The sequence below is a fragment of the Lactuca saligna genome, chromosome 2 (assembly GCF_052625555.1).
Source record: "Lactuca saligna cultivar CGN05327 chromosome 2, ASM5262555v1, whole genome shotgun sequence".
NCBI lineage: Eukaryota > Viridiplantae > Streptophyta > Magnoliopsida > Asterales > Asteraceae > Lactuca > Lactuca saligna.
In genome coordinates this window covers 46,675,339-46,747,427 of record NC_136418.1, presented here as the reverse complement: position 1 = coordinate 46,747,427, position 72,089 = coordinate 46,675,339, and positions in this window count along the sequence as shown.

Sequence of the window (72,089 nt, the reverse complement as noted above, 5' to 3'; positions counted from 1 at the left end):
AACTTGGTCTCTCGGAGATCAGTCGCGTATCCATCACATACACCACAAAACCCTTATAACCCTACTGTAAACACTACCTCGCCCTAGCGGCCAAACAAAAGGCTGATCCAGAACGTGTACCCTTGCCGTATACCAAAAGAACTCCCCCACTAGGATCTCGTATGGTCACCAGCTGACGCCCACAGTCGATAACCGTGCCGAATCGGCTCAACCAGTCCATGCCCACTATGACACAGACATCACCCATCGCAATAGGAACCAGATCGATCGGAAACTCAACCCCAAAAATCTCTAACACACATCACCGGAGGACCTCCGTGGCACAAATCAATCTGTCGGTAGCTATGGAAACCCGCAGAGGCCGACTCAATGCCTCACGACTAACACTGATATGCTGACTAAAGGCCAAAGATACAAAAGACCGACTTGCACCCGAGTCAAATAACACTAAAGCAGATACATAGTTCACAAGGAAGGTGCCTATGCATAACATAATATAAGCATAATATCTCAACACCAAAATAAATATATATAAGGAAACGTACCAGCCACAACATTTGGTGCAGCACAGACCTCTTCCGCAGTCAGCTGAAAGGCTCTCCCTCGAGCTCCCGGTGCCTCAGCCTTCACGGGCCGACTCTCTGTAGCTTTGATGGCGGCGGGAGCAGATCCCTGAGATGCTCCGCGCAGCAGCGGACACTCCGCCTTCCGGTGTCCGGTCTGGTTGCAGTGAAAACACACTGCAAACCCCTTGGGGTAGTCCTTGGCCATATGCCCCTCCTTGCCACATTTGTAGCAAGATCCTGCTCGACAGACTCCATCGTGACCCTTGCCACACTTCCCACAAGTGCGGCCCTTCTAGCTCCCGTATTTGGGATCAACGGGCTTGGCCCACTTGGCTGTCGGCTGGAGCTGTGTCGGCTGCCGATCCCTCCCCAGAGACTCCGCCTCCTCCCTGTCCTGTGTCTCAAGCTCAATCTCCCTCTTCCGGGCCTTTGCCTGAAGCTCAGCAAATGTCCGATATGAGGAGTTCGTGGCGAACTCCCAAATATCCGGTCTTAAAATGCTCAGGTAGCGGCTCATACGTGCCTGCTCAGTGGACACGTGCTCAGGGCAGAACATCGCCCTCTCATGAAACATCCTCGTGATCGCTGTAACTGACTCAGTACCCTGCTTGAGGGTCAGAAACTCCTGTGCCAAACGCTCCCTCTCCACCTGGGGAACGTACTAATCTCGGAACATGGTAGTGAACCTCTCCCAGGTCACTGCCGAAAGCTCAGCAGGCGTGAAATGCGCCGTCACAAACTTCCACCAGTCCTTCGCTCCCAAACGAAGCTGGTTCAGCGCGAACCGAACCTTCAGATGCTTAGGAGATAAGCAAGTGAAGAAGCACCCCTCCATATCACATATCCACCTCAGAGCTGCCACCGGATCCTGTGTACCATCAAACTCTGGTGGTTTGGTGTTGCTGAACTCCCGAAACAGTGACGCATCACCTCCCTGGGGTCTTGCCGCAGTGATCGCTGTGGTAGCTGCTGCAACAGTAGCCTCAGAAAGAGCGGCGTAATGCTCGTCAAATGTCTCAATCAGCGTGGTCTTAATAGACCCGAACATCTCTGGTATCTCAGCCCTGATGACCGCAGCCACCTCCTCATGAATGGTCTTTCGAATCTCCTCATCACTAGCTCCGGCGCCCTCCGGCATATGACGTGTCCTCACCATGATCAACCTCTGAAATACAACATGCGATAAATTAGAATTCACTCGAACATTCTTACACTCGACAATCCACCCCTCCTTGATTCTTGGTATCCAAAGATTATTATTTGGAGTGTGCACTGCCCCAGTGCTTTCAGTAGTACGGGCCCAATACTACTGTCCACACCGTCTCAGTACACACCCTAAACCTTCCACTTCAGATCCTAATTCCCAAGTACTCTATCATGCGTAGACCACTCTCTAATAGATCTCTCATAAGCCCCTCACTGCTGCCTACTTACTCTCAGCATCTCATAGCAGCTCACCCCTCCCTAGGCTAAGGCATCACAAATCAGGCCACTCTAGTCCTATTAGCAATACCTAGCCTACTCTAGCATGCAGATACATCATATCAATATCAATATCACGTAATATAAAGGTATTTTGGGAATTCACCGTTTCGGGCGCTGACTGATCGTCCACACGTTTCTTCCTGGAATTTGTTTCTTTTTCAAGAAAATATTTTACTCTTAGAAAAGTTAGATTTTCTTTTGAAAATATCTTTCCAATTCCTCAGTTTGAGTTCAAATACTCCCGAAGGTGTACTCGAATCCCTCAAACCAAGGCTCTGATACCAAATTGTAACACCGTAAATTTCAAAACAAAATTTTCAATTTTCTATAAAACAAAATTCGATTAATATTCATCAACAACCATATTAACTATCCAATATAGGTCAATACAAAATCCCAAGATCACAATGTAAAAACTTCGAGTGTGTGTGTACGGTTCAAGCCGACGCCTTCCCGCGGTCGTCACTAGTACCTGAAACAATAACATCAAACACTGTAAGCACAAGGTTTAGTGAGTTCCCCAAAATACCACATATAATACATATTAGCCACTCGAGGCAATAACTCTGTGGGTCCGTGCACCCAAACTCTGTGAACCCTCAGGTTCTGGCTCTGATAAACATGCACCACATAAATCACATAGAAATAATGCAGTACAACACATAACATACATACCATACAAATACTCTATCACATAACTCTGGTAACCTACTCAGGGTAATAGTATAGTGAGAAGACTCACCTCGCGTATATCGGTATCTCACGAATCCTGGAAATCCCTCGTGCTCGATCCTCCGAGCTCTAATCCTCCTATAACATTATATGTTTCTAATTAACACTTTATATCTCTAAGGTTGAATATCCCTAAGAAGTCAACACAGGTCAACTCTGGTCAATGGTCACGGTCAACTATGATCGGACTCGACGAGTGCCACGGTGACTCGGCGAGTGTAGACGTTTTCACCAACCCTCTGAAATCCCCTTACTACACGTCGAGTATTCTCCCCCCTTACTAGACGAGTTTCACCTAAATGAATCGCGGGGCCACCCCGACTCAACTCGGAGAGTCCCAGTTTGACTCAGTCCACTCGTCATCCCTCTCCAACTCACCCTGACTCACTGAGTCTACCCATGACTCGATTGGACCACTCGCTGAGCAATCCCAAGGCAATCTTCAAACTACTCGCCGAGTTGGATGAACAGACTCGGCGTGTCCATGCCATACAACCACTCCAACTTGCTTCTAAGGTCAGATCTGCTTCCATAAACGATAGATCTGGCCTCCCTAGACTGATTCATTACGTAAAGCTCCTATCTTGGTGCCCATAACACACCCCATAGCTCATAAATGGAGTTTTGACCTAAGGCATGAGGATTCCAATCCAAAGCCTCCATTGATTCCCAAAAAGCTTGGGTAAAGGGACACTTTGGGCCTCTAAGGGTCCAGATCTATGCTTGAAACCTCATAAGGGACGAAGAGGACACTAGATCTTGCCATAAAAGGGTTCAACAAACCCTAAATCTAGATACACAACAACAAAGAAGAAGGTAACTCGGATTTATTACCACAAAAGTGATGCTATGGACTCCAAACCCACATAAGTGGCTCCTGTTGCTTTCCCTTGGCTAGCTCTTCTCCTTCCTTGCAACAATGGCACATCCAAGATCAATAATGGCTTCCTACTTAGCTCCAAATGCTCACACTCGATTAGGGTTTCACTCAAGGGACTGGTGAGCACAAATGACGACCATTAGGCCCTTTAAATAGGTCTCAAACCCAAGAAATTAGGGTTTCATTACACAGCGCTGACTCGCCGAGTCCATATCCTGCACTCGTTGAGTCCATGCGCGATCCCGCGTCCAGATCCGCATCGCTACTCGGCGAGTCTGAGCTCCAACTCGCCGAGTCCCCTCACAAATCACCAAAAATACAATATACAAGATATCTGATAAAAATCCGGCTGTTACAGATTGAACCACCAACTTTCTCTAGACTTTGACACCTAACTCTCCCGGCTTGTCAATATGTGACTACATATCCAAGATGTGACCACACCTAGACCTTTACTTACCAATGGGGCTTGAGTGACCTTAAACTTTTCAAGAACTTGTGGGTTAGGGAGAATAATTGGAGGAGGTGAAAGAAGTATGATTTCCATGGGACATCATCTTCATTTAGGAAAGCTTGTTTCAAGAGATTTTGGAAGATCATAAATGTCTTAACCAGACATGTTTTGGGAGATATTCAAGATAGTTGATCTTAAAGTCCTTAATATGACACCCAATATGAAATATTAAGGCTAGGACCCATCAAACTATTTTATAACTTAGAAGAGGTATGTCGTAATCCAAGCTATAAAACAATTTGAAGGTAGGTGAATGACGATTCACCAATTTCCACCAAGATAAACGAAATGTATTGTTAGGTTTTAATTGGATTTGAAACTCCTAGATCTTTTAGATTCATTGAACTGTTCGATGGCATGTTTCGATCTCGAGTGTGCCCTTCAGTTTTTGTGACTGGGATGCCGAGGATCACAAAACAAGGTGTGAAGTAACCATGCAAATTACTTGGTACCCTTAATAAATTACCCCTTAATCGATGTGCCGGTTAATCACCCTTTACCTACCTTGTTAAATACGCGTTAGTGTGCCGGTTAACCACACACGCTCCACTAACCGACTTAAAACAAAGTGCAAAGTGTAATTTCATGGATTAGCACCTTATTCACATTTTCCTAAGTAACTAAGATTGGGTATTTATAAATGGTTTAGTTACTTACTATTTATCATTAATACTTTTAATGAACGGAGAATTATAGTCATGTCAAACCCATTCGGCTAACGACCTCCACCAATCAAGCAAGCCGTGGGTGAGAGTGGACACCCATTAAGTTGCCATTTTATAGGCAACAACCTTATACCCACCTTATAGACCGGATTCGTGAATGAGGCATACTAGCGGTAAGACCGACTTTACTCTTATACATGTATATATTATTAACTTATAATATTATAAAGTATAAGGGTTGAATTTTAACTTTTAAAATATTCATAAGAGAAAACTTTACAAATTCCAAAACTTGAGGGCAAGTTTTGAAACTATTCAAAACTAATTAATTCCATAATTTATGTGTTTAAAGTAGTTTTAATCCAAAAAACACTTCAAGTTCCATAACTTATGGAAGACTTTAAACTAATAAAAGAATTAACTTTTCTTTATTTTTATAACTTATGGAATTAATTAAGGTTACACTTTTACTCTTTAATGAAGTGACTCTTGAACTTCCATAAGTTGAGGACAAGTTATGGAGTCATAAAAAAAATATTCAATGACACAAGACTCTTCATTTTGTAACCATTACCAACTTTTATGAGTTTTATGAGTCTTTAATGTGACTCTTCATGTAACTTGAGGACAAGTTACACAAGAACAAGATAATTCAAATCAAACTTTTTCATGTAATTAGTCTAACCTTAAACTAATACAAAACATGAATCTATTGACAATTATCTTTGAAAATGGATTAGCATGAACATTACCACATTAAAAAACAAGTTTATAAGTTCAAAAACAACTTAGGGTAACGTTCCTAGTCCATTTCTAGCCAAAAACCTCGAAAATATGTTGTCTGGGGGTCCAACTCGTCGAGTGCATGAACCAACTCGGCGAGTTGGATCGAATTGAACACATTTTAGGCATGGACTCGCCAAGTCTCCTGATGGGCTCGCCGAGTTTGATGATCAGACGGCAACAAATTCGTTTTTTCAGCTTCTATTGCAGGTATAACAAGAAAACAAGCTTAGGCTCTGATACCATTGTTGGGTTGTGAGCATTCTAACACTCCTAAGTGTACATGCAACCCTAAATACCTTGGATCTATGTTTTCTCTATTATACATGCAAATATGAACATCCAAGGTATTATCCTAATCTATCATACAAAAACTATCAATATAACAAGATAAAATACATACCTATTTGATGTAGAATGTCTTCATCAAGCTTGAGTGCCTAGTGCCCCAAGTGTGACACCTCAAATGGTTCACACAACAACAAAAACACTTGGAATAACTTGAGAGAATTCTACACTTCATGAAAATCGGCTAGCCCTCTCTAGAATAATACTAGTGTGGATTTTGTCAAGAATAATATCTTTATATAGTGTTACAATTAGGGCAAACCCTAATTGTCATGACTTTCCATTTCCTTGGATCCATGGGTTCAAATACACCATGGAGCATCCATGGAGCATCATATGGGTTTTGGCCCAACTAGATAATCCATGGAGCATTAGTCCACTATACAAGTATGGATGATTTACACTATCAACCCATATATTTAATTAGTCTACTTTTGATCACTTAATTAATCCTAGATTAGTTCTTGATCAATACTAATTAAATAATCTTATTATTCTTATTATTAATATACTAGAACTTATAATATATTAATAACCATAAGTGTCTTATTTCTCTCATTGTAGTCTATCCAAGTGCATGATGCCATGCAACCCAAATGGACCATGTCGGGTCGGGTCAAGTCTTACCAATTATAGTTATGGACTTAGACATTAATCCAACAGTTTCATGTTCTAAAATTTTGTTCAAATCTTATAACCCTGTTCTCGTATAGTCAAATGGCAGGATTCCACCCACCAGGAGACCCCTACTACCCGAATCAGGGCAATGGAGGATGGGTAGAGGAGGATACCGAAGAGGATGAAGAACCTATCGAGTTGTAGGAAGGGGATGACTCTGGGACAGACTTAAAACCAGAGGTAATCGACCCTCCAACCGCTCAACTTCCCATTGTTAGGAGGACCTTTTAGGGACCAAATCTTGTATGGGGAAGTCACCTTCAACATTGGAGCCAACGATAAGGGATACGTCCTCCCTACGGTATGTGTTGGGACTTCTACGACATTAGGGAAGGAGTTTCAGCCGATCGAACACTCGTAATCATGGTGGACAAACTAGCCAACCAATCCTATCAATCCGGGGTCCAAGCAAACCGACTTCGCGAAGTCAATGTGGAGGTACAAGTTCACACTTCCAAAATCCGTCGACTGGATAGGTTGCAGGATAACACCCAACTCTACGTCGATGCATTCCAAGCACAAACGATTGCATCCCTCTCTAAGATGAGGGAACAGCAAGCCGCCTTCAATAGGCGTCTTATGGAAGTAAAGCAATCAGACACGGAGTCAAGCTCCAAGCGCAACCTACTTTGCAAGTAGTGCTTGCTAAATCCCAAAATTTTATTAAAGAATAGGAACTTGGCTAAAAGTCTTAATGTTCTTTAAATTCTGTATCAGAGATCCTTAGAAGGATCGAGATTTTCCTAATTCTAAATGTAACTCGGCAGGTGTTTAATATATATGAAGAAATTTCGTTGTGTGTAAATTCTTTGACTACCACTTAGATTCATAAGTTTATCTAACACTATGCAAACTTTTATTATTAGTCAAACTGTAAACCATGGGTAGGTTAGTCGAATTTATAAATTGATAAATTTGAAAATTTTATTAACACACTAAAAACTCATGTTCTTCATTTTGTTTCTTTATCAGCACAATGTCGCCCTGTAGATGTGCACGCCGTGTCAAAAACGCACCACCTGCACCACCACCCTTCCCACGACGGAAAATGCCGCATTAATGGCTGTTGTAATGGCTGCAGTAACAGCGACAATGGCTCAAATGCGTAACAATGGTTCTGGTGGGGGTGTACATAGTTCTACGAATGGCCAACGTCAAGGTCACTCAGGGGATTGTACATACAAGAATTTTATGAACAGTAAACCCATTACTTTTAATGGGGCTGGAGGGATAATGGCTCTATCACAGTGGATAGAGAAAACTGAAGCGGTTTTCAAGATCTGTTCTTGTCCGGAAGGGAACAAAGTGAAGTTCACTGCCTGTACTGTCTTTGAGAGAGCTCTAACATGTTGGAATGGTCATGTCATGTCACTAACGCTAGTGGTGGCTAACACTATCGGTTGGGAGAACCTAAAAAAAATATTACTGCAAGAGTATTTTCCACGGTGTGAATTACAAAAGCTCGAACACGAACATTGGGTACTTACCATGGTAGGCTCAGACATCACGACCTATACCAATAGGTTTAGTGATTTGGCAATCTTGTGCCTAGGGATAGTTGCTCTAGAGAGTAAGAAGATCGAAAGATACATCTGGGGAATGTCACCCCAGATTCAAGGAAGCGTTCTAGCTTCCAAACCAATCACTTTTGATAGCGACAAACAGTTGGCACAAGCTCTCGTAGACCATGGAGTCTGCCAAGACTTCGAAACTACCGCACCCGAGCAAACCAGAGGAAGAAACAACAACAAGAACAATACCAACAACAACAACAAGAGGAGGGTCTGGAACAAAAGGAAGAGTGAACCTCCGTAGGAACCTTCCAAGAAACAACATATTGTGGCAGTCCATGCCGCTACTTCCCCTACCGCAGCTCCAATTACCACTACACTAGCAGAGCCATATGCTGGAAACCTGCTGAAATGCAGCAAATGCAATTTCCATCACAACGGAAATTTTCAGGAGAGGCACAATGCCCATTTTTGTAGGGCACCAGCACAACCGGTCACCTAAGTCCAAGGAGGCGGTGTAGGCTAGGCATGTTATCGATCCGGTGAGGCTGGACACTACAAGAGAGACTGCCCTAAGGCAAGGAATGTTGGCGGCATATGAAGAGTGCTGAGAGGAGTTTCCTTGCATGCATTCTCGTTGATTGTGATGCGGAGAGGAGTTTCCTGGGTCATAAATTCAAGCACATACTAAAACAGAACCTTAAATCACTGGATAAGATATTCACAGTAGAAATGGAAAATAGTAGAATAGAAATCACAAATGATATGTACATAGGCTGCACACTAACTCTAAACGAATATTCATTTCCAATCAATCTAATCTGGATCACTATAAAGACCTTTGATTTCATCATCGGTATTGATTGGTTAAGGCTACACCATGCCGATATTCTTTGTTACAAAAGGGTCGTTTGCCTAAACCTGCCAAGCGGCGAAACTCTTGTCATTTATGGTGACAAACCTGGTACCAATTTACAAATCATCTCTTGCGTCAAAGCCCAGAAATACCTACGTAAGGACTAATATGCCTTCTTAGCCCACGTGGTAGATAAGGGAAAAAAAACGAAGAGCATCAAAGACATTCCAGATGTTTGCGATTTTCCAGATATATTCCATGATGATCTCCCAGGATTCCCACCAGAATGACAAGTCGAGATGCAAGAATTATCCAACCAATTAAACGAACTTCTCAACAAAGGATTCATCAGGCCAAGTGTCACACCCCGAAAACCGAAGGCGGAAAACATTTCCGGGGTTGATTACCACGTTGAGTATCAAATCCAATGTACATAGTAAGTAAAGTAAAGCAACCATTACATTACATAATAAAAGTTTTACAGTTTTTTCAAAAGTAAAGCTTGTACAGTTGTGATACATAGTATATATAGACAAAATGTGACGGGTCTTCATGTACACCGTCTTCAAGCAAAAGGATCTTTGGGTACCTGTTCTAACGCTGACCTGAGAACACAAGCGGTTTGAAAATCAGCATAAAGCTGGTGAGTTCATAAGCGGTTTTTGTTTTTATGAAAATGTATCGGTTCCCTTTCTGTATCTGAAATGTTATGTTCACCAAGAAAATCCCGTATTTTCTTAACGTTGGTTATTGTTTCACAAATGTAAAGTATAGTAAGTTTGTACACTAAAAATATGTTTATTCATGTGAAAATGTATAGTTGGTTATCTGACTGGTTGAACTGTTCTGTTTACTTATCATGTGTTACCAGGAAAGTCCCATACTTTCCTTATTCTATGTTCCAAATTGTAAAAGATGTAATGTTATCCAGTTTGTTACTCTTTCTAGTTATGTAAATGTTACCCAGGAAAGCCCCATGCTTTCCTGCATGTAGGTATCTAATGTAAACGATGTTAAAGATGTAAAAGATGTAATCGTGATTAGGTTCTATGTTTTCCCCAGGAATGTCCCGTACCTTCCTGAATGTTGGTTACAGTAAGTAAAAGATGTAAAAGATGTCAAAGATGTAAACGATGTATAAAGTAATCCATTATTACTGTAAGTAAATCTCTGTTATCCTAATTGCGAGTTCCATAACCATACAATAGACTGAAACCTGTGGCAATAAGTAGTCCACATGTGGCAATAAGTCGTCCACATACTTATGACTTTCGTCACCCTTGAACCATCTCGGTTCGGCTGTAGCTAGCAGCCAGGTGTGGGGTAGTCAGCCCCGTATAGATCTATACACTCAAGTCACGCTCTCTAAATACCAGAGATTCTGGTTATGGGTGTAGTCCTCCACTCGCGTAACCTGGGTGGAGTGTTCTCCGAGGATGTGTCTCCAATCATACAGGAATAACAAATTTACTAGTAATAATATGATAGTCCTCCACTCGTATATGTGTGGGGAGTGTTATCGAGGACAAAACAGTGTACAGGTATTATGTTCAAATGTTTTAATGTCGTGCTTTTAACTGATATAATGTGGAAAACCATTTGTGAAATTCATGTAAAACATACTAGTTTAAAGACTTATATCACAGATATATGTTACGTGATCTGTATGTTCGATCTGTTATCAGTTGTAATATCAGTTAAAAGCATAAGAATATGAAACACACATTTGAAAACATGTTTTGAGTACAAGAATTCTCTTGTACTTTGCTTGTGTTCCCCCCTGAAAACAGTGGAATACAGTGAAAAAGGGTAGGGGTTGCTAGAATGGATTATCTAAATTGCCTTGGAATACTTGGAATGAGTTTAAATCATCAAAATGATTATTTTATGGGAGTTTACGGCCCAGTATAGGCTCCTGGCCGTAAACTCCTTAATCTTCATGAAAATGGTGTTTAATGTTGTTAAAATAAATCACATGTGATTACTAGGATTATTCTAAGACCTTACATGAGTTTTATGGGACATTTGAGGGGTGTTATGGAGTTTACGGCCCATGAGACCCTCCTCATGGTGGTAAACTCTTATGTAGGGTCATACAAAGTGTTTCAAGGTCTAAAACTTGCATAGAAGGGCTTCTAAAATTCATCTAAAGGCTTTAGGGGTGTTTAGTTTGCATTCTAACACCAAAAGTTTTGGAGTTTACGGCCCAAGAACAAGCCTTGGCCGTAAACTCTTATAAATCCCAAAAACGATGTGTTTTAGGCCCTTAAAGTATTTTTGGTTGGTCCCTTGATTTATTCCAAAGCTTTTGGTGGTGTTGGATGGCTTTCTAACACCTTAGAATTGGATTTATGTCACATTTTGGGGAGTTTACGGCCTAAGCACTCTCATTGTCCATAAACTCACATAAGTCCCATAAAATTCATGTTTCAAGTGTCCAAATGCTAAAACCAAGGTCCTATAATTCATATCTAAGCCATAGAAGTGATTTGGAAGGGTTTAAGGGCATGAAAACCCTAATTATATGAGTTTGCGGCCCAAGAATGTTCCTTGGCCATAAACTCCTTCAAATGGCTCAAAATCTATGTTTTAAATGTTTAGAGTCCAAATCTTGAAGTCCCATAGCCATATCTAAAGTCCAATTGAGTCTAGGAGGGAGTTTAAGGGCTTAAAACCCCATTTAATGGAGTTTACGGCCCAAGCTTGTTCCTTGGCCGTAAACTCATGTTCTTGATCCTAAAACTCAATTAATTCATCAATTTGAAGGCTAAAGGTGTTGAATAACATGCTAGGGAGGTTACCTTAAAGATTTGAAGCCTTAAACTTGAGATTTGGACCTTAATTCTAGCTTGAGGAGAGAGGTTGTAAGAGTTTAGTGAGAAACTTGCCAAAAGGCTTCAAATGAAGTCTTAAACACGTTTATATAGTGTTTAGGTTTTGGACACGGTGGAATTCTACCCGATACCGGCGTTAAACGGGGTTTTTGGTCGTACCCGATTAAGTTACCGTAACCCGATACGGTAATATCTAGAAATATTCCGATCACTAAAGTTGAGTGTTAAAATGATTTTTAAATGTATTAAGACACCCATTAAGTCATTTTAAATGTGTACTAGATAATTACTTAATTAAATGGAAGATCGGAAATCGAAATCGGAACGACGATCGGTTGCGCGAATTGTACTACGAAAGAGTACAATAAATGATATGGAAATTTCAGGTTGTTACATTATCCCCCCGTTAAAGGGAATTTCGTCCCGAAATTCAAGGTTTAGAACATAAGACAAGATACAAATCATGGATAAGAAAAGAGTTGTGGATACTTCTGTTTCATTGAATCTTCCCGTTCCCAAGTGAATTCTGGTCCCCGCTTGGCATTCCAGCGAACCTTCACTAACGGGATGCGACTTTGTTTTGTACGTTTGACTTCTCGATCCATGATTTCGATCGGTTCCTCCACAAAGTTGAGGTTTTCATTGATCTCGATCTCATCTAAGGGAATTGTTAGGGTTTCATCGGATAGGCACTTTTTGAGATTTGAAACATGGAAGACAGGATGATTGTTGCTGAGTTCGTGAGGTAATTAAAGTTTATAGGCAACTAGACCGATCCTGGAAAGGATCTCAAAGGATCCAATGTACCTTGGATTAAGTTTCCTACGCTTACCAAAGCGTACAGTGCCTTTCCAGGGCGAGACTTTTAACTGGACACGGTCTCCAACCTGGAATTCTAGTGGTTTCCGACGATTATCAGCGTAACTCTTTTGACGATCACGTGAGGCTTTCAGTCGGTTACGGATTTGAATGATCTTTTCGGTGGTTTCGCGGATGATTTCAGGACCCGTGAGAGCACTGTCGGGGACTCGACTCTTGGCTAACTGTGTATCCCCCACCTCGGCCCAGCATAGAGGGGATCTGCACTTACGACCGTATAGGGCTTCGAACGGAGCAGCCCTAATGCTGGTGTGGTAACTGTTGTTGTACGAGAACTCGATCAAGGATAGATGTGTATCCCACGACTTTCCAAAGTCAATGGCACATGCCCGAAGCATGTCCTCCAGGGTTTGGATTGTTCTCTCACTCTGTCCATCGGTCTGAGGATGATACGCCGTGCTCATCTCTAGTTTGGTTCCAAGGGCTTTCTAAAGGGATTGCCAGAATCTGGAGGTAAACCTACTATCTCGATCGGAGATAATGGATACAGGTACACCATGAAGACGTACTACCTCCTGGATGTAGATTCGCGCGAGTTTCTCCATCTTGTATGATTCTTTAATTGGGATGAAGTGAGCGGATTTTGACAAACGATTGACAATTACCCAAATGGTATCATACCCACTAGAACACTTGGGTAGTTTGGTGATGAAGTCCATGGTAATCATCTCCCATTTCCACTCGGGGATTTCGGGTTGTTGGAGTAGACCTGAAGGTTTCTGATGTTCGACTTTAACTTTGGCGCAAGTCAGACACTTGCCCACGAATGTAGCTATCTCAGCTTTCATGTTTGGCCACCAGTATGGTTTCTTGAGATCCAGGTACATCTTGTCCGAACCCGGGTGAACAGAGTATTTGGTTCTGTGTGCTTCCTCCATGACTATTTCCCGGAATCCTCCGGATTTGGGAATCCAGATTCGATTCATGAAACAGTGAACTCTGTCACCTCTGATCTCAAGTTTCTTTTCCATCCCTCTCAAGGTTTCATCTGACACGTTCTCGGGTTTGAGGGCTGTATATTGAGCTTCTCGGATTTGCATGGGTAAGTTGGAATGGATGGTCATCGTCTGGTTCCTTACTTTGTGGTCTGCATTATCCTTTCGGCTAAGGGCATCTGCTACCACATTGGCCTTGCCGGGGTGGTAACGGATTTCACACTCATAATCACTGAGTAATTCTACCCATCGTCGTTGCCTCATGTTTAAGTCTTTTTGATTAAAGATGTGTTGCAAACTCTTGTGATCAGTGAAGATCGTGCACTTGGTTCCGTAGAGATAATGTCTCCAAATCTTCAATGCGAAGATTACTGCTCCTAGTTCCAAGTCATGTGTGGTATAGTTGACCTCGTGTGCTTTCAGCTGTCTAGAGGCATAGACAATCACCTTTCCTCTTTGCATAAGCACACAGCCTAAACCTTGATTAGACGCATCGCAGTAGACACCGAAGTCCTCTGTCCCTTCGGGCAGAGACAGGACAGGCGCACTGCATAAGGCTTTCTTTAATGTTTGGAATGTGGTTTCTTGTTTATCACTCCAACAAAAGGGTACACCTTTCTGTGTTAGAGTGGTTAAAGGTTTGGCGATTTTGGAAAAGTTCTGAATGAATCGTCGATAGTAGCCGGCGAGACCCAAGAATTGACGAATTTTTGTGGGTGTTTTCGGTGCCGACCAATTCTCTATCGCTTTAATCTTGGAAGGATCTACATGAATACCCTTCTTGCTTACTACGTGACCGAGGAAAGTTACCTTCCGTATCCAGAATTCACATTTGGAAAATTTCGCATATAGCTTTTCGGACCTAAGGGTTTCCAACATTAGCCTCAAGTGTTGCTTGTGGTCTTCTTCACTTCGGGAGTAGACGAGAATGTCATCAATGAACACGATAACAAATTTGTCTAAGAAGGTACGACACACCCGGTTCATCAGGTCCATGAACACAGCTAGTGCATTTGTTAGACCGAAGGGCATCACTACAAATTCGTAGTGTCCATACCGAGTCCTAAAAGCTGTCTTGGAAATATCTTTCTCCTGGACTCGTAACTGATGGTACCCTGACCGAAGGTCTATTTTAGAAAAGTAGCTGGCTCCCTGGAGTTGATCGAAGAGGTCGTCTATTCTTGGAAGAGGATATCGGTTCTTAACAGTTAACTTGTTCAGTTCACGATAATCGATACACATCCGAAAGGATCCATCTTTCTTCTTAACAAACAGAATCGGAGCTCCCCAGGGTGAGCAACTCGGTCTAATGAATCCTTTACTGAGCAACTCATTGAGTTGACTGGATAACTCTTGCATTTCTGCCAGAGCTAAGCGATATGGATATTTTGCTTTGGGAGTAGCTCCAGGACTCAGGTCAATATGGAACTCGACCTGACGTTCGGGAGGAATTCCTGGGAGTTCTTCGGGAAACACATCGGGAAAGTTACAGACTTTGGGGATGCTCGCGAGGTCTCTAATTCCTTGTTTCTCGTTGATCACATGAGCTAAGAATGCAACACACTCCTTTCGAAGGAGCTTTCGAGCTTTGATGCAAGAAATGATATGAAGGTTGGAACTGGGTTTATCCCCATAGATTACGAGAGTTTGACCTGAAGGAAGATTGAGACGGATAGCTTTTTCGTAACAAAGAATGTCAGCATGATTGGGACTTAACCAATCCATGCCAATGATAACATCAAAGCTCTTAATGGAAACGGGCATAAGATCTATAGGAAATGAGTGATCATTTAAGGTAAGCGTACAACCTATGAATACATCGTTAGCGCTTTCTTTCTCACCGTTAGCCATCTCGACGGTAAACGTTTCGGTTAGTGGTTGAGGATTTGGTTTTAGATTATGTTTGAATGCATGACTAACAAAACTCCTTTCAGCACCTGAATCGAAAAGAATACTAGCATATGAGTTGTCGAGAAGGAACGTACCCGAAACAACAGTGGGATCAGCAACTGCTTCCTCCAGTCCCATGGTTAGAACCCTTCCAGTGTTATCGGCAGTTGACTTCTTAAGACAGTTCCTTTTAAAATGCCCAACTTCCCCACAGTTGTAGCAGGCTTGACTAACACCTGCTCCCGATGATTGGTTGGCTGATTGGGTAGGAGTTCTGCAGTATCGAACTGTGTGCCCTTTGTTACCACAGTTGGTGCAAGACAACTCTCGACAGGGACCGGGATGGTGATGGTATTTACACTTGTCACACAGAGGGAGGTTACCAGCATATTTACTGGTAGGAGTTGAGGCTGTGGATCCCATGGCAGAAACAGCAACAACAGGAGTAGTAGTAGCAGCATGGACTGCTACTGTCTGTTGTTTCTTGGATGATCCTTGAGAAGATTGACCCTTCTTCTTCTTCCAGAATTTCCTCTTTTCACCACTCCTTTGAGTCGGCTCAGAAGTGGTAGTGATTTCCTTAACATCGTCGCTGTGATCAATCAGAATTTGTGCTATGGTCTTGGCACTATCGTAGGTATTCGGACGAGCAGCCAAAACGTGACTCTTTATTGGTTGAGATAATCCCCAAACGAACCTTTCGATCTTTTTGTTTTCAGGAGTGACTAATCCCGGGTAGAGAAGTGCAAGATCATCAAATCGGGAAGTATATGCAGCAATGTCGGAACCTTTCATCTTCAGGTTCCAGAGCTCGTGCTCTAATTTCTGCATTTCAGCACGGGGGCAGTACTCGGCAATGAGAAGTTCTTTCATGGCCTCCCAGCCCATGGCATTGGCTATGGGTAAGGTCAGAGATTTGACTCGGCCATTCCACCAACTCAAGGCTTTATCCACAAAAGTACAGGCTGCGAATTTGACTTTATCGGACTCCGCACAAGCACAGATTTCAAAGATGGACTCAATTTTCTCGAACCATCGAGATAAGGAAATGACACCTCCAGCGCCATTAAAAGATGTTGGTTTCGCATTCATGAAATCCTTGTAGGATCCCCCTCTTTGGTGTCCCTAGCTACCCTCAGGGTTTTGAGATTGAGTACCACCACCTGAACCACCAGGGTTCATTTGTGACATAGCTGCCACCATTGTGGCGGTCATCATTGTCTGGAGCGATGTTAGATCGAACTGGGGAGGAGGTGGCGGCGAAGAAGGATTGTCGTTGTTCTTTGAGTTGGGTCTCTTTCGGGGAGGCATCTTGATCTAATAAGATCAAGGAAAAGAGGATGGTAAGTCCTCTACATTGAATTGATAGCTATGACAGTTATATGATTCGAGTAAGCGATAAAGCAGGAAAGAGTTATCGAACAGATAATTTATCGCTAAGAGTAATCACAGAAAACTACTCGAATGAGGATTACTACAGAGGGTTGGAATCGAGAAATACTCCCATAGTATTTCATGAATTGTTTGCGACAATGATTCGATGTTGGGATATTAGGGTAAGTTTTAGGCATGCCACATACCACAGTCACTCCCAAGCACATGTTGGCCGTGTCTCGAATGAATATAGTTGGCCAGGCTATATTGACCCAAGACACGACTACATAACTGCCCAGGTTTAACCGTAGTACACAACACCCATTTACTTATGTTCTGTTCTACTTGTGGTTACGGATGACGACGGTTCGGTATACTTGTATATTTTTGAAAATACTTGTAGTTTGAAGATACTTTTAATTCAGAGCACTTAGGCCCTTTATTGTTTATAGTTTTATACCATGTAAGGTTTGGTATACTTCATTCACTATGAACAAGGGCTCTGATACCAATCTGTCACACCCCGAAAACCGAAGGCGGAAAACATTTCTGAGGTTGATTACCACGTTGAGTATCAAATCCAATGTACATAGTAAGTAAAGTAAAGCAACCATTACATTACATAATAAAATTTTTACAGTTGTTTCAAAAGTAAAGCTTGTACAGTTGTGATACATAGTATATATAGACAAAATGTAACGGGCCTTCATGTACACCGTCTTCAAGCAAAAGGATCTTCGGGTACCTGTTCTAACGCTGACCTGAGAACACAAGCGGTTTGAAAATCAGCATAAAGCTGGTGAGTTCATAAGCGGTTTTTGTTTTTATGAAAATGTATCGGTTCCCTTTCTGTATCTGAAATGTTATGTTCACCAAGAAAATCCCGTATTTTCTTAACGTTGGTTATTGTTTCACAAATGTAAGGTATAGTAAGTTTGTACACTGAAAATATGTTTATTCATGTGAAAATGTATAGTTGGTTATCTGACTGGTTGAACTGTTCTGTTTACTTATCATGTGTTACAAGGAAAGTCCCATACTTTCCTTATTGTATGTTGCAAATTGTAAAAGATGTAATGTTATGCAGTTTGTTACTCTTTCTAGTTATGTAAATGTTACCCAGGAAAGCCCCATGCTTTCCTGCATGTAGGTATCTAATGTAAACGATGTTAAATATGTAAAAGATGTAATCGTGATTAGGTTCTATGTTTTCCCCAGGAAAGTCCCATACCTTCCTGAATGTTGGTTACAGTAAGTCAAAGATGTAAACGATGTATAAAGTAATCCATTATTACTGTAAGTAAATCTCTGTTATCCTAATTGCGAGTTCCATAACCATACAATAGACTGAAACCTGTGGCAATAAGTAGTCCACATGTGGCAATAAGTCATCCACATACTTATGACTTTCGTCACCCTTGAACCATCTTGGTTCGGCTGTAGCTAACAGCCAGGTGTGGGGTAGTCAGCCCCGTATAGATCTATACACTCAAGTCACGCTCTCTAAATACCATAGATTCTGGTTATGGGTATAGTCCTCCACTCGCGTAACCTGGGTGGAGTGTTCTCCGAGGACGTGTCTCCAATCATACAGGAATAACAAATTTACTAGTAATAATATGATAGTCCTCCACTCGTATATGTGTGGGGAGTGTTACCGAGGACAAAACAGTGTACAGGTATTATGTTCAAATGTTTTAATGTTGTTCTTTTAACTGATATAATGTGGAAAACCATTTGTGAAATTCATGTAAAACATACTAGTTTAAAGACTTATTTCACAGATATATGTTACGTGATCTGTATGTTCGATCTGTTATCAGTTGTAATATCAGTTAAAAGCATAAGAATATGAAACACACATTTGAAAACATGTTTTGAGTACAAGAATTCCCTTGTACTTTGCTTGTGTCCCCCCCCCCCCCAGAAAACAGTGGAAAACAGTGAAAAAGCGTAGGGGTATGAACTCACCGGACTCGGAAACGTGTCGGTTTTGAATGCTAGACGTTGGTTCGGGGTTTGATTACTCGCGATGATCCTATGTAAAATGATATAATGTCCATATATATACAATTAGAGATACATTCACTAATCATATGGGACATTACACTCCAATGAGGTTAAACACCTCAAAACGAGTGTTCGGAGTGACCCGGGTGACATCTTCGGACTTGTAATGGCACTAGGGACTTGGGACTTGAGTTTACTCTCCATAAGTAAACATTTAAATGAGTTTACAAACATAAAACACACTCACACATGAGTTTACGGCCGTAAACTCATGTTGGTGTGGTTTTGATGATCTAAGGCCTTAAATGGACATAGGGGTTGCTAGAATGGATTATCTAAATTGCCTTGGAACACTTGGAATGAGTTTAAATCATCAAAATGATTATTTTATGGGAGTTTACGGCCCAGTATAGGCTCCTGTCCGTAAACTCCTTAATCTTCATGAAAATGGTGTTTAATGTTGTGAAAATAAATCACATGTGATTACTAGGATTATTCCAAGACCTTACATGAGTTTTATGGGACATTTGAGGGGTGTTATGGAGTTTACGGCCCATGAGACCCTCCTCATGGCCGTAAACTCTTATGTAGGGTCATACAAAGTGTTTCAAGGTCTAAAACTTGCATAGAAGGGCTTCTAAAATTCATCTAAAGGCTTTAGGGGTGTTTAGTTTGCATTCTAACACCAAAAGTTTTGGAGTTTACGGCCCAAGAACAAGCCTTGGCCGTAAACTCTTATAAATCCCACAAATGATGTGTTTTCAGCACTTAAAGTATTTTTGGTTGGTCCCTTGATTTATTCCAAAGCTTTTGGTGGTGTTGGATGGCTTTCTAACACCTTAGAATTGGATTTATGTCACATTTTGGGGAGTTTACGGCCTAAGCACTCTCATTGGCCGTAAACTCACATAAGTCCCATAAAATTCATGTTTCAAGTGTCCAAATGCTAAAATCAAGGTCCTATAATTCATATCTAAGCCATAGAAGTGATTTGGAAGGGTTTAAGGGCATGAAAACCCTAATTATATGAGTTTACGGCCCAAGAATGTTCCTTGGCCGTAAACTCCTTCAAATGGCTCAAAATCTATGTTTTAAATGTTTAGAGTCCAAATCTTGAAGTCCCATAGCCATATCTAAAGTCCAATTGAGTCTAGGAGAGAGTTTAAGGGCTTAAAACCCCATTTAATGGAGTTTACGGCCCAAGCTTGTTCCTTGGCCGTAAACTCATGTTCTTGATCCTAAAACTCAATTAATTCATCAATTTGAAGGCTAAAGGTGTTGATTAACATGCTAGGGAGGTTACCTTAAAGATTTGAAGCCTTAAACTTGAGATTTGGACCTTAATTCTAGCTTGAGGAGAGAGGTTGTAAGAGTTTAGTGAGAAACTTGCCAAAAGGATTCAAATGAAGTCTTAAACACGTTTATATAGTGTCTAAATTTTGGACACGGTGGAATTCTACCCGATACCGGCATTAGACGGGGTTTTTGGTCGTACCCGATTAAGTTACCGTAACCCGATACGGTAATATCTAGAAATATTCCGATCACTAAAGTTGAGTGTTAAAATGATTTTTAAATGTATTAAGACACCCATTAAGTCATTTTAAATGTGTACTAAATAATGACTTAATTAAACGGAAGATCGGAAGTCGAAATCGGAACGACAATCGGTTGCGCGAATTGTACTACGAAAGAGTACAATAAATGATATGGAAATTTCGGGTTGTTACACCAAGCTTCTCACCTTGGGGACCAGCGGTATTGTTCGTAAAGAAGAAGGATGGATCTTTACACATGTGCATTGATTACCAGGAACTTAACAAACTTACTATCAAGAACCGATACCAGCTACCACGCATTGACGAATTCTTCGACCAACTCCAAGGAGCGAGTTATTTCTCAAAGATCGACATAATATCCGTGTTTGACCAACAACGAGTCCTGGAAGGAGATGATGCCAAAACAGCTTTTCAAACTCGTTATTGTCACTTCGAGTTTGTAATGATTCCCTATGGATTAACAAACACACCGGCGGTGTTCATGGACTTAATGAACCGAGTGTGTCATTCATTCATGGAAAAATTTGTGATCGTGTTCATCGACGATATAGTCATTTATTCGAAGAATAAAGAGGAACATAGTTAAAACGTCCGAGAAGTCTCGGAAACGCTAAGAAAAGAGAAGCTATACGCAGAATTCTCCAAGTGTGAGTTTTGGATTCGGAAGGTAGATTTCCTAGGTCACGTGGTTAGCAAAGACGGAATGCACGTGGAACCTTCCAAAATCAAAGCAATCAAGAACTGGCCAGCTCCAAGATCCCCAATGGAAATTCGAAAATTCTTTGGCCTTGCTGGCTATTACCGTAGAATTATACAAAACTTCTCGAACATTGCTAAACCACTCACCACCCTGACACAGAAGGGTGTAACTTTCAATTGGGAAGGAAAACAAGACACTGCATTCCAAACACTTAAGCAAGCACTATGCAGCGCACCTATATTTTCCTTGCCAGAAGGAACAGAAGACTTTGTGGTCTACTATGATGCATCTAATCAAGATCTTGGATGCGTACTAATGCAACGAGGTAAGGTCATCGCTTATGCCTCAAGACAACTCAAGATGCATGAATTCAACTACACTACCCACGATCTTGAATTAGGAGTAGTCGTTTTTGCGCTAAAGATCTAGAGACACTATTTTTATGGCACGAAATGCAAAATCTTCACTGATCACAAGAGCCTTCAACACATCCTTAACCAAAAAGAACTCAACATGAGGCAGAGACGATGCGTTGAAATACTGAATGACTACGAATGCGAGATTCGGTATCACCCAGGAAAACCGAATGTAGTAGTTGATGCCCTTAGTTGGATATAATACTCAGCTCGCCGAGTGAAATCCTTAACCATGACGATCCATTTACATCTGTCCACATAAATCAATGAAGCTCAGTGGGAAGCCTTGAAAACAAAGAATGTGGCAGGTGAAGCCCTAAGAGGAATGGACAAGAATCTTGAAGTCAAGGGTGATAGAGTTCGTTACTTCATGTATCGGATCTGGACACCGAGGTTTGGTGGATTCAGAGATGTGGTCATGAAAGAGGTTCATAAGACTCGATGCTTTGTGCATCTAGGTTCGGACACGATGTATATGAACCTCAAGAAACTGTATTGGTGGCCGAACATGAAAGCAGAGATCGCTACCTCTGTGGGCAAGTGTCTGACTTGCGCCAATGTTAAGGTAGAGTACTAAAAGCCATCAGGATTGCTTCAACAATGTCAAATACCCGAGTGGAAGTGGGAACAGATAACATTGAGCTTCATAACCAAATTACCTAAGACAACAGGTGGGCTAGACACCATCTGGGTAATCGTAGATAGATTAACAAAAGTCGCATAATTCCTGCCAATAAAAGAAACTGACAAGATGGAGAAACTAGCTCGAACCTACATCCAAGAGATTGTGGGACTACATGGTGTAGCAATATCCATTATCTTCTATAGAGATAGTAGGTTTACCTTGCGATTCTGGCAATCGTTACAAAAATCTCTAGGAACGAGGCTCGACATGAGTACTGCTTACCACCCACAAACCGACGGTCAAAGTGAGAGGACCATACAAACCTTGGAAGATATGCTAAGAGCTTGTGTAATTGATTTTGGTAAAGCGTGGGATACCCATTGACCACTAGTCGAATTTTCATACAACAATAGCTATCACTCCATCATTAAAGTTGCTCCATTTGAATACCTCTACGGACGGAAGTGCAGATCACCACTGCGCTGGACCGAAGTGGGTGAGACACAACTAGCCAAGGGACAAGTACCCGACAACACTCTAACTGGCCCAGAAAACATAAGAGAGACAACCGACAAGATTGTACAAATTCGGGAACGAATAAAGGCTTCAAGAGACAGACAAAAGAGTTATGCGGACAAAAGACGGAAGCCCTTGGAATTTCAGGTCGGGGACCGAGTGCTATTAAAGGCATCGCCCTGGAAAGGGTTGATACGTTTCGGAAAACGTGGGATACTAATCCCAAGGTATATCATACCATTCGAGATCCTTGCAAGGATCGGCCCGGTAGCCTGCAAACTTCGTCTACCATAGGAACTCAATAACGTACACCCTACCTTTCATGTGTCAAACTTGAAAAAATGTTTGTCCGATGAGACCCTCGTCGTCCCTCTAGACAAAATCAAAATCAACGAGAGTCTCCACTTTATAGAAGAACCAATTGAAATCATGGATAGGGAAATTAAAAGAACAAAACATGTTCACATACCCATCGTGAAGGTCCGATGGAATGCAAAGCGAGGACATGAATACACCCGGGAATGCGAAGATCAGATGAAACACAAGTACCCACATCTTTTTACCTAATCTAGAAGTATTTTACTGAGATTAAATTTCGGGACAAAATTTCCTATAACGGGGGGATGATGTGACAACCTGATATTTCAATTCTATGTAATGACCTAAAAAGCCAAGTAGTGTAACCAATTTTGAAAATAATGAAATTAACTTTGAAAATAAAATGTACAAAAGTCTCTATTTGGTTACCTACTATGTTAGATATCAATAAAACCGCGAGTGTACATAAAAAGAACGTCCAAATCTGACATCGTATGAGGAAGTTATGATTTTTCCAAGTTCGGTATAGCAGTAGACAACTAAAAACTCAAAACGGAGACCGAGCGACTTTTGGCCGGAATGACCTAAATGAGAATCGAAGTTCTCGACAATTGTATTTCAACGGTAAAAAGAATGGCAAAAACATACATCCGGTAAAGAAGTTATGGATTTCTAATGAACTTTTCCTACCCCGACCTTTTAAAAATAAATAATAAACATACTTTCAAAATTTGCCGACGGAGTCCAAACAAAAGTTGTAGAACGTAGTCACACCTATGCGTGGATGTAAAGAACGTTGAAAACGGAGTTCGTATGAAGAAGATATGAGTTTTTGAAGTTTACTAAATAATTAAAATATAAATTTAAATAAAATTTCGGTATTATCCAAGTTACGCCCAGCGTACTCGATGACTAGGCCTCGGAACGTCCACGTCGCCCCTCTACTCCCCTATGTCTTGTCCCGTCCGAAGCAGTCGAGGATGCGGTCACGCATGACGCATTCGTACGCCCATCATACCGAGGCGGTTCCCAGCCCCTATAAAACGGATGCGAGGTTTCCGGGTAAATTGCTCATTTTCTCTCCTCTTTCTTGCATTTTTACTTCGTTTTACATGCAAGTAATATCCCGAAGCCCCGGTTTCCATACCTAAGCCCCGAAGGAAGTTTACACTCCCGAGATTCCTGAGAATCCCGAGAAAATCCGCTTTCTCAAGTCAAAGTTCTACTCGGTTTTCATCTCACCTTCTTCGACCTATCAAGTGAGTTTGTACCCCTATAAACTACGCTTATAAATGCTTTTTATACACTTTTAAAGGGGGGGGGGGGGAATGCAAGTAAACACACGATTATTATCGTGTTTAACCTAATGTTTCAATATATAAACTTTTTATCTAGTAATCATATGTGATTCATAACTACTACATGAGAACTTTCGTATGCAATATATATTCTCGATAACATCTTGTCTTTTGGAAATAAAACGTATTTATATATATATATATATATATATATACATACACGAATCAAACACTTTATTTATTTATACTTTAAGTATATGTGATCATTTATGTCACTTTACAAGTTATACTTTACATAACAAGTGAGCATTACACTAGGGTTTACTACATGAACAAAACACACACTTTCAAAAACTATAATAGGTAAAGTTTACGAGAAAATCATGAACGTTTACATACTAGAACCACTATATCAAAGAGATATTTTCATACACAAGAACAAATGGGCATTTTCATACGTAAATCTGTTTTATACTAAGTTTTGTGAGACATATCACGTACTTTTGAGTATGCATTTGAAGTGCTATATTGTATACCATAATCCCTTGTAAGGGGAGCATGATACTTGTGTATAGATCTATACGGGATTTACAATCCCACACCTAAGTTGTTAGCTACAGCTAGGCCGACAAGCCTGTGGTGACAAACATCATAACTTTCCAACGCCTGAAGAACGTTGTTATAAGCATCCTGGTCAAATAGTATGGTTATAAGACTCACATGGAGCATTAAAAACACATTGATTTACAGGGTTTTTTAAATGCCTTAACGATTTATACATAAACCTATTATTTTCAGCTTGAAAAGAACTATGGCATCACGGTTTTTTACTAAACTACCATACACTATAGTAGAAAATATGGGATTTTCTAGGAACTTTTAAACATGTACAGACCATTTTCATTCTATTTGATATAAACATTGTCACTAAATACTTATGAACTCACCAGCTTAAATGTACAGACCTACTCTTAAACATGTACAGACCTACTCTTTTCAAAACCACTTGTATTTGTCAGGGATACAGTAATACAGGTAAACTACAGCTTTTAAAGAAGGGACGTTGCAGCGTTAGTTGTATTACTTTCTTTAAACAATGTAAACTTTTAAATTATATATATGATGGTTGTATTACTTTCTTTACTATGTATTCAATTGTTGTGATACTACATGAAGTCATCCGCCCTCGAGCGATTCTGCCATTCTAGTTTGGGGGTGTGACAACCATACATAATACATTAAATGTTAACTATAAGTTTCTTGTGTGGAAACTTAAAATTGTTTACTTATCTTTACTAAATTTATTAGATGTATCTTATATCCCTATTTCTTGCATAGATAACATGGCTAGATTTCATCTACCGGGAGACCCGTACTTTCCCAACCAAGGAAACGATGGTTGTATTGAACTAGAAGATGACCCTATGATTCCAATAGAAGAAGACTTCGAAGAAGATTTTCCAGAAGATTCTAACTCAAAATCAGAAGTCAATAACCCACCTCAAATTGAAAAATCACTATTCAATTTTACATTATCGCTTTACATGTTATTGCCTATGGTAGACTTCTATATAAACAGCTTTTAGGATACGTGTTGAACTAATGTAATTAGTTCAAAGACATTTGATATATTATTACTATTGATGTCTTACTATCTTTCTATTTTTATGTCTTGAACCCGAGGTATAGAACTATCAATGAAGCACCGTCACCAGCTCCATCACCACCTCCACAATTTTACACTGCTATGTTTCAAGTAGCGGTCATTGTAGCCGTGGCAAACGCTATGTCACATATAAACACAACCGGTGCCAGTGGATTTGGGGTTGGTGTTGATCCCTCCAATCATGGTGAAAGACATACTAAAAGGACTTCACCAATGGCAAACGTAGAACCTTTAATAGGATTAGGGTACTCCAAAGATGGGGAATGACGGAGAACCTCGCTTCTGTAGGACCCCGATCCAACACATTACATCAACCACCGATGGTAATACAATTCAAATATGCCATGTATGTGGTGAAACATGACATTTCAAGAGAGATTGTCTAACAGAGAGGAATGATGGGGGAGAAGGAGGAGTTTAAATAGAGAACATAACGAATCAACGAAAACCTACTAAGATTTTAGGTACGTTTTCAATTAACAATAGTCAAGTATTGAATTCTCATAAAAGTTTTTGCAATTAAAAATCAAAACCATAAATTTCCATTTGTTCAAATAAAGCATATCATTCATATAAAAACTAATAATACCTCCAAGTGAGCTATGATGGCTTAGTGTAACGTTAGAATCACATATAGTTAAGATTTTGCAGGCCTAGAGTGAGTGATTCCGCCTTATTTCCTGTTTCTTATTTGATTGTGAATTTAGAGCAGAGTTACTCAGTCGTTTGTCTTCTTAATCTTAACTATATATGATTTGTATATACAAACCGACTATAGATACACTTGGTATAGATCATATTACGAGATTTCATCAGAATTTATCAAAGTACTCTCATTAGTCATTCTAGTTAAATATAGTACAAATATTTAAGGTAGTAATAATAAGGATAAAACAGAAAACACTAAAGACATAAACATAGAATATACTATTACTATAAAAATCATTCCTTCCAAATCAATTTCTCACCCATTTCCGTGAAAAGTTCTAACATCGTCATTCAACATTGATCGACTTGGTTCTTACCATTCCAATTTTTCCAAAGCTACGAAAAGATCCTTCGCGTTAACCGACTGTCTAACAAAGTCCATTCAATCAACAAATGACAAAATTGACACAAAACTTTGTATCGTATCTCGCTTTAAAACTCACAACTACTCATGTGAGGGAGACCGCGTCTTTCTAATACACTCAGTAAACCATAAACTTGAAGCGAACAAACCCACACATTCTCCCATCTTATGTACATCTTACCATCCACAAATGACAAACAGAGTAAGAGAACGATTCAAACGTTAGAAGACATGTTGCGCGCATGTGTGATCGACATTGGTAAAGCATAGGATACCCAATTACCACTAGTGGATTTCTCATACAAAAATAGTTACCATACTAGCATTAAAGTTGCTCCATTCGAAGCCCTCTTCAGTTGCAAGTGCAGATCACCTATTTGCTTGCCTGAAGTTGGTGATATGCAATTAGCTAGAGGTCAAGTTCAAGACAATACTCTCACTAGCTCGGAGATCATTTCTCACACTCCCAAACCGAAACGGTTGAAACGTTCAAGGGTAGATGACGTCATATGTAGTATCACGACAATTATATCATAGTAAGCAAAGTAAACACAACCATTACATTGAGTATTTATAATAAGGTATTTACATCTGCTTGATTCACATTTATATATACATCAAAAGTAGAAAAATATCAAGACATGACTCTATATGCTCCGTCTTCTCAAAAGTGTGTTGAGGTACCTGTCTACTGATTTCCTAAGAATACAAGTGCTTTTGAAAATAGTATCATAATTTAAGCTGGTGAGTTCGTAAGCATGTGTCTGTAATGAAAACCTATTAACGAATCAGTAAAAATGTTTATATGTTTCCAAGAAAATCAAATATTTTCTAACGTATGAATTTGTTACAATGATCTAAAAGTACGAAAACCCTAGCTATCATTAGTATGTATTGAATGTTCTGTTCGAAAACCCTGGTTACCACTAGTATGTAGAGTAGTGTAATTTAATAAAATAAAACCATCTATTTTATCCCTTGGAGTCCTCCATTATAATGTATAGTAGTTCTATTAATTAAAATAAAACTAATGAAGAATGAAATTTGGTAAACAAAATTTTACTTTAAACTATTGTGAGTCGTATAACAATGCTTGATATTACCTAGTGACCTTTACATCAATTTTCAAGTGTCGGATATATGACATTTATCAGCTCAGGCATGCCTGCCTAACTGTAACTAGCGGTTTAGGTGTGGGATTGTCAGTCTCGAATGGATCTGTTCACAAGTATCACTCTCCCCCTCTAGTAGACTCTGGTTATACTATGATAGGACTTAGCTAAATACCCCGAAGAGTACAATTTGAAGCAGTGTCTCACAATCCTGTATAATCTAGTTTATGTTTAGTGTTATATTCTTTTGTATTTAAATCTGAATGTATGTCATGTACACTAAAAACAATTATACTTACATAATTATTTAGTAATGTACTCTTATTATCCGAAAGGTAGTAATGTATATCATAAACTAAGTATGGCATAGTTTATATGGCTGTAAATGTAAAACTGTGTTTTGAAATCCCAAACTATAGCTATTATAGTTTTGTATGTATATTATGTACTTGGTTTGTGTATTTGTCTGAAAACTATGTAGTTTTGCTTATAAGTTGAAAACATCCCTTATGCTCAGCATCTTACAAAAGGGATAAAACATCTAAATATTTTATACAAATGTGGAAACTGTATGGTTATAATAATTACATCAGTTTTAAGTGTGTCGAAATCTTTTTGTATAAATTCAAAAAAATATTTTTGTTTCGCTTGTATTTTCCCCCTAAAAACATTAAAATACTGAAAGCATAAGGTTAGAACTCACTGTTGGTTACGTGAAATGTTGGACAACGAAACTGGGAGTGAAGACCCTTGGGTTGATGTACGCAGTACATAACGGGGTCCTAATATGTATTAAATACATATATGAATTTTATTAGTGAAATCATTATTTATACTGTTGGAAAAAACAATTCCTTTTGGTTTAGGAATGTTATCGGGACTCGATTGAATCGGAAAAAGCGGGGTTCCAGCCAAGTTTCAGAATGAAGCGTTGATTGCGGCCGTGAAGGGGATTACAACTATCAACTGTTCTCGGCCGTCAACTGTTCACAGTCCTTGAAGGTTTGAAGGGTTCACGGTCGTGAACTCAAGAATAGTAACACTAGATTTTGATGAAAAACTGATGTTTTAATGCTCCAAAAAGAGTTTCAAGGCGGGTAGTGTGATAGATGAAGAAAAACCATGTGTTTTCAGTTGATAATTTTTAGTGAGAGTGAGAGAGAGAGAGGGTGTTCATGGCCAGAAAAGTGTAAATGAGGGTAGGGATCAAGTATATATAGGGGTTCATGGTCGGTGGTGGGGTCCATAGCCGTGAACAGGTTTACGGCCGTGATCGGATTTACGGCCATGATCGGGTTTACGGCTGTGAACACCAGTCAGGCCAAAAATTGCTGATTTTCGAAGAAAATACAGGTTTTCGTGCGATTTTGGTTCCGACTCTTATACCAAATTTATTTATATATAACTTAAATGATTTTCCAAATGATAAGAAGTCGACGGAACTAAATAAAATTCAAAATTTATTTAACGGAATCGGGCTATCGTTAACGGAAATAGGTTCGGGTTTTCACATCATCCCCCTGGTAGAGGGAACTTCGTCCTGAAATTCAAACATAGACTACAAATCATTGACTCGGAAAAAGATGTGGGTACTTCTGTTTCAACAGATCTTCTCTCTCCCAAGTGAATTCAGGTCCCCGATTGGCATTCCAGCGGACCTTCACTATCGGTATGCGACTTTGTGTCGTTCTTTTGACTTCTCAATCCAAGATTTCGACTGGCTCTTCCATGAAATTAAGGTCCTCGTTGATCTCGATCTCATCAATAGGTATTACAAGGGTTTCATTAGATAGACACTTTTTAGGGTTCGACACGAGGAATACAGGGTGAATAGTTTTAAGTTCTTGGGGTAAACAAAGTTTGTATGCTACGGGACCGATCCTAGCGAGGATCTCGTAGGGTCCAATGTATCTTGGATTTAGATTTCCACGCTTTCGAAAGCATATCATACCCTTACAGGGTTAGACCTTCAATAGAACATGTATCTTGAAGCTTTTAGTCTTTCTCGGATTTATACGATTTTTTCTGCGGTTTCTCGGATAATTTATTGGGGACTTGACCCTTAGCTAGCTTCCTGTCACCCACCTCAGCCCAACCCAGAGGACATTTGCACTTATGGCCATAAAGGGCTTCAAACGGCGCAACCTTGATACTGGCATGATAACTGTTGTTGTAGGAGAACTCGACTAAGGGTAAATAGGTGTCCCACGACTTACCAAAATCTATAAAACATGATCTTAACATGTCTTCCAATGTGTGAATGGTCCTCTCACTCTGCCCATCAGTTTGTGGATTGTGCTCATATCCAGCTTAGTTCCATGAGCCTTCTGAAGTGACTACAAAATATCAAGGTGAATCTGTTATCCCAATTGGAGATAATGGACATAGATATAGATTCATGTCAGTCTCTCCATCTTGAATGTTTATTTGATTGGCAGGAAGTGGGCGGACTAAGCCAATCGGTCGACATTAACCCATATGGTATCATACCCACTCGGAGACTTGGGAATAAATCCATTGTATTCCTTTCCCACTTCCACACATGTATTCATGGCTATTGAAGTAGACCAGAGGGCTTTTGATATTCCACATTCACCTTGGCGCATGTTAGACACTTGCCCACGAAGGTAGCAATCTCTACTTTCATGTTTGGCCACCAATATAACTTTTTGAGATCCATGTACAGCTTATCCAAACCTGGGTGAACGGAGTATCTAATCTTGTGAGCTTCATTTATGACAACCTCCATGTAACCGCCGATCCTTGGGGTCCAGACTTAGCTCATGAAATAGTAAACTCCATCTCCCTTGATCTATAAGTTCTTTTCCATTTCCCTCAAAGATTCATCCATCATGTTCTCTAGTTTTAAGGCTTCTAACTCAGCTTCTTTGATTTGTTTGGACAGATGGGAATGGATGGTCATTGTAAGTTCCCTCACTCTACGACCTGAATACTCTTTTCGGCTGAGGGCATCCTCTACTACGCTAGCCTTGTCGGGATGATAGCGTATTTCGCACTCATAATCCCTGAGTAGCTCAACCCATCATTGTTGCCTCATGTTCAACTCCTTCTGATTGAAAATATGTTCTAGGCTCTGATGGTCAGTTAAGATAGTACACTTGCTTCCATATAGATAATGTCTCCATATCTTTAATGCAAAGACCACTGCTCCCAACTCCAAGTCATGAGTTTTACAATTGACTTCGTGTGCTTTCAACTATCTCGGGCATAAGCAATGGCTTTTCCTCTCTGCATGAGCACACAGCTTAGGCCCTGATTAGACGCATCACAGTAAACAACAAAGTCCTCCATCCCTTCTGGCGGAGACATGATAGGTGTGCTACACAAGGCTCACTTCAATGTTTGGAATGTAGTGTCTTGACTTTCTGCCCAAATAAAGGTTTCACCTTTCTGATTCAGGGCAGTCAAAGGCTTAGCAATTCTAGACAAATTCTGGATAAACATGCGATAGTAGCCAGCGAGACCCAAGAATTGACGGATTTCTATCGGAGTATTTGGTGCTGACCAATTCTCAATCTCCTTGATTTTGGAAGGGTGCACATGTATTCCTTCCTCGCTAACCACATGACCAAGGAAAGTTACTTTTCTGATCCCGAATTCGCACTTTGAAAGTTTTGCATAGAGTTTCTCCACCGTTAGAGTTTCTAGCACTACCCTCAAGTGTAGTCTATGATCTTCCTCACTCCGAGAGTAGACAAGTATATCATCAATGAACACTATCACGAACTTGTCTAGGAAAGGGCAGCACACCCGATTCATCAGATCCATGAATACTGCGGGTGCATTGGTTAGACCAAAGGGCATTACTACAAACTCGTACTGAGCATAGCGAGTTCAGAATGTTGTCTTGGGAATATTAATCTCATAGACTTGCAACTGGTGGTACCCTGATTTCAGGTCTATCTTTGAGAAATACCCGGTTCCTTGGAGTTGATCAAAGAGGTCATCAATTCTGGGTAGGGGATACTGGTTTTTGATGGTAATCTTATGTTGGATTAATGTCTAAGTCCATAACTATAATTGGTAAGACTTGACCCGACCCGGCATGGTCCATTTGGGTTGCATGGGATCATGCACTTGGATAGACTAAAATGAGAGAAATAACACTTAACGTTTATTAATATATTATAAGTTCTAATATATTAATAAGATTATTTAATTAGTATTGATCAATAATTGACTTGGAATTAATTAAGTGATCAAAAGAAGACTAATTAAATATATGGGTTGATTGCGTAAATCATCTGTACTTATATAGTGGGCTAATGCTCCATGGATTATCAAGTTGGGCTCAAACCCATTGGATGCTCCATGGATACTCCATGGTGTGGTTGAACACATGGATCCAAGGAAATGGAAAGCCATGATAATTAGGGTTTACCCTAACTATAACAACTATATAAGCATCTTATTGATGTGAGAAATGAGTGACTAGATGCATGGAGGGCAAGCCGATTCTTGAAGTGTTCTAATTTCTCTCTAAGTTATTCCAAGTGCTTATGGTGTTGTGTGAACCATTTGAGGTGTCACACATGGGGCACTAGGCACTCAAGCTTCATGAAGACAAGCACAACAAAAGGTATGTTATTCTAACATGTGTTATTCAAAGTTTTGTATGCTAGAATAGAACATTACCTTGGAAAGTTGATATTTGCATGTATAATAGAGAAAACATAGATCCAAGGTATTTAGGGTTGCATGTACACTTAGGAGTGTTAGATTGCTAAAAACCCAACATCTTATTCATTTCATGATAATCTATGCACATCTGAAAGGACCCATCCTTCATTTTCCCAAATAAGACAGGGGATCCACTGGGTGAGGAAATTGGTCTGATGAATCCCTTTCTGAGTAGTTCATTAAGCTGGCTGCATAACTCTTGCATTTCTATCGGCGCTAGACGGTATAGAGATTTAGCTATGGGGGTAGCTCCACGACTTAAGTCGATTCGAAACTCGACTTGGCGCTCGGGAAGGATTCCGGGAAGTTCTTCAGGAATGAAATCAGGAAATGTCACACCCCCGAACCAGACGGCGGAAACATCCGAGGGCTATCGTGACTCAATTAAATACCATCACATTGCATATACATGAAACATAACATTATACGTCACCAACATTTGGAATGATACAACTGGTAGCGTTTACATCCATTACATTGTTCCCAAAACATGACATTCTCAAAAATAACTATTTGATACTAAATTAAACCACAGCAAAACGTCATAGAGTACAATTCATCCTCCACTTTATCTGTTACATGAGAATACAAGTATTTTGAAAAACGTCAACATATGAAATGTTGGTGAGTTCATAAGTAATGTTTGAAATCCAATGTTTGTAATTTTTTGAGAAACACCAGAAAATCCGATATTTTCTGAAAATAGTAAAGTCAAAAATATGTGAAGATCCGTAGGTATGCTTGTTTGTTTCTATACTTGTAAAATTTGTTCATCTAAAATTTGTGTGTATTCCGAATCCGTATGTATTGAAATACCCTAGGAAAACCCGATGTTTTCCTAATTCGTACATTGAAACAATTGCAACGTGTGAAGTTGTCGGTACCAGGCGACGTTGGATTATTGTTGAGCATGATTATTTGCTACAAACACACGTTACACAAACGACTAGTCTATAGCGATACTAACGATCCCGAAGGCGTTGTCCGTACTAATGACGTTCTCCAACCGCCCTGACTACATGTAGTCCCACACCCGAAGACAACGAGGACACGATGGCCTCAATAACTCCATTAGCCGGTTGGGGATAAAAGGTACGAGGGGTCCCAGACCCGCCTCGCATGAAAAGGTAGACTTTATTAGCAATACCAAAGGACCCTTGGGGACCAGTAGTATACAATCCATTGAAAGTCCTTTTACGTTATGTCGGATCGGTGAAACCCAACACTTCGTAAGAGGGAGGTCTTCGGGCCTTAAGATCAGGTCATTGGGCTAGCTAGGCTCAACGAACAAGATTTTACACTTTTGGGGCCCAAAGGTGGTGCGTAGACGTCTGTGCACACTCGCATGTATAGTGACTTCCCAATCGTTATCGTAATGTCGTAATGTCATAGTGTTGTCGTGTTAGTAATTTCGGATTTTTATTGGTTCGAAACCGAACCAATTCATTTGACAACGACTTTTGGTGTTGTAATGTATTGTATTTCGTCGATAATTGTGGTATCATCATTGGATCAATTTGCATGTATTGAACTAGTCTTGAGAATTTTCTGTTTTCAGCCCCTCATTATTTGTAAGAATTTACTTTTTCAACCCTTTATTTAAAAACTTTCCGGTTTGGTCCTTAAATCAATTTTCTTGACATTTTAATACTAAAAATTATTGAAATAAGTATTTTCCAGCATATTTTTCATAGAAAACAGCTGAAGTCCCTGAATTTTAGTTTTTCTCGGCTATAACCCTTCTTTTTCGAAAGCTTGACAATTTTGGCCCAATTTGAAATTTTTTTGCAACTTTAGTCCTTTTTAAATTTAAAAAGCATTTTAAACCTTTGAAAAGGACTTGGAACACTTATAGTCCACTGTTTTACAGGAAAATGCAGTTTTGACCCTCCAAAACAGAAAATCTCGCATAATGGGCCTCATTGGGCCTAAAAAGTCATTTTTAGCCCATTAAGCTTGAAGTTTATGTTTTTAATCCTCTAAATAAGTATATTTCCAGAAATTTCTTTATTGAAACTGTTTTGACATAGTTCAACCATCAAAGTTCGTGATTTGTCAATTTAGGCCCTTAAAGTTTGTATTTTTCGCATTTTAGGTCCAAAAATGGTGTTTTTAGCTCACAGAAATTGTTACTAAACCATATAACCACTTTTCTAGAAATACTTTGTATGTAGAAGCATAATTGATGCTAGAGTCTTTTAACTAGAGGTATATCTCAGTTTTGAAGGGTTTTATGACTATATCCAACATTATGACACACAAAAATCACACATATAAGCATGGAATCATACCAAGCATACAAAATACGTATAGATCTACACTTTCACTTGTATTCCCCCCCCCCCCAAAAAAAACTCATGAAAACCGAAAATAGGGGGTATGAAGCTCACCTTGTTTGAAGCTTTCGGTTTTTGAAGAGAATATGGAAGAAAGTTTGGTGATTTTCGGCCTTAGCACCCCTTGATGAAGATCTCGGCCTTGAGGTGTTTCTAAGGTACAAGATCATGATTTCTCATGAGTTAAGAAGAGATATTTGATAGCTCAAGGAAACTAGATCATAGAATTAAGTATAACCTTACCTTGGATGGTGATTTTTGTGAAAAAAAATCCCTTGGAATACACTTGAATCTCGAAATTTTTTGGAAAGGGAGGAAGGAGTGTTCTTGAGAGATTTTTGGTGAATGTGTGTGTGTGTTGCTCGGTTGAGAGTGAGAGAGAGGAAGAAGAAATAGACCTTGAGGTGATGTATACATGGAAGTATGAGATGTTGCATGGAGAACCAAGAGGTAATAATGAGGTGGCATGATGAAGTTAACTCTTCATCTTGGGCTTGGGCTTTTGGGCCGAGATTTTTGGAAGGAAAAGGAAGAAAATTGGGCCTTTTCCCCTAAGACCACTATTAGGGTTAATCTTAAGTATTTATTGGCCTTATAAAATAAAATTGTGATTTTTATGTTTTAATAAGCTAGATTAGGTTAATCATGGATCAAAGCTTTCAATTTATTTCATTCTAGGCCCAATATGGCCCATAATATTGAAATAAATGAATGTGGGTCCAATTAGAGCCCAATTAGGGTTCTAAGCCCATGATAGTCCAATTGGAAGCTTATTGGTCCATTTGGATCCAATAAGGGAGTTCTAGTCCAAAGTGGACCTAAATAAGAACTTCTAGGGTTTCCAATTGTTTGTTGACCATTTGAATGATTGTATGGTGTATTTGATTGAAATTTTGTTGTTACAATCATGGGTGTTACACATGTTCTTAAGCTTTTGATTCACTTTAGCTTGAGTGTATAGTTTACAAGACACAAAATTTCCAGTTCTGACATCATCCCCCCGTTTGAGGGAATTTCGTCCCGAAATTCTGTTGGAAAGCTAGATTTGAGAATGCTAGAATAGGTGAGGGTACTTTTGCTTCATTTGATCTTCGCGTTCCCAAGTGAATTCTGGTCCACGCTTTGCGTTCCACCGTACCTTCACGATTGGGATGCGGCTCTGTTTAGTACGCTTCACCTCCCTGTCCATGATTTTGATTGGTTCTTCGACGAACAGGAGATTCTCATTGATTTCGATTTCGTCAAGAGGAATGACAAGGGTTTCGTCTGATAGGCACTTCTTTAGGTTAGAAACATGAAACACGGGGTGTCCACCGTTTAGCTCTGCGGGTAGTTGCAGTCTGTATGCTACTGGACCAATTCGGGCGATGATTTCGAAAGGTCCAATATATCACGGATTTAGTTTTCCCCGCTTCCCAAAACGAATGACTCCTTTCCAGGGCAAGACTTTTAACAGTACTTGATCACCGACCTGAAATTCCAAGGGCTTTCGGTGTTTATCAGCGTAGCTCTTTTGTCGGTCACGCCATGCTTGCAACCGAGCTTTGATTTGAACTCCGGTCCCGTTAGTGCTGCGTCCGTTGTGTGTGTTTTTGCTAGCTGGGTGTCACCTACTTCAACCCAACATAACGGTGATCTACATTTACGTCCGTAAAGTGCTTCGAAAGGAGCCACCTTGATGCTCGAATGGTAACTATTGTTGTATGAGAATTCGATTAAGGGTAGGTGGGTATCCCAAGACTTTCCAAAGTCTATCACGCATGCGCGGAGCATATCTTCGAGCGTTTGGATGGTTCGCTCACTTTGACCATCCGTTTGTGGATGATAAGCTGTGCTCATATCGAGGTTTGTTCCCATCATCTTATGGAGTGATTGCCAAAATCGGGACGTGAACCTACTGTCCCTATCCGAGATGATAGATTTTGGTATTCCGTGAAGTCTCACGATCTCTCGAATGTATAAACGCGTCAATCTCTCCATCTTGTACGATTCCTTAATTGGCAGGAAATGGGCAGATTTCGTCAGTCGGTCAATTATTACCCATATGGTATCTAATCTATCCGACGTTTTGGGTAGCTTGGTCACGAAATCCATAGAAATCCCTTCCCATTTCCACTCAGGAATTGCCAGTTGCTGTAACAATCCTGAGGGTTTTTGGTATTCCACCTTTACTTCGGCGCACGTAAGGCACTTACTGACATAACTCGCGATTTCCGCCTTCATGTTAGGCCACCAATAGTGTTGTTTAATGTCCAAATACATCTTATCGGAACCGGGATGAATGGAGTATCGCGTCTTGTGGGCTTCCTTCATGACAACATCCCTGAACCCTCCAAGTTTAGGGACCCAAATACGGTTCATGAAATAGTATACTCCATTCTCCTTTGCTTCCAGGTTCTTTTCCATTCCGCGCAATGCTTCGCTTGCTCTATTTTCCGCTTTCATAGCCTCCGGCTGGACTGATGCAATTTGAGTGGCCAGATGAGATTGAATGGTTATCGAGTGCGTTTTCGTACGGCGATTAGTGTACTCTTTTCGACTTAATGCATCAGCTACCACGTTGGCCTTACCTGGATGGTACTTGATCTCGCATTCGTAGTCGTTTAGTATTCCACCCATCTTCGCTGTCTCATGTTCAGCTCCTTCTTATTCAAGACGTGCTGGAGGCTCTTGTGGTCCGTGAAGATGGTGCACTTTGTACCATACAGGTAGTGCCTCCAAATTTTTAGAGCAAAGACCACGGCTCCCAGTTCTAGGTCATGGGTCGTGTAATTTACCTCGTGTGTCTTTAGTTGGCGGGATGCATATGCTATCACTCTTCCACGTTGCATGAGAACACAACCTAAGCCCTGATTCGACGCGTCACAGTAGACCACAAAATCTTCCGTTCCTTGAGGCAAAGATAATACAGGAGCGCTACAGAGAGCTTGCTTCAAGGTTCGAAACGCAATCTCTTGTCGGTCTGTCCACTTGAATGGCACGCCCTTTTGCGTAAGCAAGGTAAGCGGCTTGGCGATCCTGGAGAAGTTTTGGATGAATCTCCTATAGTAGCCTGCTAGGCCTAAGAACTGACCAATTTCTGTGGGCGTAGTGAGGGGTTGCCCATCCTTCCACAACTTTAACCTTAGAGGGGTCCACATGAATTCCGTCTTGGCTAACCATGTGGCCTAGGAAATTCACACTCCGAAGCCAGAACTCACACTTGGAGAGTTTGGCGTAAAGCTTTTCCGATCGCAGGGTGTCCAGAATTTGTCATAGATGTTGGCCATGCTCCTCTTTGCTTCGAGAATAGACGAGGATGTCATCGATAAATACAATGACGAAGTTGTTAAGGAACGGTCGACAGATTCGATTCATTAGGTCCATAAATGCGGCAGGTGCATTTGTTAGACCGAAGGGCATTACGACGAATTCATAATGTCCATAGCGGGTTCGGAAAGCGGTTTTGGGAATATCCTCTTCTCGGACCTTGAGTTGGTGGTATCCAGACCGTAGATCTATTTTGTAGAAATAACTAGCTCCTTGGAGCTGGTCGAATAGATCATCGATTCGTGGGAGTGGGTAGCGGTTTTTAACAGTGAGTTTATTCAACTCTCTGTAATCGATGCACATTCTGAAGGATCCGTCCTTCTTTTTGACAAAGAGCACCGGAGCTCCCCACGGCGAGTAGCTAGGTCGGATAAATCCCTTGTCCAAAAGTTCACTGAGTTGGCTGGATAATTCCTGCATCTCAGCAAGAGCCAGTCGGTAGGGTGATTTAGCGAGAGGAGTTGCTCCTGGAATAAGGTCGATTCGAAACTCAACCTGTCTCTCTGGGGGTACTCCCAGGAGATCTTCAGGAAACACGTCCGGAAATTCACATGCTACGGGAATGTCTCGAACGTTCATCTCCTCCTTGGTTTTATCCATCACGTGAGCTAGGAACGCCAAATTGTTCCTTCTTAGATACTTCTGTGCTTTGATGCACGAAACGAGGCGAAGGTTCATGCTAGATTTGTCTCCGTAAATTACCAGGGTTTCGTGATTTGGGAGGCGAAGACGAACGACCTTCTCATGGCACATAATTTCGGCATGGTGGGGGCTTAACCAGTCCATGCCGATGATCACATCGAAACTCCTAATTGACACTGGCATTAGATCTATTCGAAAGACGTGTTGATTAAGAGTTAGGGTACATCCGGTGTAGATTTCCCCAGTGGATTCGGTTCTCCCATTGGCCATTTCCACCGTATAGGTTTCATTTAGCTTTTGGGGTAGCTGTCTTAATAAATGCTTAAACTTATTGCTTACATAGCTTCGTTCCGCTCCGGTGTCAAATAAGATGCATGCATAAGCGTGGTTTAAGGGAAACATACCGGTAACAACAGAGGGGTCTTGAAGGGCCTCACCCTGACCCATGGTCAACATCCTTCCTGTTCCTCCATTTCATAAATTGCTGTTGTTAGGACAGTCTCGGCGGATGTGTCCAGTCTTTCCACATCCGAAGCAGGTGTAGCTAGGCCCTGCGTTATTGCCGCTGGCATGGGTGTTGTTGTTGTTGCGAGGGTTGTTGCTATTGGTTCCCTGATTTTGGTTATAGGGAGGGTAAGCCTTGCAGTACTTTGTGGTGTGACCCCTTCGGTTGCAACTGGTGTACTGAAAATCCTTGCATTCTCCATAGTGATGGAAACCACACTTGTTGCATTTGGGAAGATTACCGGAATAAGGTCTGGAAGCATTTGAAGTGGCTGAGGTTGGAGCATGTGGCGTGGCTGGAACCGGTGCGGTAACAGCATTAACCGCCACTGTCTGCTGCTTCTTGGAGGTGTCGGGGCCCTGGCGCCCCTTCCGCTTATTGTTCTTTCCCCTCTTGCCATCACTTTCCTTTGTCTTCTCAGTCTCCATTGGCTTCTCTCCCTTTTTGTTGTTATGGTCGTACAATCTTTTTGCCAATCTTTTTGCACTGTCAAATGTTTCGGGGTTTGCAACTATCACATTCTCTTGAATTGGTGATGTGAGTCCCCAGATGAATCGCTGAATCTTCTTTCCTTCCGAGGCGATCATACCCGGGCACAGCAGAGATAGTTTGCTAAATCTCGATATGTAGGCATCGATATTCGCGTTCTGCATAGTGAGGTTCCATAGCTCTTGTTCCATCTTCTGTATTTCGCCTCGTGGGCAGTATTCTACCATTAACATTTCTTTCATCTCTGTCCACGGCATAGAGTTGGCTACAGGGAGTGTCATGGATTCTACATGTCCGTTCCACCAGGTGAGTGCTTGATCCACAAGAGTGCAGGCTGCGAACTTCACCTTCATGTGCTCAGGGCAGTCGCATATCTCGAATACCGACTCCACCTTTTCGATCCATCGCTTAAGAGTGATCACCCCTCCAGTGCCATTAAAAGTTCGTGGTTTGGCGTTTGTGAAGTCCTTGTAGGTACATGTCTTGGTGAGTCCTTGATTCATTCCATTGTTTGAACTTCCGGCTCCTTGCCCATTGACTCCTCCATTGTTCCCTTGTTGAATTTGCGCAATCGCTGCAGTGACTGCTACAGATACAGCTGCCTGGAAAGCGGCTGAGTCAACTTCAGGTGGGGTTGGTCCTGGGTTTCCGCGAGCAGGTCGGGGAGGCATCTTTTTGTCACAATACGGAAAGATGTTGAGGGTATGTTGTTCGGTGAGGTCGTGATCCTACTGACTAGGTGCATGGTACGAACTTAAACACTACTACCATTGACCAATCAATAATAATTTCTCAACACATAGCAATTTGCAATATCGTAATAAAACACGTAAAAATTTATTAATATTATCCGCATTTGATACATGAAAATTTGCTCGTAGGAGCATACATGAGTGATACTAGTTCGACAGCATAACGACTCTATGAGTAGTGTAGTCACTTAAACATAGAGTCGGAGTACCTAGCATATTTCCTAACGACCTACTATGATAAGTCTATCCCTAACCGCGATGAGCTGCGTCCTACTATAATGGTGAAATCATATGCCGAAGTGCTGAGCCATCTCAGTCATGTCTACAATGACCTCATCTCAGTTGTGCTTCCATGGCGAACAGTTGTTGCCGCAAGTCGGCAATCTCGGCTTCTGGGGAGCGATTTTCCCTCGCGGGATTCACTGGTGGGACGTGGTGATCCTGTTGCGCTTCGTTAACAGTAGATGCGACGTGATCTATATCCGGGGCCTGATCCTCCCCCATGTCATCGTCGGTCTCCTCGAACTCGTAGTCGGTGTCCATGTATTTGTCAGGTTCAACGCCGTGGACTCCCTCCTGATTCCCCTCTGGTTCGTCTTCGAATATCCCGTGTGCTCCTAAGGCTTGGTGAAACTGAATGCCCTGATGCTCTCCTTCCATGAAGACTAGGAGAAAGTATACGAATAATCTATCACTTTCCTATGACTCTACCGCTATTCCACAAGCTAAACAGGCATTCTCTTTTCGGTGGTAGGGGTATGGTTTTAGATTCCCTAGAAATCCCGATCTCATCAGCACGTGTGTTAGTTTTACGTTGGAGAGAATGTAGTTGATCAGGCTGCATTCACTCCTTGGTATCACTAAGAACAGTTCCCGAATTAACCGAGACACTAGTGTTATTTTTGTTTGGTTCGGCGTTATGTTCCTATTCCTAGTGCAAGCAAGGGTGTTTTATTCACTTGTTTTGTTCAGAGTTATGTTAGTCCCTCTTTTTGGTTTAAAGTTGCATATCCATGTGTGGCTAGATATGCTAGTTCACTATAAACAAGGCTCTGATACCAACCTGTCACACCCCCGAACCAGACAGCGGAAACGTCCGAGGGCTATCTTGACTCAATTGAATACCATCACATTGCATATACATGAAACATAACATTATACATCACCAACATTTGGAATGATACAACTGGTAGCGTTTACATCCATTACATTGTTCCCAAAACATGACATTCTCAAAAATAACTGTTTGATACTAAATTAAACCACAACAAAACGTCATAGAGTACAATTCATCCTCCACTTTATCTGTTACCTGAGAATACAAGTATTTTGAAAAACGTCAACATATGAAATGTTGGTGAGTTCATAAGTAATGTTTGAAATCCAATGTTTGTAATGTTTTGAGAAACACCAGAAAATCCGATATTTTCTGAAAATAGTAAAGTCAAAAATGTGTGAAGATCCGTAGGTATGCTTGTTTGTTTCTATACTTGTAAAATTTGTTCATCTAAAATTTTTGTGTATTCCGAATCCGTATGTATTGAAATACCCTAGGAAAACCCGATGTTTTCCTAATTCGTACATTGAAACAATTGCAACGTGTGAAGTTGTCGGTACCAGGCGACGTTGGATTATTGTTGAGCATGATTATTTGCTACAAACACACGTTACACAAACGACTAGTCTATAGCGATACTAACGATCCCGAAGGCGTCGTCCGTACTAATCACGTTCTCCAACCGCCCTGACTACGTGTAGTCCCACACCCGAAGAGAACGAGGACACGAAGGCCTCAATAACTCCATTAGCCGGTTGGGGATAAAAGGTACGAGGGGTCCCAGACCCGCCTTGCATGAAAAGGTAGACTTTACTAGCAATACCAAAGGACCCTTGGGGACCAGTAGTATACAAGCCATTGAAAGTCCTTTTACGTTATGTCGGATCGGTGAAACCCAACACTTCGTAAGAGAGAGGTCATCGGGCCTTAAGATCAGGTCATTGGGCTAGCTAGGCTCAACGAACAAGATTTTACACTTTTGGGGCCTAAAGGTGGTGCGTAGACGTCTGTGCACACTCGCATGTATAGTGACTTCCCAATCGTTATCGTAATGTCGTAATGTCATAGTGTTGTCGTGTTAGTAATTTCGGATTTTTATTGGTTCGAGACCGAACCAATTCATTTGACAACGACTTTTGCTGTTGTAATGTATTGTATTTCGTCGATAATTGTGGTATCATCATTGGATCAATTTGCATGTATTGAACTAGTCTTGAGAATTTTCTGTTTTCAGCCCCTCATTATTTGTAAAAATTTACTTTTTCAACCCTTTATTTAAAAACTTTCCGGTTTGGTCCTTAAATCAATTTTCTTGACATTTTAATACTAAAAATTATTAAAATAAGTATTTTCCAGCATATTTTTCATAGAAAACAGCTTAAGTCCCTGAATTTCAGTTTTTCTCAGCTATAACCCTTCTTTTTCGAAAGTTTGACAATTTTGGCCCAATTTGAAATTTTTTTGCAACTTTAGTCCTTTTTAAATTTAAAAAGCATTTTAAACCTTTGAAAAGGACTTGGAACACTTGTAGTCCACTGTTTTACAGGAAAATGCAGTTTTGACCCTCCAAAACAGAAAATCTCGCATAATGGGCCTCATTGGGCCTAAAAAGTCATTTTTAGCCCATTAAGCTTGAAGTTTATGTTTTTAATCCTCTAAATAAGTATATTTCCAGAAATTTCTTTATTGAAACTGTTTTGACATAGTTCAACCATCAAAGTTCGTGATTTGTCAATTTAGGCCTTTAAAGTTTGTATTTTTCGCATTTTAGGTCCAAAAATGGTGTTTTTAGCTCAAAGAAATTGTTACTAAACCATATAACCACTTTTCTAGAAATACTTTGTATGTAGAAGTATAATTGATGCTAGAGTCTTTTAACTAGAGGTATATCTCGGTTTTGAGGGGTTTTATGACTATATCCAACATTATGACACACAAAAATCACACATATAAGCATGGAATCATACCAAGCATACAACCTACGTATAGATCTACACTTTCACTTGTATTCCCCCCCCCCCCCCAAAAAAAACTCATGAAAACCGATAATAGGGGGTATGAAGCTCACCTTGTTTGAAGCTTTCAGTTTTTGAAGAGAATATGGAAGAAAGTTTGGTGATTTTCGGCCTTAGCACACCTTGATGAAGATCTCGGCCTTGAGGTGTTTCTAAGGTACAAGATCATGATTTCTCATGAGTTAAGAAGAGATATTTGATAGCTCAAGGAAACTAGATCATAGAATTAAGTATAAGCTTACCTTGGATGGTGATTTTTGTGAAAAAAAATCCCTTGGAATACACTTGAATCTCAAAATTTTTTGGAGAAGGAGGAAGGAGTGTTCTTGAGAGAGTTGAGAGATTTTTGGTGAATGTGTGTGTGTGTTGCTCGGCCGAGAGTGAGAGAGAGGAAGAAGAAATAGACCTTGAGGTGATGTATACATGGAAGTATGAGATGTTGCATGGAGAACCAAGAGGTAATAATGAGGTGGCATGATGAAGTCAACTCTTCATCTTGGGCTTGGGCTTTTGGGCCGAGATTTTTGGAAGGAAAAGGAAGAAAATTGGGCCTTTGCCCCTAAGACCACTATTAGGGTTAATCTTAAGTATTATTTGGCCTTATAAAATAAAATTGTGATTTTTATGTTTTAATAAGCTAGATTAGGTTAATCATGGATCAAAGCTTTCAATTTATTTCATTCTATGCCTAATATGGCCCATAATATTGAAATAAATGAATGTGGGTCCAATTAGAGCCCAATTAGGGTTCTAAGCCCATGATAGTCCAATTGGAAGCTTATTGGTCCATTTGGATCCAATAAGGGAGTTCTAGTCCAAAGTGGACCTAAATAAGAACTTCTAGGGTTTCCAATTGTTTGTTGACCATTTGAATGATTGTATGGTGTATTTGATTGAAATTTTGTTGTTACAATCATGGGTGTTACACATGTTCTTAAGCTTTTGATTCACTTTAGCTTGAGTGTATAGTTTACAAGACACAAAATTTCCAGTTGTGACAGGAAAGTTAAAGAATTTAGGGATGCTCTCGAGGTCTATAACTTCTTATTTATGATTAACAATGTGAGCAAGGAATGCATGGCACTCCTTTTGCAGATATTTTTTTTCTTTGATGCATCAAATGATATGAAGGTTTGAGCTGAGTTTATCACCATAGATAATAAGGGTTTTGCTAGAGGGCAGATTAGGGTGAATAGTTTTTTCATAAAAATGGATATAAGCATGATTGGGGCTTAACCAATCTATTCCGATGATGACATCAAAGCTTTTTATGGAAATTGGCATAAGGTCGATTGGAAAATAATGGTCGTTTAAGCTAAGGGTACAACCTATGAATATGTCGTTAGTGGTCTCTTTCTTTCTGTTGCCCATTTCAACGGTAAAGGTTTCGGTTAGAGGTTGGCATTTATGATTGAGAAGATGCTTGAGTGCATGACTAACAAAACTTTTTTCCACACCAGAATCGAAAAGAATGCCTGCATAAGAGTTGTCAAGAAGGAACGTACCCGTAACTACGGTGGGATCAGCAACTGCCTCCTCCTGGACCATCTCTAGCACTCTCCCTGTGTTGCCAGCTGTTGTTGCTTTTGAATAACTCCTCTTGAAGTGTCTGATCTCCCTACAGCCATAACAGGCTTGAACAACGCCCACTCCAGGAGCCTGATTGGTTGGTTGGACTAGTGTCTAGCAAGAACGAGTTGTATGCCCCTTCCTACCATAGTTGTTGCATTGCAAATCACGACAGGTTTCGTGTTGATGAAAGTTGCACTTGTCGCACCTTGAAAGAGTACCAACATATCTACTAGCAGGTGCTTGAGATGCAGGAAGAGCGGCAAGAGTGATAGCAGCATGAACTGCCACTACTTGTTTCTTGGAACGATCCTGCAAAGACTTTCCCTTGCGTTTGTTCCAAAACTTTTTCTACTCACCACACTCCTTTGGTGGTTTGGGGATGGTCGCCGCGATTCCATGATCAACCCGGTGATCTATCAGTGACTGCGCTAGACACTTGGCGCTGTCAAATGTGAGGGGTTTCGCAGCCAAGATATTTCCTTGAGTTGGGATCTCAATCCCCGTATGTACCTCTTGATTTTCTTGCTTTCCGAGGTGATCATCCGGGGACACAGAAGAGCCAGGTCATAGAACCGAGCATTGTATGCAACAATGTTGGAACCTTTCATCTTTAGGTTCCAAAGCTCATGCTACAGCTTTCGCATCTCTCCCTTTGGGTAGTACTAAGCGAGCATTGGTTCCTTCAGACATTCCCAACTCATAGTATTTGCTACCAGAAGAGTTAGGGATTTGACTTGGCTATTCCACCAAGTCAATGCTATATCGGTGAAGGTGTAGGCGGAAAACTTCACCTTGCTTGCCTTGGAACATACACAAATCTCGAAACTTGATTCGATCTTTTCTAACCAGCAAGCTAGGGCAATGATATCTCCATTTTCGTCAAAGGATTTCGGTTTTGCATCCATAAAATCCTTGTAGGAACACTCCTTATGGTGTCCCTGACCACCATTAAGATTATGGGGATGCGTACCACTTCCTGATCTGCTAGAGCCGCCAGAATTTATCTGCGACATCGCGGAAGCCACAACGGCTGTAACTGCTGTCTGGAACATGGCACGATCGAACTGAGGAGGTTGCGGCGGAGGAGGATCTATCGGAGGGTTGTTGCTCTATTTTTTGGGTCTCTTCCTGGGAGGCATCTTTCTATAAAAGATACAAGGTGAAAATGACAATAAGCCTTCTATACTGATCATGAATTGGATATTTTCGAGCAAGATAAATCTAAATCCTACAGCGATAATAGAGATCTACAATAAAGGTTTACTATCATAAACAAGGAATTGCAGGTCTTTCATTTATGAGGATTAGTACTACTTGTGCAGTGTTATAGAACTATAAAATACGCCTATAGTATTTGAAGTATGTGCTTCATTTGTATAGGATTTGGTGAGTTTTAGACTTGTCGCAAAACCACAGTCACTCACGAACACATGTTGGTCATATCTCGGACATATATAGTCGATCAGGTTATATCGGCCCCACATATGACTAAATAACTATTCAGGTTTAACCGTAGCGTCCAACTCTCCCTAAATACTTTTATATAGTTCTTAATATGTTATAGCTTCTTGTATGTATGTATACTTGTATACTTCTTCTAAAATACTTAGATTTTAAAAGTATAGTTTTAGTTTCAGAGCGCTTCAGCCCCTTTAGTGTTTATAGTTGTATACAATGTATGGTTCGATATACTTAATTCACTAAAAACAATAGCTCTAATACCAATATGTCACGCCCCCAAACCGAAACGACATGAACGTTTGGGGGTGGATGACGTCATATGTAGTATCACGACAATTGCATCATAGTAATCAAAGTAAACACAACCATTACATTGAATATATATAAAAAATGTTTTTATATCTACTTGATACATATTAATATATAGATCAAAAGTAGCAAAATATAAAGACGTGACTCCATATGCTCCGTCTTCCCAAAATTCTGTTGAGGTACATGTCTACTGATTTGCTGAGAATACAAGTGGTTTTGAAAAGAGTATCATAATTTAAGCTCGTGAGTTCATAAGCCTGTTTTTGTAATGAATACCTATTAATGAACCAATGAAAATGTTTACTTGTTTCCAAGAAAATCAAATACTTTCTAATGTATGAATTAATTAGAATGATTTATGACTACAAAAACCCTGGCTATCATTAGTATGTATAGAATGTTATGTTGGAAAACCCTGGTTACCACCAGTATGTATAGTAGTTTCATTTATTACAATAAAACCATGTATTTTATCCCTTGAAATCCTCCAGTATAATGTATAGTAGTTCTATTAATTAATAAAACTAACGAATAGTTAAAACCCGTAAACAAAAGGTTAGTTTATTCACATTTGTCGCCTCAGGCATGCCTGCCTAACTGTAGCTAGGGATTGCCAATCCCGAATAGATCTATTCAAAAATATCACGCTCTCCCTCCAGGAGACCCTAGTTATATTATGATAGGATTTAGCTCAATACCCCGAAGAGTACAATTTTAAGTAGTGTCTCACAACCCTGTATAATCTAGTTTACGTGTAGTGTTATATTCTTTTGTACTTAAATATGAATGTATGTCTTGTAGAGTAAAAATAATTATACTTACGTAATTATTTAGTAATGTACTCTTGTTATCTGAAAGGTAATAATGAATATCATAAACTAAGTCTGTCATAGTTTAAATGCCTATAAATGTAAAACTGTGTTTTCAAATCCCAAATTATACCTATTATAGTTTTGTATGTATATTATGTATTTGGTTTGTGTATTGGTCTGAAAACTATGCAGTTATGCTTGTAACTTGAAGACATCCCTTACGCTCAGCATGTTACAAAAGGGATAAAACATCTAAACATTTTATATAAATGTGAAAACTGTATGGTATTAATCATTACATCAGTTTTAAGTGTGTCGAAATCTTTTTGTATATATTCAAAACAATATTTCTGTTTGGCTTGTATTTCCCCCTGAAAACGTGAAAATAATAAAAGTAGGGGTATGAACTCATTGTCGGTTGCGTGAAATGTCCGACGACGAAACTGGGAGTGGGAACGCTCGGGTTGATGTACGCGGCATTTAACGGGATCCTAATATCAATATATATATATATATATATATATATATATATATATATATATATATATATATATATATATATATATATATATATATATATATGCATTTTACTAGTGAAACCATTATTTATAGTGTTGGAAAAAAACACATGCTTTTGGTTTAGGAATGTTACCGGGACTCGATTGAATCGGAAAAAGCGTGTTTTTAGCCATGTTTCACAATGAAGGGTTGATTGCGGCTGTGTAGGGGATTACGGCCATCAACTATTCTCTGTCGTGATCTGATCTCGACCTTGAATTTCTTACTGACCCTAAGGGGTTCACAATCCTTGAATGTTTCAAGGGTTCACAACCATGAACTCAAGAACAGTAACACTTGATATTGATGAAAAAGTGATGTTTTGATGTGACAACCCGAAGTTTTTCCATCGCTGCAACCCATTCCGTAAAACTCGTCTTAAGCGAATTGTTCTGATTTCGTCTTTAAATTAGGTCAATTAAGTTAAGACTTTTATTTTGACCTTGTAAGTATCCAACCATGTTGGAAACATGTGAAAACATCCGAAACTAGTAATTAGAAAATTTTTAGTTTCAACCAAATCTAGTGACGACAACTCAATCGGGTGCGACCAAAAGCATCGGTTAACATCAGTATCGGGTAGAATTCCACCGTGTATCAAATTCAAACCATATTTAAAGTGAATTACGACTCATCTGGAGCCTTTTCACTCTCTTTCTAACCCCTCTCCTCAATCAAAGATTTAGGTCCAAAAATCATCCATTTCAAGCTTCAAAACACCAAGGTAATCATCCTAGCTTCTTGTACAACATCCTTAGCCTTCAAATTTGAGGTCAATTCATGATATAGGACCTCAAACATGTGTTTAAGGCCCTAGAACACTCTTGGACAGTGAACACATATAAATGGTGTTTTTGAGCCTCAAAACCCTTCCAAATCACCATTGGAGCTTAGGTATGGCTTAAGGACTTGTTCCATTGGACTTAGGACACCTTAAACTCAACATTTGGGGAGTAAACATGAGTTTATTGCCCAATAACAAGCTTGGGCCCTAAACACCATTTCATGGGGAGTAAACTCCTGTTTGGTTGTTAAAATGCAACTTACATACCTCATAAGCCCCGGAATAAAGTGTAGATGCAACCACAAACAAGTTAGGGACCTTAAACTTGATTAAAACAACTCCATAAGGAGTTCACGGCTGTAAACCCCTCAAGAATGGGTTCCTGGGCCATAAAATCCTATAAATGGGTTGTTTGATGCCCTAAACTCACCCCTTGGCTTGTAAAATTGAGTATAATCACTTTTGATAAATCATTGACCTTCAAAACACTTTAGAATGATGTGGGTGATAGTTTACAGCCATAAACACTTAGTTTACTACCGTAAACTCATCAATTAGTCCATATGTTTGATTTAGTCCCTTTCAAATGCTCTAGAACCAAACCTAGCAACACCCCTCATTTGATTTAAGGCCATTTAGCACATTAGAACACCCCACCATGATTTTATGACCATAAACTCATGGGGATCTGGTGTATAGGGCCGTGAACTCTTCTCAGAGTTTACTCTTGAAGACTAAACTCCATATCCTAGCCATTCATGTCTAGAAAAGTCACCCGGGTCACTCCAAACACTTATTTTGAAGTGTTTTCGCGTCTTGGAGTGTATAATCTTATCTGATTAGTGTTTTAAAATCTAATTAGATACATTTGTGTATCATTTAACATTACATAGGAACCTCGCACATTTTCAAGCCTTGATCCGATGTTTAGCATCCCCGTCGACACATTTCCTCATCCGGTGAGTTCATACCCCTACCCTTTTTTCAATGTTTTTCATTGTTTTCAGGGGGAATACAAGTAAAGTACAAGTAAAACTTGTACTAAAAAAGTATTTTATATGTGTTGTGTTTCATATTACATATGTTTTTAACACCGATAATCATAACATATAACCGTTTGAAATTGCAGATTTCATTATCATATTATTTGTGAAAAACATTATACATTGTTGTACCTTATATTTTCACAAATGGTTTTCTACATTATAATAGTTAAAAACATAATCTTTGAACATTGAACAAGAAGCTTAGTATACCATTTTGTCCTCGGTAACAATCCACAGAGATACGCGAGTGGAGGATCGTCTTTCTAGATTTTTTATTCCTATAAATTGGAGACACGTCCTCAGAGAACACTCCACAGAGATACGTGAGTGGAGGACCGCCTCTGTAACCAGAATCTGTTAGGTAGAGAGCGTGACTTGAGTGTATAGATCTATAAAGAATTGACTATCCCGCACCTGGCTGCTAGCTACAGTCGAACCGAAAGGTTCAAGGGTGACAAAAGTCATAGTGATATTGGCCTTCCTTTTCCACATCTATTCTTTAGTATGGTTATAGAACTTGCAATTTGGATAACAGAAATTTACATTTTTAGTAATAATGGATATAGTAAATTATTGACTATAAGAATTAGTTTACTATGATAATCAGGTTTTCAGTATACATCTTTTACATTAGATTTTTGGGATGGTAAACAAACACACACTTCACAAGGTTAATCAGGTTTTCAGTATACATCTTTCATATTAGGAAAATATAGGATTTTCCTAGGGTAATCACAATTCATAACTAGAACCGTGTCACATAACAGAACAACTCAAATTTACTTTTAAGAAATGATGGGATTTTCTTGGGTCGTAACATTTTCAGAAACCAAAAGGAATCTTGTACATTTTCATAAAAACAAACCGCTTATAAACTCATCAGCTTTATGCTGATTTTTAAAATGCTTGCATTCTCAGGTTCTACTTAGACAGGTACCCCGCATCCTTTTGCAGAAGACGGAGCGAATGGAAGTCACGTCTTTCTTTAGTTTAAACTTATGTATCTATGAAAACTTGTACTACTTTACTTTCAAACTGGTGTAATGAAATCTATGTAATGTAATGTTTTGTGTTTTACTTTGCTTACTATGTACATTGGTTATGATATTCACATGAAGTCACCTCCGCCCCGAGATGTTTCCGCCTTCGGTTTCGGGGTGTGACAGATTAGTATTAGAGCTCTTGTTTATAGTGAACTGAGTATACCAAACCTTACATGGTATAAGACTATAAACATTAAGGGCCGTAAGTGCTCTGAACTAAAAATATACTTCAAAATATAAGTATTTTCAAAAACATACAAGTATACCTAACTTCCGATATTTGTAACTACAAGTAGAACAAAACATAAGTAAATGGGTGTTGTACGCTACTGTTAAACCTGGATAGTTATGTAGTCGTGTCTAGGGTGAAATAGCCTGATCAACTATATTCATTCGAGACACGGCCAACATGTGCCTTGGAGTGACTGTGGTGTTCAGCATGCCTAACACTTACCCAAATATCCCAAAAAACAAACCGTCGTTGCAGTGAATCATGAAATACTTTGGGAGTATTTCTAGATCCAACTTTGTTATAGAAAATTCTTATTCAAGCGTTACCCCTTGATCATTCCTTTAGCGATAGTTTATCTACCATGATAATTCATTCTTGCTCTATCGCTTAATAGAATTATATGTTTGTCTTAAAGAGATATCCCTTTTTTTAAATCTCTTGATTTAATAAGGAGGACTTAGCAACCTTTTTTTCCTAATCACTTTAGATCGATATATCTTCAATGGAAGGATCCAGTTCAAGTAACAACAAACCTCTGTCGCCACCTCCTTCTCGATTCGACCCAGTGATGTTCCAGTTGGCTATTTCTGCCGCAGTGACATATTTCTGCCCTGACAGGTTCAGTGGACCATGAAGTAACACCAACCCCCAAAACCATGAAAATGTTCAGGAGCATCAAAATGAAGGTGATAAGAGTAAAAAGAGAAAGGTTCAGAGACCACAAGGACCCTCCGAGAAGCATGAAACTGTGGCAGTTCAAGCTACAACTACTCCAGTTGTTGTGTCTATAGCTGAAGCACCTATAACTAGGTATGTTGGCAATCACCCTTGGTGCAACAAGTGCAGTTATCACCATTGTATCCCTAGCCCATGCCGTGAGTGGATCTGCAAAAGATGTGGCGAAAAGGGCCACTCCACTCGAACCTACAAAGCACCACTTCATCTAATCAATCAAGCTTCCGAATCGAGTACAGACAGGGCTGCTATGGTTGTGGAGAAATTGGGCATTTCAAGCGAAACTACCCAAAAGTAGAAACCACCAACAACATCAACAACGCCGAAATGGTTTTAGATATGAAGCAAGAGGAGGTAGCCGCTGATCCCACCACCTCCGTGGGTATATTTCTTCTTGACAATTCTTATGCTCGCATCCTTTTCGAATCTAGTGTCAAGAATGTTTTATTAGTCATTCATTCAAATATCTTCGTAAACATAGCCTTCGCCTAATCACGGAAACATTTGCCGTCAATATGGTTACCAGTGAGAATGAGTGCACTAACGACTTATCACTAAACTGTATCCTTACCTCGAGTAATCATTCTTTCCTCATTGACCTGATATCAGTTTCAATAAAGAGCTTTGATGTTGTCTTTGGCATGTATCAGCTGAGTCCTGATCATATTGATACACTTTGTTATGTAAAAGGTATTCATCTGAATTTCCTCTCTAACCGGACCTTCATGATATATGGTGTCAATCTTAGCTCAAATCTTCGCATCATTTCCTGTATCAAAGCTCAAATACTTCTGCAAAAAGGAGTGTTAGGTATTCCAAGTTCACGCAATCAGTGAGAAACAAGAAGTTAAAGACCTCTAGAGCGTCCCCGAAAACTGTAATATTCCTGATATTTTCTCGAAGAGCTCCCGAGAATTCCTTCCGAACATCAAGTCGAGTCTCGTATCGACTTAATCCCTGGAACTACCTTCACAGCCAAATCTCCGTACCATTTTTTCCGCAGAAGAAATGCAGGCGTTATCCAGTCCACTTAATGAGTTGACCGTCAAAACTGATATCCTCTTTCCTGAGTAGATGACTTCTTCGATAAAATTCAGGAGCTAGCTACTCCTCGAAGATAGACCCTAGGTGAAGACACCATCAGCTACGATTTCACGAGGATAATGTTTCCAAGACAGTATTCAGGACTTGATATGATCACTAAGAGTTCGTATTGATACCATGCGGTCAAACTTTCTTCCCTTGATAATATATTGAACAATGAAGACATACATGTGGATCCTCATAAGGTCGAAGCAATAAGGAATTGGTCGGCACCGAAGACACCCATAGAAAACCTATCAATTCTTGGGTTTCGCCGGCTATTATTGCAGACCCATTCAGAAGATTCTTTCAGAATCATCAAACCCCTAACCACTCCAACACAGAAAGGTGTACCCTTTATGTTGGAGTAAAAAGTGAAATACATCATTCCAAGCATTGAAGTAAGACTTATACATCACACCTAACCTGCCCCTGCCAGAAGAAACAGAGGACCTCGTTTTCCTTTACAGTACGTTCAATCAGAGTTTAGATCATGTGCTTAGGCAAGAAGGAAAAGTTGTCATTCACACTTTGAGACAAACAAGAGGCACACGAAGTTGACTACACAACTCATGACATGGAAGTTGAAACAGCAGTCCCTACACTGAAGGTTGAGAGACATGATCTAAATGGAACCAAGTATGCGAATTTCACTAACCTTAAGAGACTACAACATAGCTTCGATCTGAAAGACATGTCCATGAGGCGCCCTTAACCGAAAGGAAAGCTTAGAAAGTAAGACTAAGACATTGACAATGACCATCTAGACCCGTTAACTCGCTCAGACCTGAGAAGCCTAGTTAGAAACCCTCGGGATTTCTCTAGCAACCTGAGATACCCAAATGAAAATAAAAGATGACCAACATGGACTTCACCATCAAGTCATCGAGTTTTCCTGAGGGATTATGATACTATTTGGAAATGGTCGATCCTTCGATAAAATTCGTTCACTTCCTTCCGACCAAAGAATCATTCAAGATGGAAAGACACACGCGAACCCACATCAAAGACGTAGTCCGACTGCATAGTATACCTGTATCCATTATCTTTGGTAGAGATAGCGGGTTTACATCAAGATTTAGGCAGATTCCTTCAGAAAACTCATGAAACCAAGATAGACATGAGTACAACTTATCATCCTCAGACAATTGGACATAGTGAGAGAGTTATTCAGGTCATGGAATACATGCTGGGAGCATGTGTCATAAATTACTGAGCGACTTGGGATACACCTTTACCTTTTATCAAGCCCTCGTATAATAACAATTATCCCACCAGTATCCAGACTACACCATTTGGAACCCTCTACAGTCAAAAGTGCAGATTCCCTTGTGTTAGGTGAAGGAAGAAGACACGCAGCTAGCCAAGAGTCGATTCGCTGGTAGTACCCACACTGGTTCTGAAATCATCCACGAAACCATCGAGAAGATCATCCAGACTCAAGAACAATTGAAAACTTCACGAGATCGACATAAGAGTTACGCCAATGTACAATGGAAACCTCTGGAATTCCAGGTTGGAGATCATGTCCTGTTAATGGTCTTGCCCTGGAAAGACGTGACACACTATGGAAAGCATGGAAAGCGTAACCTGTGGTACATTAGACCCTTTGAAATCCTCGTTAGGATCGATCCCATAGCCTTCAAACTCCGAGTATCTTTAGGACTTAGAAACATCGATCTTGTCTTCCGCATCCCAAATCTTTAGAAGTGCCTGTCCGATGAAACCTTAGTAATCCCTCTTGAACAAAATCGACACTATAGACCGAGAAATCAAAAGTATGAAACAAAGCCACATCCTGATAGTGAAGGTTCGCTGGACTTCCAAGCGAGAACCTAAATTCACTTGGGAGCACGAACACCTGATACAGTAGACACATCATTGTCGTTCTCCCTAACTTGTATCTTAATCTTTAAATTTCGGGACAAAATTCCCTCTAACGAGGGTATAATGTGACAACCCAAAGTTTTTCCATCGCCGCAACCCATTCCGTAAAACACGTCTTAAGAGAATTGTTCCGATTTTGCCTTTGAATTAGGTCAATTAAGTTAAGACTTTTATTTTGACCTTGTAAGTATCCAAACATGTTGGAAACATGTGAAAACATCCCAAACTAGTAATTAGAAAAATTTTGGTTTCAACCATATCGGGTGACGACAACTTAATCGGGTGCGACCAAAAGCCTCGGTTAACATCAGTATCGGGTAGAATTCCAACATGTATAAAATTCAAACCATATTTAAAGTGAATTAAGACTCATTTGGAGCCTTTTCACTCTCTCTCTAACCTCTCTCCTCAATGAAAGATTTAGGTCCAAAAATCATCCATTTCAAGCTTCAAAACACCAAGGTAATCATCCTAGCTTCTTGTACAACATCCTTAGCCTTCAAATTCGAGTTCAATTCATGATTTAGGACCTCAAACCTGTGTTTACAGCCCTAGAACACTCTTGGTCCGTGAACACATATAAATGGTGTTTTTGAGACTCAAAACCCTTCCAAATCACCATTGGAGCTTAAATATGGCTTAACGAGTTATTGGATTGGACTAAGGACACCTTAAACTCAACATTTGGGGAGTAAACATGAGTTTACTGCCCAAGAACAAGTTTGGTCTGTAAACACCACTTCATGGGGAGTAAACACCTTTTTGGGTGTTAAAATGCAACTTACACACCTCATAAGCCCTGGAATAAAGTCTAGATGCAACCACAAACAAGCTAGGGACCTTAAACTGGATTAAAACAACTCCATCAGGAGTTCACAGCCGTAAACCTCCCATGAATGGGTTCCTGGGCTGTAAACTCCTATAAATGGGTTGTTTGATGCCCTAAACTCACCCCTTGGCTTGTAAAATTGAGTAGAATCACTTTTGATAAATCATTGACCTTCAAAACACTTAATAATGATGTGGGTGAGAGTTTATGGACGTAAACACTTACTTTATTGTCGTAAAGTCATCAATTAGTCCATATGTTTGATCTAGTCCCTTTCAAATGCTCTAGAACCAAACCTCGCAACACCCCTCATTTGATTTAAGGCCATTTAGCACATAAGAGCACCCCTCCATGAGTTTACGGCGGTAAACTCAAGGGGATGTGGTTTATAGGGCTGTCAACTCTTCTTAGAGTTTACTCTTGAAGATTAAACTCCACATCCTAGCCATTCATGTGCAGAAAAGTCACCGGGTCACTCCAAACACTTATTTTGAAGTGTTTTCGCGTCATGGAGTGTATAATCGTATATCATTAGTGTTTTAAAATCTAATTAAATACATTTGTGTATCATTTAACATTACATAGGAACCTCACACATTTTCAAGCCTTGATCCGATGTTTAGCATCCCCATCGACACATTTCCTCATCCGGTGAGTTCATACCCCTACCCTTTTTCAATGTTTTTCACTGTTTTCAGGGGGGAATACAAGCAAAGTACAAGTGAAACTTGTACTCAAAAATTATTTCATATGTGTTGTGTTTCATGTTACATATGTTGTTAACACCGATAATGATAACAGATAACCGTTTGAACTTGCAGATTTCACTATCATATTATTTGTGAAAAACATTATACATTGTTGTACGTTATATTTTCACAAATGGTTTTCTACATTATAATAGTTAAAAACATAATCTTTGAACATTGAACTAGAAGCTTAGTATATCATTTTGTCCTCGGTAACACTCCACAGGGATACGCGAGTGGAGGATCGTCTTTGTAGATTTGTTATTCCTAGAAATTGGAAACACGTCCTCAGAGAACACTCCACAGAGATACGCGAGTGGAGGACCGCCTCTGTAACCATAATCTCTTAGGTAGAGAGCGTGACTTGAGTGTATAGATCTATACGAGATTGACTATCTCGCACCTGGTTGATAGCTAGAGTCGAACCGAAAGGTTCAAGGGAAACAAAAGTCATAGTGATATTGGCCTTCCTTTGGCATATCTAGTCTTTAGTATGGTTATAGAACTCACAATTTGGCTAACAGAAATTTACATTTTTAGTAATAATGGATATAGTAAATTAAGGTCTATAAGAATTAGTTTACTATGATAATCAGGTTTTTTCAGTATACATCTTTTAGATTAGATTTTTGGGATGGTAAACAAACACACACTTCACAAGGTTAACCAGGTTTTCAGTATACATCTTTCACATTAGGAAAATATAGGATTTTCCTGGGATAATCATAATTCATAACCATAACCGTGTAACATAACAGAACAAGTCAACTTTACTTTTAAGAAAATATGGGATTTTCTTGGGTCGTAACATTTTCAGAAACTAAAAGGAATCTTGTACATTTTCGTAAAAACAAACCGCTTATGAATTCACCAGCTTTATGCTGATTTTTAACATGCTTGTATTCTCAAGTTCTACTTAGACAGGTACCCCGCGTTCTTTTGCAGAAGACGGAGTGAATGGAAGTCACATCTTTCGTTTGTTTAAACATATGTATCTATGAAAACTTGTACTACTTTACTTTCAAACTGATGTAATGAAATCTATGTAATGTAATGTTTTTTGTTTTACTTCGCTTACTATGTACATTGGTTATGATATTCACATGAAGTCACCTCCGCCCCGAGACGTTTCCGCCTTCGGTTTCGGGGTGTGACATTTGACGCTCCAAAACAAGTTTCAAGGTGGATAGAGTGATAGATGAAGAGGAACCTTGTGTTTTCGGGTGATGATTTTTAGAGAGAGAGAGAGAGAGAGGGTGTCCGTGGCTAGAAAAGTGTAAATGAGGGTAGGGGTCACGTATATATAGGGGGGTTCATGGTCGGTGGTGCGGTCCACCAACCGTGAATGGGTTTACGGCTGTGATCGGGTTCACGGTTGTGAACCCCAGTGAGGTCGGAAATTGCTAATTTTCGAACGAAATTCAGGTTTTCGCGCAATTTTTTATTTCAACTCTTATACAAAGTTTAATTATATATAACTTAAATGATTTTCCAAACCATAAGAACTCGAAAAAACTAAGTAAAATTCAAAATTTATTTAATTGAATCAGGCTATTGTTAACGGAAAAAGGTTCGTTGTCACATCATTCGAGAAACTATCGAGAAGATAGTACAGATCAGACAACGACTAAAAGCTTCCAGAGACAAACAGAAAAGCTACGTTGACATGAGAAGAAAACCCTTGGAATTCTAGGTTGATGACCGCATCATGTTGAAGGTCTCACCCTGGAAGGGCATGATCCACTTCGGAAAGCAAGGAAAGCTTATTCCAAGGTACATCGAACCATTCGAGATTCTTGCTAGAATCGGTCCAGTAGCTTACAAACTCAAACTACCTCAAGAACACTTTAACTCTGTAACACACATCATATCTTTCACCTGTCTAACCTAAAGAAGTGCTTATCCGATGAGACTCTTAATATTCCACTCGATGAAATCGAGATAAACGAGAGCCTTAACTTCATGGAAAAACTAGTAGAAATTCTAGATGGGGAAGTAAAGAGACAAAGTAAAGTCATATACTTATAGTGAAGGTTCTTTGAATTCACTTCGGAGCGGAAGGATCAAATTAATCAAAATTATCCACATTTCTTTCCCAAGTCTTACTGTATCTCCAAAGTCCTAATTTTGGGACAAAATTCCCTTTAATGGGGGATTAATGTAACAACCTGTTATTTTCTATCTTGTAAAAGTCAACATAAGTCAAAAATATCAATTTAAAGTCAAACCTATTGATTATATAATTTAATAAAGTTAAATTAATGTTTTTGATACATATAAACCCTTAGTAAAAGTGTTGTTGAAATAAGAAGTTGAAATCCAAGGAAAACCTAGGATCCTCGCTTGGACCGAGAACCCTTGCAACAATTTGCTTCTTTCCTTCTTCGGACCGCAAACTAAAGGTAACCAATCAGTTTTTGGCTGCAAACTCCTCAGACACAAACCGTTTACAGCCGAGAACCCTCGGACCGCAAACTTGGGAGGCTGTTTCTAGAAGCCTTGTCTCCCCGAGAAGGGTTCTTATCTCCTCGGTTTGAGTTCCCAACCGAAAAACTCTGCCTCGATTTGTGTTCTCGGCTGAAAACCATTAACCGCCAACCTTTATACTCATATATATATATATACACTTAACCGCAAATTAAGTTCATTCATACACATATCAGGTGAAATCTCAACAAGATGTTCAACTGAAAACCTCCCCTCAAGAACATGTGAAATCACTCCTTTCTCATGAATTCCATGCAAATTTAACTTGGTTCTTCTTAGAATCTTGCAATTATCATTCCTTGATCTTGTTTTCACTTCAAAAAGCACCTTCCAATCATCTTATATTGGGCCGAAAGCACCCAATTTAGTTAATTTTCACGAAGAACACGAAAAACATCCATACACTATTCTAAGTGTTATTGTAAGTCTTCTTACAATAATTAACTGTTGTTTAACACTTTGAACATTACTATAGCATCAAATTTATACTTGATTTTTATATTAATATAAATTAAGATACAATTTTATTGCGGGTTCTAGCTTGAGAATTTAACGCGACTACATTGTATCTTCAACCAGAAACTCGCAAAATGTGAGTTCATCCCCTGCGTTTTTACTATTTTTCACTGTTTTAGGGGGGGGGGGGGGGGTGGGGAGGGGGGAATACAAGTCTAACACAAGAATATTGTGTTATGGTTAAAGGGTTTCTAACTATTTCCAAAATGACATTAAGTGACTAAGATGCTTTTAAATATTAATAAACTCTTCTAAATGTTTTATAAATTCCTTTAAATTTATATTTTGCCAAAATCATATTTATATAAGTATATCTATATAAATAAGATTTAAAGGGCTTAGTACTAATAATTCTTTATTTTTCCTTGTTTGGATGTGAGCTTAGTGTAGTGTTATTTTTCCGAAGGTCGTTTAAATTGTGTGTATATATATATATAAGTTACTTCAATCAGTTTCATTACCCATTGTATCATGCCGATCAAAGGGGTACATTCATCAACATTCATACTAACCAGATCATACACATAAATTATAATAAGTATAATTCATGATACAAGAACTCTATTTTAGTAGTCAAGTATACAAGGTTACACTACTTTGCTAAGACAAGGATACAATTCAAAACTATACACGTATATACAACTCACTTTACATTATACATGAAAAGGCACATATTATTAGTTATTCATTTCTGAATGACTGTGATTCATTATTATACACTTAAGCGTCAATATGGTTTTTGTGATTCTAAGTTCACTCGCTTAGTTATTCAGTTAATTAAGCAAAGACTGTTAAATTCATGATGATTATAATCAGAATCTCCTAACGGAGAACGACACAAATCTATATAGATCTATAAGGAGATTGAATATCCCGCACACAAACTGTTAGCTATAGTTAGGCAGAAATGTCATATGAGTGACAAATGTCGTTTCAGTTCCAGCGCCTTCAAAGCGTCATATCAGGCTTTTAGTCTTAGTATGGTCATAATAATCTCAGAAAAACATATGAACAAATACGATTAGTGTATAATTAACTAAACTAGAGTACAATTACAGTTTACTGGGATTACAATGATATGATTTATATTATTACATTACGAACTTATAGTTCAGCTGGTGAAGCCAGGCACACCCACATTTATAGATTTTACAAAGGAATACAAAAACAGAACACTAGTTTACAAAACAAAGAAGTATACAATATAGTAAACATTCTTTTTCTAGTTTTATTGTGAACTAAAACTATGTTACACTATTTTATAGTACATCAATACTTACACAAAATGCTTTTATGGGATTAAAACTAGTTTTCAGTTACATCAGAAAAAATTGGATTTTCTGGAACAATAAACAAACTCTCTCTTTCAAGGATCAGATAGAAAACTTTTAAACATAAATACTATTGCACTCACTCAACTTAAATGCCGAAACTCTCTTTTTTCTATTTCTATTTTGGTGTCAATATACAATGATTGAGTACACATGTAAAACTATTATTTGTTTAATGAAATGGTTGTTGTACTTCGCTTACTATGATTCATGTGTTGTGATACTTAACATGAAGTCATCCACCTCCAGACGTTTCAACAACTCCGGTTTGGGGGTGTGATAAGCCCTGAAACCTACAAAGTCAAATTTGCATCATGAACTTTCATAGACAGAGATCTCTCATCGTGGAACAGCCATGTCAAGTCATTAAATCTTCTAGTAACCAATGTCACAAGTTGGGAAGATTTAAAGGAACTTATACTAGCAGAATATTACCCGAGGGGAAAGGTGAAAAAGTTAGAGCAGGATCTCTAGAGTCTGAAGATGAAGGACTCTGATATTGCTGCTTACACTGTTAGATTAAATGACCTAGCTCTTCAGTGTACCGGGATGGTCACCTCGAAGATTAAGAAGGTGGAAAGATACATCTATGGATTAACTCCCCTAACCCAAGGAAATGTTATAGCTTCCAATCCACTTACTTTTGATAGTGCCAAGTGTCTGGCACATACACTAGTTGATCATGTAGATCGTGAAGGCTCCATCACAACCATTCTTGACCAAACCAAAGAGAGTGGTAGCAAATAGAAAATTTGGAACATATGAAAGGGGAAATCGTCACAGGAGCCTTCAAATAAACAACAAATAGTGGTAGTCCATGATGCTACCATTCCAGCTATTACTCTTACTGCTCCATCACCTCCCAACCGATCTGTTGGTAACCTACCGAAGTGGAACAAATGCAACTTCCACCATCACGGACTTTGTCTTGAATCGTAATACACCAAATGCAATAGAAAAGGGGACACCGCCCATTTATGTAAGACGCCAATACAATCAACCAACCAGACCCGTAGCGGAGGAGAAAGCTAAGCGTGTTATAGGTGTGGTGATACAGGACACTACAAGAGGGATTGGCCGAAAGCAAGGCATGTTGATAGTACAGGAAGAGTGCTAGCAATGGGACAAGAGGAGGCAGTAGTGGATCCCACTGTAGTCTCGAGTATCTTCCTTCATGATAAATCTTATATATGCATACATTTTGATATTGGTGCGGAGAGGAGTTTCGCTAGCCAAAAATTTAAACATCTACTCAAACAAAAACCAGAATCCTTAAACGAACCATTCACCATTGAGATAGCAGATAGGAAAACAGACAACACTAACGAGATATTCATAGGATGTACCCTCACTCTAAACAACTACGCCTTTCAAATTGACCTCATTTCGGTCTCCATAAAAAGCTTCGACATCATCATCGGTATGGATTGGCTAAATCGTCATTGTGCTAATATTCTTTGATACGAAAAAGCCATTCGCCTTGATATGCCAAGTGGTGAAACCCTCGTTATCTACGGTGACAAACCCAGTGCGAACCATCGCATCTTCTCTTGCATCAAAACCCAAAAATACATGCGCAAAGAGTGTCATAGATTCTTAGCTCATGTGGTCAACGAAAAACAAGAAGTAAAAGACCTCGAGAGCAATCCCGAAATCTGTAATTTTCTTGACATCATTCTCGATGATCATCCAGGAGTTCCTCTTGAACGCCAAGTCGAGTTCCGAATCGACTTGATTCCTGCAGCTACCCCCGTTGCCAAATCCCCATATCGTCAAGCACCGACGGAGATGCAGGAATTATCGAACCAATTGAACGAACTACTCAGTAAGGGATTCATTCGATCGAGCTTCTCAACCTAGAGAGCACCGATCCAGTTCGTGAAGAAGAAGGATGGATCTTTCCGAATGTGCATAGATTACCGGGAACTAAACAAGCTTACCATAAAGCACTGATACCCTATCCCATAGATTGACGATATGTTCGATCAGCTCCAAGAAGCAAGCTACTTTTCAAAGATTTACTTAAGATCAAGATATCACCAATTACGAGTACATGAGAATGATATTACAAAATAACATTTCAAACTCGTTATGGTCACTACGAGTTTGTAGTAATGCCCATCGGTCTAACAAATGCACTCGTGGTATTCATGGAACTAATGAATCCGGAATGTTGTCCGTTCCTAGACAAATTCATGATAGTAGTGATAGATGATATACTCATCTACTCATGAAGTAAGGAAGATCATACCCAGCATATGAGACAAGTCTTGGAAACGATAAGGGCGGAAAAGCTTTATGCGAAGTTCTCAAAATAAGAGTGTTGGATTAGGAAAGTGAATTTCTTTAGTCAAGTGGTTAGCGAAGAAGGAATACACGTGGAGACGTGCAAAATAAAGGCTATTGAGAACTGTTCAGCACCTAGAACGTCAACAGAGATTCGCCAATTTTTAGGACTTGTTGGCTACAACCGTAGGTTCATACAAAATTTCTCCAGAATTGCTAAACTGCTTATTTCCCTGACTTAGAAGGGTGTAGCATTTAGTTGGGGAGAGAAACAAGACACCGAATTCCAAACGTTGAGTCCAGCCTTGTGTAGCGTACCAATCTTGCCCTTTCTTGAAGGAACCGAAGACTCAGTCGTATAGTGTGATGCATCAAATTAGGGACTAGGAAGTGTACTGATGCAACGGGTAAAGGTTATTGCCTATGACTTGAGCCAGCTAAAGGCACACGAGGCCAACTACACAACTCACGATCTTGAGGTAGGAGCAATAGTGTTTTCCTTGAAGATGTGGAGGAACTACCTTTATGGTACCAAGTGCGCCATCTTCACCGACCACAAAATCCTCCAACGCATCTTCAATCAGAAAGAACTTAACATGAGATAGCGAAGATAGGTAGAGCTACTCAATGATTACGATAGGGAAATTCGCTATCGTCCTAGGAAAGCTAATGTAGTAGTGGATGCTCTTAGTTGAAAGGAGTACTAAAGTCGTACAGTGAAAGCACTAACAATAAAAAGCCATTCTCATCTATCCACATAGATCAAGGAGGCCCATCTAGAAGCCTTTAAGTAGGATAATGTGTCATATGAAGCCTTAAGAGAAATGGAGAAGAAATTAGAAATCAAGGGTGATAGAGTTTGTTACTTCATGAATGGGATCTAGACACCAAAGCTTGGTGGCTATAGAGATGTTGTAATGAACGAAGCCCACAAAACCCGATACCGTTCATCCAGGTTCAGATAAGATGTATCTCGATCTCAAGAAAATAGATTGGTGGTCGAACATGAAAGCCGAGATTACTACCTATGTGGGCAGGTGTAAAACTTACACCAAAATCAAGGTAGAATACTAGAAGCCCTCAGGTTTACTACAACATCCATAGATACCTGAGTGGAAGTGGGAGCGGATTACAATGGATTTCATAACTAAGTTGCCCAAAACCAAGGATAGCCATGACACCATTTGGATAATCGTTGATAGATTAACGAAATCCGCCCACTTCCTGCCAATAAAGGAAACAAACAAGATGGAGAAATGATGAGAACTTACATTACAATGATAGTACAACTAGATGGTCTGCGAATATCTATTATCTAAGATAGAGATAGTAGATTCACCTCTCTGTTCTAGCAGTCATTAAAGAAATCTCTGGGAACTAGGTTGGACATGAGTACCACCTATCACCCACAAACCGACGGGCAGAGTGAGAGAACTATTCAAACTCTAGAAGACATGTTGAGAACCTGTGTGATCGACTTCCATAAAGCATGGAATACCCATTTTCCACTTAGTGAGTTTTCATACAACAATATTTATCACAGTAGCATCAAGTTTTCCCCGTTCGAATCCCTCTATGGTTGTAAGTGCAGATCCCCTCTCTATTGGGCTAAAGTGGGTGACACCCAACTAGCTAAAGGCCAAGATCCTGAAATCACTCTCATTAGCCCAAAAATCATTCGAGATACCATAGAAAAGATCATCCAAGTCTGAGAACGACTGAAAGCCTCTATAGATGTACAAAAGAGCTACACAGATAAGAGACGAAAACCCTTGGAATTCCAGGTGGGTGACTGCATTCTGTTCAAGGTCTCACCTTGGAAGGTCGTGATACGCTTCGGAAAGTGTGGAAAACTAAATTCAAGGTACATTGGGCCATTCAAGATTCTCACTAGAAATGTACCGATAGCTTACAAACTCCGTCTACCACAAGAACTTAATAACGTACACCCTATCCTCCATGTGTCAAAGCTAAAGAAGTGTCTATCCAACAAAACTCTTATGATTCCACTCGATGAAATCGGGGTAAAAAAGAGTCTTAACTTTGTGGAAGAACAAGTAGAAATCATGGATAGAGAAGTCAAATGAACAAAACAAAGTTGCATACGAATAGTGAAGGTTCGCTGGAATGCCAAGCGAGGACTAGAATTCACTTGGGAGCGAGAAGATCAAATAAAAGAAAAATATGCGCATCTTTTTCCAACTCCATGATGTACTCTCCATACAAAGAATTTTTGGACAAAATTCCTTCTAACGGGGGGATAATGTAACAACCCAATGTTTTCAAATCAAACGTAACGACGTAATTTTTCAAACCAACATTTCATTTTTAAAACACATCAAACTCATAGATTATATTTCATAAAAATCGTGAGTGTCTCAATGTCAACATAAATCCACAAAAAAGTTAAAGCCCGGAATCCTTAACATAATCTCGAATAGATGTGTACAATCACTTGGTTGCCTTCCCGCTATCCTTGGAAGTACATGAAACACATAACACATAACACGGTAAGCATAAAGCTTAGTGAGTTCCCCAAAATACTGTGCACAAATGAGTAGCCACTCGAGGCTATAGCTTTGGAAGACCTTGCGGTCAATGTGTCTCAGTGGGACCCTCCAGTCCCACAGCTCGTTGGACCCTCTGGTCCGGTCTAAGTGAGGACCCTCGGGCCTCATAGTTTGTTGGACCCTCCGGTCTGGTCTAAGTATCACATAATATAGAACACAATTCATATTACACAAAACATGCCTAACTCACATAGACATATAGGACCCTCTGGTCACACATAATTACCACACTAGGTAAAGTATAGTGCGAAGAATCACCTCGTAAGCTAGCTAGTAAAATCTTGTGCTTGGAATCGTCGATCTAGCCTTTGCCTATCACAAGGATAGTATCTCTAATTAATACTCTCCCCACACTCGACTACACCATTCATTGATCTCTATTACACCCATAGCCCTGGAAATAGGTAAAAGACCATTTTAGCCTTCCGTGGACTCCGTTACTCATTTTGACCAAACCTTAAAGGCAACAAAAGTCAAACTCTAGTAAAAAGTCTGAAATCGACCAAACTCGCAGAGTGCACTCGTGTGACTCGTCGAGCCTAGCCAATTGTTGACCATCCCATGAAGATTCAGCTCGTCGAGTTAACCCCTAAATCGTCGAGCTCTCGCATGATCTAGCTAATTTCAAGGTAGGATTCTTTCCCAAACTCCAGATCCACACTCTCAGGGCTCGTTTATCACGTAAAGTCATAGACTTTACATCCATGCATGGAATTTTGAGCAAGAAATGCCAAGAATGTGATCTAAATGGGTTTTCACTCATAAATTTCCCCAAGGCTGGATAAAGAAGGACCCTTTAGATGCTAGGGACCTCCTAAGGTCCAGATCTGGAGTTCAAGCCCCCTCATGAACCCTAAATCCTCAAAGTCCCAAAATATAAAGAAAAGAACCTTAATCGTCAAAATGAGAGATCTTGTCAACAAGACAGAAAGGTTCAAACTTGATTCCCGTAATAGAAGCCCTTGGATGTATATTGATAGATCTAACAGCCTTCTTTTTCTCCTTGCTTGAAAACGTTCTTCTTTCCTTGAAAAGATACACCGAAATGCTCAAGGTTAGCTCTCTCTCTCTCTCTCTCTATTTCTCTCTCTCTCTTTCTCTCTATACATATGCTCAATTATTGTTTCGGGTCTCTCTCTGGGGAAGTGGCCGAAAAAGGAGGCCATAAGTTGTAACATAAACATTTTGAAATCATGTTTTAAGTAAATAATATTTATGAAATATTATGTGAATTGGAATGTTGAGTTCTACCAGATAATTTTTACTAGAATTGAAGTAAAACTATGCTTAGAATCATTCAGAAAGTATTCAAAGTCGTATGAGATTCCAATCAAATCTCAAATAATGAAATTTAATGAAAATATAAAATTTGGAATAAGTGAAATTTTATTATTGAAAGTTGTAGATAATCTCGTGAGAAACATTTAGGCGAAAACCTCATCGAAATCCGAGTTATAACGAAGAAGTTATGACCAATCGAAGATCCACGACAAAAATGGCACGACGCCGAATGACGTAAAAAGTGAGCTTTTTATAAACTAATTTTTAGCCTTAGTAATCTAAATGAAAGTCATAGTATTTGATAAACCGAGAAGTTCGATAAAAAGAACGCCAAAATCTGGCTTCGTATGAGGAAGTTATGATTTTTTTTAAAGTTTCAGCTTAGCAGTAGACAGCTAAAAACTCGTATTGTAGATCGATTGATTTTTGGCTGACACAACCTAAACAAGAATTGAAGGTCTCGTCATTAGTAGTTCAATGGTAAAAGGTCTGACGAAAACGGATGTCGGATGAAGAAATTATGAATTTTTAAAAGATTTTCTTGTCTCAGTCTGTTAGAAATAATAATATTTAAAATAAATTCAAAATTAGCAGACAAAGTCTAAACCAAAATTGTAGAGCATAAATTTACCTACGTGTGCATATAAAGAACGTCAAAAACAGAGCCCATATGAGAAAGCTATGGATTTTACAGGATTGGGCACATTTTTCGATAATTTTCGCATGAATAGTGTTCGATCCACTTGCGTCTTCTGATTGGACCGAAGCCTCACGTGGAACCCACTTATTGGTCCAAAGTCATCACTTCTTTCCCCATTAGACCGAAGCTCGGTCCACTTAGGAGTTGGCATTTGTCTGAAATCACGTGATCACGCATGCGCCCTCGTACCCGAACCACGTGTAGACTCCTGATTCGACCGAGGCAGCCGACCCGATCTGAAGCCAGAAGCTGCATCATCCGACCAATACGAAGCGAGCACCTATCCATCCAAGCCTCACCCTACTGCCACCTGGTCCGAGCCTCGCAACCACCTGCCCTCACCCCCTCGCTTCGGATCCTAGGCTCGCACCTATATAAGGAGTGCGAGACCTCCCAGTTAGATGTTCCAAATTTGGCATTTTTCAACCTTGTTCCATATTTTCATACATTCCGACTTTCCCCAAAGCCCAGGTACTAATTCCAAAGCCCGAACATGCCCCGGAGTAACCGAGAAGCCCGAAAAATTTATCTTTTCGGTTTTGAAGCTCTACCTTCATAGAGCCCGGTTTTCAAGAAAACTCCTGGTTTTCAACGAAGAAGTTTATATTTAGAGACAAAGTGCTGCCCAAATTAATATTTTAGCTCCCGGTTATTTCACAGTGAATTAAATATATAGGAACAATTGTATGTTATGTGTTATATGTGCTACGTGCTTTTCAGTGTTAACATTCCGGGTTATTTTTATTCGCTATTTTTAATAGCAAACAAATACCTTTGACCATGTGATCAATGAAATGAATTAGATTCACGTTAGTACTGGTATGTAGCCTCTGGCAATGTAGAACATGTCTCCGTAAGAGAATAATTTATATTCTATAGTATTGGCAGAAGGTTAGACATGGCTATATGCCTGAAATCTACAAAAATGTTAAGTATGAAAATTGTTATGTCTCATTGATTGTGTATCTTTAAATCAAATCAATGGTTGATATGGAAAGTTTGTCACATGATTCACATATGCCCTTGTTTTTCTTGTTCCTCTTTGCTTCTGCCATATTTAGGTGTGTGTGTGTATATATATATATATATATATATATATGGTATAACGTTATATTGTATATATTATTGAACTCACTAAGTGTCGCCACTTACCCTCTCAATGTTTCACAAATTGCAGGAGATAAGCATCCAGTATAGTTATATACTAGTAGAAGATTTTTTCGAATAGGTTGAAACTATTGTATCGATAGAAGCTTATGAATAGTTTGAAACTACTATATTTTGCACTCTCAATGAGGGTCTTTCAATCATGGTATCAGAGCAGTAATTTGAGTGAACTAAATTCCACGGATTCGTAATTAGACTTAAACTATTGTAAGTTCAATATAGGAACGGATTCATTGTAAGTATATGGATACAAACCATAAGAAATATTTAAGTAAATTTTGGCATCGCCAAGTTCAATTTGTCGGCCATGTTATTTGTAGTGATGGTGTATCCGTAGATCCTATCAAAATCGAAGTCATTCAAAATTAGGAAGTGCTTTGTAATGCTTCCGAAATTCGTAGTTTCTTGGGTCTCACGGGATATTACCGGAGATTCATTAAAGACGTTTCTCATATAGTCATACCGCTCATGATTCTTACATGGAAGGAAGTGAAGTTCGAATGGGGTGAAGCCCAAGAAAAAACTTTTTCAACTCTAAAAGATCTTTTGACTCATGCTCCAATCTTATAACTCCTAAAAGGTGATGATGATTTCTCCGTATATAGCGACACTTCAAGATTGGGACTCAGTTGTGTGTTGATGAAACGTGGAAAAGTGATAGCCTATGCCTCAAGACAACTGAAAGATTATGAAAAGAATTATCCTAATCATGATCTCAAACTTGTTGCAGTGGTATTTTCCCTAAAACATTGGAGGCATTATCTTTTTGGTACAAAATGCCAATTATTTATCGACCGCAAAAGTCTCAAGTACATATTCAGTCAGCAAACTTTGAATATCAGACAACAACGAGCCATGGAGCTGATCAAAGATTATGATTGTGAAATCCTATATCATCTTGGAAAAGCCAACGTAGTTGCCGATGCACTTAGCAAAAGGTTTATCACAATACTATTTGTTATGCTATTACTCATACTACGGTAAAATTCACTCTTTTAGATGAATTAGAGAAATGGCAAGAAGAGTCCCTAAAGCAAGAAAATGTAAAGAAAGAAGGGATGATACACTATAATGATGTTTTACTTGATGATTCACGAGGATTTATAGTATTCAAGAATCAGTTGTGGATTCCAAAGATTTGTGGATTAAGACAGAAGATTTTAGATGAAGCCCATAAATCTAAACTGTCAATACATCCTGGTACAAGTAAAATGTACTACTATGTAAGAGCTGATTATTGGTGGTCTGGATTAAAGATAGAAATTGGAAGATATGTACAAGAATGCTTAGTATGCCGACAAGTCAAAGCAGAGCACCAGAAGCCTTATGGAACCCCAGATAGTCTTCGTGTTCCTATATGGAAATGGGAAGAACTGTCCATGGATTTCATTACCAAATTGCCAAAGACTACTAGACAACATGATAGCATTAGGGTAATCGTCGACCGCCTGACTAAAAGCACTCATTTTCTTGCCATGCGTGAAATGGCTCCAATGGAGAAATACGCACAAGTATACTTGGATGAAATTGTTGCAAGACACGGTGCGCCACTAAAGATCATTTCTGATCATGATACTCACCTCACTTCTCACTTTTGGGTGAGTATGCAACGTGAATTGGGATCTCCAGTTGCTGTCAGTACAACTTATCATCCCCAGACCGATGGTCAGACAGAGAGAACAATCCAAATAGTTGAAGATATGATTTGTGCATGTGTCTTGGAGTTCGGTGGTAACTGGGATATATACTTTCCTCTTGTCTAGTTCTCGTATAATAACAGTTACCATGCTTCAATCAAAATGCCACCATATGAGGCATTATATGGTCGCAAGTGTTGTAGTCCATTATGTTGGCGAGGCATAAGATAGAAGATCCTTGGAGGCCCTGAAATGATTCAAGACACCACCAACAAGATTGAAATTGTACGAGAAAGAATGAATGCGGCCCAGGATCGACATAAGTCCTAAATAGAAATGAGGAGACGACCCATAGAATTCTAGGTGGCTGATTTCATAATGCTAAAAATAATCCCGTAGGAAGGCATTATGCGATTTGTGAAGAAAGAAAACTAAGCCCTAGATTTGTTGGCCCTTTCAAAATCATCCAGGGAGTTGGTAAACAAGCATACCGCTTGGAATTTCTAGAAGATTTGACAGATATTCATGATGTGTTTCATGGGAGCTATCTGCGCAAATGCTTGAGCATCAATGAAGAGACAGTTCCATTATCCGATGTGAAATTGGATAATAAGTTAAGATATGTATAAGAGCTGGAAGAGATCGTGAATGAAAGAGAAACTAATCTACGTAATAAAGAAGTAGTGTTGGTTCTTTTCAAGTGGAAACACCATCAAAGCCCAAATTATACTCGGGAGAATAAGAATGAGATAAGAGCGAAATATGCCCATTTATTTTAATGGATGTAATTTCGGGGACGAAATCCTCAAAAGGAGGAGGTATTTGTAACATACATGTTTTGAAATCATGTTTTAAGTAGATAAAATTATGTGAATTTGAATGTTCAGTTCTGATAAATAGTTTTTACTAGAATTGAAGTAAAACTATGCTTAGAATCATTCAGAAAGTATTGGAAGTCTTATGAGATTCCAAGCAAATGTGAA